The sequence below is a fragment of the Trematomus bernacchii genome, unplaced genomic scaffold, assembly GCF_902827165.1.
Source record: "Trematomus bernacchii unplaced genomic scaffold, fTreBer1.1, whole genome shotgun sequence".
Classification (NCBI taxonomy): Eukaryota; Metazoa; Chordata; class Actinopteri; order Perciformes; family Nototheniidae; genus Trematomus; species Trematomus bernacchii.
The window spans coordinates 5,622,998-5,686,048 of NW_022987567.1; the positions used below are offsets into that span (position 1 = coordinate 5,622,998).

The following is a 63,051-nucleotide window of genomic DNA, read 5'->3' on the forward strand; positions in this document are numbered from 1 at the left end:
GAGTTTTACTCGCTACAGGGTGTACTTTGAGGGTTTGACTCTGCACACCGTTTACATGCATAAAAACCTTCATAAGACACAAGGGGACGGGTAATAACCGGAAAAGCATGACATGGGCCCTTTAAATCAGAATTTATCAACATTTTTGCTATTTAAAACCATTTTATACACAGATACAATGATAATATAATTGCATATTGAAATATCCTTAGATAATGTTAGCTTACTCTGCTGCGTTTTCCCTTTACAAACTGCTCACATGATATCATTAAAGAACAGTTTAATATATTAGATTACATAAAAACTAGATCCTCTTCAGGTCAGTTTACAGGAGAGACTCTTACTTTGTGTCTGAGGGTCCAGGTTCATTACTGAAGGCTAAAGGCCAGTCTTTAGACCGGTCACTCTTCAGAGACCACATGGAGACCGTAGACCCTGCTCTCTGTCTGTGGAAACAACACATGTTTAAACATCATTAGTTTATTTAAAGAGCAGCTTTTGATCTATGACTGTTCACCTTATTAAAGATCTTTAGAGCTTTTGAGTCGTGATTGTGGGTTTCTGTTGTTCAAATTCATTTGAGTGTGAAACGTTTAACATATTTGTATTTTATTTGCTTAATTTAACACAAAGTCCAACATGTAGAGTGTGAGGATGATTTTACTAGTAGATCATTTACTATTGCTGATGATGACAAGAAGCAAGAGTTCAATTCAACTTTGTTAATGTTCTCTACTGGGTTTCATTAAACAGTTTAGATTATCAGATACCAACAAACAGAATGCTCTCAGTTTACAGTAGAAACTCTTACTTTGTGTCTGAGGGTCCAGGTTCATTACTGAAGTCTGGAGGAAGGAAACGCATAGACCGGTCACTCTTCAGAGACAGACCGCTGGAGACTGAAGATTTATCCTCTTCCTCATCTTTCAAATCACTCATCTTCTCCAGCCTGAGAGATAAACCAGTAACACACACACACACACACACACACACACACACACACACACACACACACACACACACACACACACACACACACACACACACACACACACACACACACACACACACACACACACACACACACACACACACACACACACACACACACACACACACACACACACACACACACACACACACACACACACACACACACACACACACACACACACACTTTAGACAGGCCGCTCTCCATTTTGACTGCGCTGGGCTGTCACATGTTATGTAACTCTGACGAATCAGAAAACAGGAAATAATAAAAGTTTACAACACTTGCAGAAGTCTCAATGGACTCTAGGACGCAGATTGTTAACCAATAAGTTATTTTCTGACATCCAGTAAAACAGAGTAAATAATGAATGTGTTAGAAAGCAGATCCTGGTGTTAACACTCACCCTGTTGTTCTCCTCCTGTCGAGCTGTAAAATGGCGTCTGGCAGTCTGACTTCATACTTGGACTTTAACACCTTGACCTGTCTGCAGCTCCTCCCTCTGATTCATAACCAGCCTTATCAGCAGAAGCAGTTCACACCCAGGGACTTTGTTCAGTGATATAAAGACATGCAGCTAAAAACAAGCTCAACAAAGTTATCAAAAGGACACAACATCCACACATCAGCGTCCATAGGATATAATTCAATCTGCTTTATATAACAAACAATGAACAGCGACTTAAATAAAAACACAAGGCTAAATGTAACTAATTTACAAGATGTGCCAAAATCAGGGTTGAAATAGAGATTTCTCCTCTAGCAAGTGTTTTAAATAGGAGGGAAAGTGTTTTAAATAGGGGCAGAGAAAAAGGAGAGAATCAGGCTGCAGCACCTCACTGAAAAGTGTTTTAAATAGGAGGAAAGTGTGCAGGAATGCTCAAATTCGTGTTCATGCAGCCCCTAAATAATGGTAATACTGATTAAAAATCATTTCTAGGGCAGAAAGTATTTTAAAAATTAGAAAAACTTTTTTAAATGGCTTAAAAAGCACCAAGTGATTTAAGCGCAGTTCCAAGATTCCCCACAGGAGAGCTCCAGGGAGCGCATCACCCAACATGAGCACAGTGCATTAACAGCAGAAAATACGATTAAAAAAAGGCAAATCAATCGTTTCTGCGGGGAAAAAAGTGCTAAAAGTCTGATAACAGTGTGGTAGACGTCTGATTGTTTCAGAGACCCATAGTAATGATACAATAAACCATTTACATCTAAAAGTATTGATTACAATTCATTTTTATGGGGAAAGTGCAGATGAGGTATTTTTGGTATTTTGGGCAAAACACTTCACCCAACCCTGTATATATATATATGCCATTAAAAACTGCAATATATACCTGGCTGCTAAATCCTCAGAACTGTTACAGGATGTGTATTTTGTAAATTGTATAGCTTTTTATTTTATTATATTTTTTTATCATATCACTTTTTTTTTACTTTAAATACTTTTGTTTGCATGTAACATATGTAACATTAAGCTGTCAGTGGCTCTTTTCTGCTGTAACAACGTACATGTCCCCTCTGTGGGACTAATAAAGGTTTTCTGATTCTGATCTGATTCTGAACGGAACTTTGACGCTGGTATCAGTTTGGTTTCCCACCAATCACGGGAGTAGTGTTGTGTATAGAAAGTGTTGAGTTATATTTCTCGCGCTACCTTACATCCATGAAGGCAACATGACAGAGGGAGGGCTGTCACTCAGGATGCCAAACTACTCTTTGGTAAGCCCCGCCCCCCCAAGCAACATCAGGGCCAAAAGTTTGAATGCGAAAAAAACGGTGAAACCTGAAAAAACAAGATTTGAAACGGAAAAAATAATTGTTTGGAATCTGAAAACGGAAAATCTGCAAATGAAAAAGAGAAGGATTCAAATATCACAATATGTATAAAAGGAGTGGAGCTGTCTTTTTATGAAAAGTAATTAAGCTTGCTCCGACTTCTTTCTCTTTTTTTTATCGAAAAAAGCTAACTATTCAGTCAGACAGCAATTTATTATAAAAGTAAAACAAGTGCAATTTCAAGCACTTTAACCAAAATTCAAGCACTTTAACCAAAATCCAAGCACTTTTCAAACCTTGAAAATACCACATGAAATTTCAAGCATTTTCAAGGATTTCCAGCACCCGTACGAACCCTGAAAATTACCTACCCCACCTTTAATCAAAATAACTTGACAGGTGTCAGTCTCCATAAAAGATGTTGGTGCAAAGTGTCCATGTCAATATGTGTCAGGGAATAAATAACTAATTGTCTTACCTTGATGAAGCTTCTGTGGCATGGCATCATAAGGCGCGTTCACACCAAGTACTTTTCCCACAGTAGTTCATGAGAACTTTAGTTCATGAGAGTTCTTTTAGTTCTGACGAACTAAAGCAGATCGCGTTCACACCAAAATGAGTTCCTGGGGGTGGATTAGGCAAATGAGCCGCTGACGTCACTTCTTCTTCTTCTGCTTTGGTTTTCCTGGCAGGCCGCAAACAACTTCACGGCGAGTACAGTAGGTGGCGGTATGCACCTTAAAGTTGCAATTCGCCAAAAAACCGAGAGAAGAAGAAAAAAAAATTCCGCTTCCGCTGTATGCTTCTGTTTACCTTCCGACCTCAGACACCGTAACGGAGTTATTTAAGCCAATAACTCAGCCACAAATACAAATAGACCATTCAAATGCAATAGACATGCTGAGTCGGAGGCGAAGGCGGTTAAGAAGCCTTAACAAAAGGATTAGACGACGAAATCACACGCGATGGACATGTTTCGCCGTTGTACAGCCGAGGATGATGGCCGTTATCACGCCCAAAGAACAGCAATGGTACGTTCATTAAATCACATTAATACTATCTAATGTAGGATTTATGGAGTTATGTAGGGCTAATTTGTGTCTTTGTATGTGTTCCAGATATGCGAATACTACGGAACTCTGGGTGAACAATAGAACGTCGGCCTGGTGGGAGGTGGTGCCAACATGTGCAGTGGATCGAAGATTTCCGAATGTCCAAGGGCTCTTTTCAACTCCTCTGTATTCGCCTGGAAGCAACGTTGTGGAGAGGCATCTGAACAGCATGGAAATTGTAAATTGACAATAAAGCTGATCTTTTGTACAGTGCATTTGGTTCTCTTATACAATTACAATAGTGCAGACACACCTTAGTGCAAAGATTAAATGTCAGTATCAAAACAGTACGCATACTGTATATTTGTATATTAATGAGTATATTATGTTAAATGTGTGTTAAAGACAATGGGATGAGGTTGAAAGCTCTTTCAAAACTTTTGTATACATACATGTTAACATACATGTTAAGCATGCACACCTGAAGAACTACGTTACACACACACAGGTTAGTCTGTGTACCGCTGCACTGCTGCTGGTTTAAACAAAGACAGTCATGATGCTAGTGCCGTGCATGTAGGTTCTCTTTTATTTATCAGCAGCAGATCAATAAGTGTCAGTAGTATCAAAACAATATAATAACAGTGGCAATATATATATATATATATATATATATATATATATATATATATAATAACAATAAGTAGGCTCAGCAGCAGACACACCTTAGTGCAAAGTGAAGTGTCAGTATTAATAACAGTGGCATATATATATAATCATAATAATACAAAATTAACTGTCACAGGTGTAGGCAATTTGGGGTGAAGTGTCTTGCCCAGGGACACAACGACATCCTGACTGCAGTGGGGTTTGAACCTGTGCTCCCCTGATCCGAACACCAACGCACCAGACCACTGCACCACACGCCTCCCAACAAGTCATTGTACAGTTTATCAACGACAAGTTTTTCTTAATTTTTGTATTGAAGGCCTGTTGGATTTAATCAGCTCGCTTAGCACTGCCAGAAGCCCAGCCTGAAAGGTATTTTGTTGCTCCACCTCGATTCCTGGGCCTTGTGTGAATGCAGCAGCCGTTCGTCGTGCATCTCCTTGGCACGTAGGTCCTCATTCTCCTTGCTGACCATGGCACAGCGGTCCATCGCCATGATGGTGTCAAGGAAGCTGTCATCGCGTGCCCACTTTCCTAAGGTGAAATATGCAAGATACAAGATCAGTTTAATCGCAACAACGAGACAACATTGTCCAAATCTGTGAAGGCACTAGCAATTGGGGGATGGAGGGCTCTCAGGACATGATAGGGAGGCGTGTTGCGCAGTGGATAAGTGCATTGGTGTTCGGATCAGGGGAGCACAGGTTCAAACCCCACTGCAGTCAGCATGTCGTTGTGTCCCTGAGACACTTCACCCCAAAGTGCTCCTGTGGGGATTGCCCACAGTATTGAGTATGTAAGCTTTGGATAAAAGCGTCTAACAAGTGACATGTAATGATTCAAAAAGCTTTTGAATATTGAATAACAAACCAATGTGGTTTACTTGTTATCCACAGTTTAGCTGCTAAATGTTTTTTAGCAATGCTTTTCTTTGTGCTCCACATATCTAAATGTATAAAGTGTGTTTTCACCTCCGTTCCCTCCTGTTTGCTGCAGTATGGCAGCAGCGGTCAGGATGGTAGTCCTGATGGTGTCCGCTGACCGGGCACAGGGTGTGGAGCTGCCTACTTTCAGCGGGGGGGAACTGAACGTGGAAACTGTGTTTCTCTGAGGGATCCTCCATGTAGTCTGAGAAGCCTTCTGAGGAAACAAGGTCAAACTATTTAGGATAATACAAGGAACAATGTTTAGGCAGTAAATAGAATTTCAATTACATTTCTACTTCAATGTGCAAAAATATTAGAACATCAGTCTTTGTGGCATGCAGGTAATCAACTGTTTAAGCTTTTACCATTAACATGTAGAATGAATGTTGCAAATTACTTGAAATTATAGCAACTACAATCTATTGTTTACCTCTATGCATTAGCCACAGAGGTAGCATTATGTCCAGCTAGCATGCTAATTGCTAACGTTATATTATCGTTTTATCCCGGAGGGGAAAACTAGTTTCTAATCCTGAGAGAAACACCTCGCCTGAAACACACGATTAGTGCCATGAGTTAGTGAAGCAAATTACAGAACATTGCACACTTATTCACAAGTCAATACGTGTTCATAGCGGGCACGGCTGAGAATAGCTAGCTAGCTAGATGTTGTTAGCCAGCTTGGACCTAACGTTAGCAAGTTCTAGCATGGCTAGCTCGATCTACTGAGCAAATAAAAGTACATCTAAGACCAGTATTGTGCAGATTAAAACAGTGCAGTGCATGTATTTTATTTTACCTTCGTAGTCGTCACGACATGACTTTGCCAGGTCTGCTAACTTTGCTGATCCACTGAAACTGCATGCAGTAGAAGCTTCTGAATGCCGCACTTCGCGTCCTCCGAGTAAATCGCCAGAAGCGCAGAGACATCCTCATCAATTCCACCGCTCCGATGATTTATTTAGTGTTGCTATAATAACTGCTTTCACAAAAGTAATCTCTTCGGGTAAACGAGCAAATACAATGGCCGCTTCCAAAAAAAAATTCTGAGTCAAACGGGCGTGGTTTGCATTCCGCACAGCCAATCAGACGTACGAACTATTTTCTCCCACAACAGACCCTGCTCTGTAGCAGGGACTGAAAAGCGGGTCGGATGAACTCATTTGAGCTACTTTAGTTCCTGGGGCTTTTTGGTGTGAACGCAAATATATCGTAGTTCTGATGAACTATTGTGGGAAAAGTACACCAAAGTACTCCGGTGTGAACGCACCTATAGGCATCAATAACTTCTTTGAGCATCGCTGTTTCGAGTCAAAACAGCTTCCATTTCTCCCATGTCAGTGGCAGTTGGACTGAAGAGGGTCGGATTCCCGGTGCTAGCAGCAAGCTAACTGGTGTCGGTACCGTCATGGTCGGCTCCCGGCTCTGAACTTCAAATGTAGGGTGAGTCGATGCTAGCAGAGGCACTAGCTGCTGCTTCGGTGTTACAGGAGCTGGTTTGCCTTTAGAAATATCCGTAGGCCTACATTCATTTTATACGATACCGTTTATTCCAGTTTACTAGCTACCTGCACATCCAACGGTCGCACTTGCCGTTTACTTGGCGGTTTGTTTACTGAGATAATGCTTTGCGCCCGGATCGGGATGTGATTGGCTACTGGAAATTAGACGGGTGTTGCACACGTTACCACCAGGGTATTGCACTGATTATCACAGAGACATCCGCAGTTATTTCTTAACCAATCGAGATACAGCTGTACCACTGGTGTACAGTAAGTAGGTAGATTTGCTCAAGTAAAGTACAATGTTGAGATACTTGTGCTTTACTTGAGTATTTTACATTTTTGCTACTTTGTATTTCTACAACAAACTAAAATTCGGATGTAAATATTGTACTTTTACTCCACGACATGTATTTAATACCTTTATACCCTGCAGTATACAAAGTCATTCAAACTAGCTGCACCTTTACCAGCTTTGAGAACACTTTAATGATCAATCATTATAAAACATATATATATTATTCTGAAATGGACCAATCTGCACAACTACTTTTACTTTTGCTACTTTAACTATATTTTGATGATAATACTTTTCTACTTTTACTTGAGTAACATTTTGAATGCAGGACTTTTACTGAAACAGAGTATTCCTACACTCTGGTATTTCTACTTGGATTTAAGTACAAGACTCGAGTACTTTCCCTACCTCTGCTTTTTACTATTTTAATTGTAATAGTATGCAGTGCATGGTGATCCAAAACATTTTTAGGAAAGGGTCAGCCTTCTATGGCCTACTGTTCTGCCCCTACTATAGAGCTACTATTCATTGTAAGTAATTTTGTATAGCTCACATTCATTTTGATATATCCAGTTTTTATTATTGTTTACGATTACTCATACATTTGTATTTGTATTATTCACAGGCATTTATGTACGTTTTGTTTATTCAAGCTTCATGTTTCAGCTTTTACTAGACTAGGAAAAACTATAGAAAATAAATGCACAAACTATTTCTTTCTACCTTTCTCTAGTGTTGATCGTTTTTTTTGTAGTAAAAAGTAACTCAGAAGGTAATTTAACTAAACTAGTAATAACTTTATTATAATAAAAATCTCTCCTTTGCACCAGTCTGTAAAGACGTTTGGTACTGCTGTTGAGTTTAGTACGTGGAATATGGAGATTGACTTTTATAAATCACCACATTGATACATAAAAGAGGCAACACAATAAAATAAACACAGATTAAGAAAGAACTCAGATTGTTAAATGTGCCCTTGGCTTTTATTTACAACCACATGATAAAATACCATCATATGAAAGACCAAACTGTTGCTGGTTCAGTCACCAGCCTCCATTCATTCAGAAATAAAAAGACCTCCTACATATTTCGGCACACAGTAACACTCGCATGAAGGGAAACGGTAACAGTCAGAGAAGGAATGTAGCAGTTTTGGCTTAGCACGGTTAAGCAAATATACTAAAATTGTTTATGGGACTGCAAAAAACTAAAATCTTCTTCGGGTTTGTTGTAAACAACCAGTGAGACACCGAAATCCTCATCTTTTGACCACCTTATAAATGTGTGACTTGAGTTCAACGTAGTAGAGAACAAATAAATGAACAAACTGAGACATGTTAAAAAGAAGATAGCTAAATCTTGAAGTTATTCTGCAAAGACTGCCGTTTAAAGGAAGACACGTTGCAGCCCCATGCAGTTTCCCTACAGAGCATGTTGAGGTAAAGTTGAGGTATAGAAAAAGATGAACAGGATTCCGGTCTGGAAGAGGCGTTTATACGGTTTTAAGACTGAAACAAAGTTGAATTTTCCTAAATTTAGTGACGAAAATATATGTATATAAGGGATATTTGATGCAGCAGGAGAACAGATCACTATTTACAATTTAGTTTTTTAAATTAAGACACACTTTATCACATCCAACCACCCTGCATAGTCTTTCACATTTATATCCCATCATTATTTATAATAAAACATTAAAAAACGGATACCTTGACATGTTTAGCTGTAGTCCTTTCTTTATGAAGGACAATCTTTGGATGTGCATCCCAACGGATGATAATAAAACCAAACTTATAGACGGTGTAATTTCATGAAGCTAACGGACAAATTGACTGGAACATACATTTCAAATTTGAATAAAACCCTTACATATCAAGTGCGCAGGGATCAGGCTAAAAATGTTAATATCAAAAAAGTATCATTAGATAAAGCTACGGCTCCACATCCAGTCAGAGTATTGGTGAGCAGACAAACTGACTAAAAATAAGGCTATTCATTTTAAAATCCTGAGTTAAACAACATTGTCAGTCACGCTAGATAAAGTTAAACGGCTGCAGTCTCTTTGGTGACCTTCATTTGTCTTTCAACAAAGAGAGTCTGTGCACAGGAAGAACGAGAGGCAGTGGAGTCACACACTGGAGCAAAGACACATTCAGTAAAGCTTCATTTAACTTGATTGAGGACTTTTCTTTTCTCCCTCTAAGAGACTTAAATAACCCAGAAGAAAGAAAATGGCCCTTTAAACTCCAACAGATTTCTGTGCAGAAGTTGACCATATCAGCAGCGACTCAACAGATAAAAACGGAAGACAAACCAAGCGATCCACTAACTTTCTTAAATATTTACAATCCACCTGGCTATAACTTTGACGTCTGTCGGCTCAGATGTTCTCCGCCTCTCTCTGAGGAACCTCCCTGATGCTCTCCTGGGGGTTGCGGCGGGTCGCAGGGCGTCGGATGCTCCGCCCGGACGAGATGAGGTCGGCGTAGCCCCGGGAGTGAGAGAAGGCGTAGGCCGAGCGGCGGGAACCGCGGCCACGCTGGAAGGCAGACGGCTTTTTCCTCTCATCCTGTTGGAGCTCCATCTCGTACTTCTTCCTGTTTCTCTGGATCTAAGGGGTGATGAGAAATAAGCAGTCAACATCGGAGAAACTACAAGATTACCTAATTTTACCTTGGTTGGTGATTGGCTAATGGTTACACAAGCCAAAAAATCGTTATGACATCATAAAGTGGCCAACATCTGATCAGCTCATTTTCAGACAGGTTTTTATTAGGGCTGTCAGTCGATTAAAATATTTAATCGCGATTAATCGCATGATTGTCCATAGTTAATCGCGATTAATCGCAAATTAATCGCACATTTTTTATCTGTTCTAAATGTACCTTAGAGGGATATCTTTCAAGTTTTTAATACTCTTATCAACATATGAGTGGACAAATATGCTTTATATGTTTGTTTATTATCATTTGAACAATGACAAATATTCTCATGAATATTAAACACAACAACAACCTCTGAACATTACAAATATTCGCCTCAATTCAACCTGGAACCTCTCTCATACAATAATACTGTGTGTGTGTGTGTGTGTGTGTGTGTGTGTGTGTGGACACTGATGGATCGTTGGAGCTATGTGCAGCTCAAGGCATATATGCTCGAATGGGAGCTGCCTGGACGCTGCAATCATGTTACGCGCACTATCCGTGCTGAGTGTGCTGACTTTTCGTACAATGTCCCACTGTCTGGCTACCTGCATAAAGTCAAGTGCTCGGCGCAGTTGTCGGCGAAATGTCATTGAAACAGCTCCTTATATCCGTTAGCGCAGCTAGCTAGCACCAGATGCTAACAACACGTAAGGTGTGCCTCGCTCGCGCGAGTCGCGCCACACATACACACTCCCTCCCGGTCCTCCCGGGCCTGCCAGTGAGCGTGGAAGTGTGGTCTGCCACAAGAGGGCAGCAGGAGCGGGGCTGTCAGCATCAGCTTGTCGATGGTATTTTACACTCGATGCGCTCTGAAACTACGGCGGCCGAGGACAAAAAATACACATGCGTTAATCGCGTTAAAATAATTAGTGGCGTTAATTTTTTTTTGCGTTAACGCGTTATTAACGCGTTAACTTGACAGCCCTAGTTTTTATATTAATGGATCAGGACAAAAAGTGAGAGAATCTTTTTTCCTGAAACTTTCAGAATCTCTTTTCACAGAGGGGGGACACATGGTTATGTATAAAAGACATGAACAAGTGGATTTTGCATAATAGGTGACCTTTAAGACAGGCCAAGCATCAGGGTGAGTCATGGAGGTCTCACCTTATCTCCTATCGAGGGCCAGATGGTTTTATGGAGGAACTGGATGCAGATCACAGGCAGCAGGCTGATGCCCACAGTCAGGATGATGGTTAACCACAGGTAGGGCTGCCGCAGAGCATTTGACGCCGCACCTACAAACACAAAATATACATATACACAGTTAGCTACTACTCTGCTAACATCCACTTCTTATACTTGCAGTTTCAGAGTGTTTTGGAGTAGAGACCATACTAAATGTGTCACAGTGGGTGGTTTTGTTTGTGACTGACCAGTGAAGGTGAACGGTGCGGGGAAGATGACGTGGATCCCAGCACTGTGGATGTCGAACATGATGCCAAAGTAAATAGCTATACTGCCCAAAACGGCAAAGCAGTTAACAAAGGTCCAATAGGAAGTCTCCAAGGAGATCTGACACATGAGAGGGGAAGCAGAGGACAAAGGTCATTCATTTTAAATACACTCATTACATGCACATCTGCTTCACATCATTTCTTCACAGAGTCATTAAGATAAGTTTGTGTTTAATACAAAGTCTTCCTAGTTTTTAACCGTCAACGCATAAAACTGAACACGACTAACCTGCAGGTTGACGACAAAAATGAGCGAGGAGGCGGTGACGACGGCGAAGGACTGGTAGTCGGAGGGGGCTTCTCCGTCCTGCCCCATGGTATGAAGGAAGGCTCCGTAGGGGATGAAGAAGATGATGAGCGAGACAAAGATACCGTGGAACAAGCTGATGAAGAAGTTCTTGTAGTTGAACAACGTCCCCAGCTGTCCGGGTAAATAGAGTTGTGGGAATTTCAGGCTAATTTTGTCGTTAACGTCCTGCAGCGAGAAGAGAAAGAAGCAGAGTTAGTTAGCAAAAAACAAACACGTCTACGTGCATTTCAGCGAGTATTACATCTTTAAAATCAGCTTGTATCAATTACTTTGAACAAAAACAGCTAAACCAATAATCTACCGGACAATATCCTCTTTCTGTACCATTGTTGTTCTCTACATCAAAGCCTGTTTACCTGGTCAAGAAGTCCAACTAGTAGAACAGGTAAGCTGCTGTAACAGAGATTGTAGAGAGTGATGAACCAGTCTTCATAAGTGACCTGCAGAAAGGGAAACAAGGATCAGAATAATGTTATTATGACAACCACTCCAGGTTACCATTAAATGTGCTGACCAAAGTTAATTAGAATTGTGTCAAAGTAAGTCCACTTATTCCCACCAGGATAAGTTTTCAAAATTAAAATATGCTATTAAATTGCGGCGTCAAATGCACTTGATAATGAAAATAACTTCGTGCTGCTGACCATTGCAGAGTATCCGTTGAAGAAGGAGTACCAGAAGTGAACCAGTGTGAAGGCGAAGTTCTTGAAGAAGAAGTAACGCAGGAACTTGCACATTCGGATGTAGGACCAGCGCCCGTGCACCAGCAGGAGGCGCTCCAGATAACGGAACTGAGCGAAGGCGTAGTCGCTGGACATGACGGCCTGCATCCCCTCCTGACCGCTGATACCCACACCGATGTCTGCAGCTGGAGGGACAGAGAAGGGGGGGGGGGTTAGGGGAGAGGCACTGGAGTTTGGGATAGTTTGGATGTTTAAAATGGGTTTGGTAAGGCAAGGCAAGTTTATTTATATAGCACCTTTCAGCACAAGGCAATTCAGAGTGCTTTAAAATGAAAGACATTAAGAAAATGGCATTTAAAAAGCAAAGATAATAAAATAAACATTAAAAGACAAAATACATGAATAAAAGTTACAGTGCAGTGTAAGATGTGAATAGTTCAATTAAAAGCAGCGGCAAAAAGAAAAGTCTTCAGCCTGGATTTAAAAGTAGTCAGAGTTGCAGCGGACCTGCAGGTTTCTGGGAGTTTGTTCCAGATATTTGGAGCAGAATAACTGAACTAATAACTGGTACCATAATCAGTGTTACCTACAGTCAGCCCTTTAATGAAAACCACTGAAGCAGCCATCTATACCCTCTTTAAAGCTATCACACTAGCAGGTCTACCATTGCCTCGATCAGTTAGTTTGTTTTGTGTTAGAGTCTTCCAGGAAGTTAGCAATCACAAGGGGGTGACAAAAGCCATGAGATTTTCCACTAGATTTCGGAATATTGCGGATATAAGATCTGTGGCAAACATGTTTATGATACTTACAGGTTTCGTTCGGCAGGATAAACACCAAAGATTAACACCACTTTATGTGTAAATGCAATCTCCAGGAGTAAAAAGCGCTATAAACAGACTACATCAAGGTTGCATGACTTCACGTCACCACCGCTAAGCTAAGGGCATATGGACAGTTGTGCAACTTCTGTTAGATTAAATAAGATTAAATAACGGCTTCAGTTCTCATTTGAAAAGGACAACAAGAGCAAGAACTAATTCTAAAAATAGCGTACACCTTACCTTTGATAAAGTGGTTGAAATATGTTATGCTATTGCTTGTCAACAGGGATACATTGCTTAGCTTCTAATCTGGCACTGCAGTACGGATCTCCAAATTGATGGCATGCAGGCAACATACAACCCAACTTCACACAATCCCTTTCTTAATAAACCTGAGCAGAGTTCATTCGTGCCCTTACTCTTGATCATGTTGACGTCGTTGGCTCCGTCTCCGATGGACAGCGTCACGGCTTTCTTGTACTTCTTCACCAAACTCACCACGTTACCCTTCTGCTTGGGAGTGACGCGGCAGCAGATGACCGCCTCGCACTCACAGGCCATGTCCACAAAGTCGATCTGCGGAGACACGCCACCATGTTCGTTATCATGTCAACCATCGATGGTGCGCTGGCCTATCTATACTATTTTATTTTTTGCATTTTAAGAAAATACATAACAATATAAACACATCTAGGTACATAGATTACCTACATAACAGATGACAAGTAGGAAAATAAATAATAAAATAATATTACAAATAAAAGAATGGATACACTGTTAATACTCAGGTAAATATTAATTATATTGTTCTATACTTGACCCATTTTTCCTCAAAGATATGCATTTGGTTTCTAATTCTCAGTCGTTTCCTCCATTACATTCATTTCGACTGATTTCCTTGCTTTTTCATTTAGTTTTTTCCCTATACGAGGCATAGGATATTATTTCAGCCTTTGCTCCTTCCCATAAAATGAGAGGATGTACGTCTCTTGTGTCATTATACTTAACATGTATCTATACTTTAATCCATTCATCTATTGAGTTATACTGTACCTGTCTCATTTCTTTTTCCAAGTCGTCCATTGGCTCTCCGTCAGTAGGGTTGGTGGGAGGCGGTTTCCTTCCCAGACGCCGCAGACGCAGGCGACGGCGTTTCTTCTTCTTTTCGTACAGAATTTCGTTCTGAGAAATAAAAACAGAATTTTTTTTTTTTTTTTGTTATTTATTATTCTACTCAATGTGAATGTTGTTGTATTCCTGTTCCCTGTGACTTTGTGATGCAAGTTATTTATTTTATTGTATTTATTATTTCATGTATTATTTTATTTTTTCTGTGACCATGACGTAATGGGGTAGGGAAATTGCCATGTCTGCAAAAAAAACAATAAAAAGATTTTGGAAAAAAACCAAAACTGAATCAAATCAGAACTGTCCATCATGTGGAGTGGTGGGATATTATGATGTCGGATAACATTTCACATATACACTTGTTACATTCTATTCAAATGAATAGCTTTTAAATGAGTGTTAACTTGATTTGAACTCACCAGCCATCCTCCGGTGATGACGAGAGCGTTTTTCCCCGGCTGGGTGAAGAACGGTTCGGCTGGTTTCTTTTTCCCTCGACGGGAAGTTGGAAGCTCGTTCCTCCTGTTGTCCTGACGGATACTCAGCTTCTCACTGCAGACACGGAAACAACAGACAAACTGTTACACAAGTCAACAAGGCAGACTGAGATCATACATTTTAAGCTGAGAAGCTTAAAGAATTCTTTTAAAATTATTTTAGACATCAAAAACAAATGACTTCTTCTGTTGTCTAACATAAACACTAGTTGACTATAAATTATATAATTTTTTGCAGCATTGACATTTCTACTCACTTGACGTCTTCTCCGTAGTGGATCTGCATGTTGTCTGTCAGAAGGGAACAAGAATATCCAATATTCTCTGCCGTTTCTATGGAGAAATATAAAACACATTACACTAAGAGGAGAACTCATGGCACTTCAGTTGTAGCTGATTCATCTGAAGGACGTTCTGATCTGCATTAGGAGAGTTTGACACCTCTCTGTAGAGCTGATGGTACCTTTCTTATCTCCAGTCAGGACCCAGATCTTGATGTCGGCTTTGGCCAGTTTGGCGATGGTCTCTGGGACTCCATCCTGCAGTTTGTCCTCGATAGCTGTCGCACCAATTAGCTTCACAGAGGAACAAACACGGCTGGTTAGATATGGCTGAGAATGTTTTTTTTAGTTTTACAGATTTTCTAAAAACAACACGAGACTTTCAGTAAAAAGAGGAACGCTTCAAGCTATCTTTCACTTGGATTTTTTCATTGTAGGCTTAATAAACAGTAGGTATATACAATAGATTTCTGTATGTCTTACAAATTAAAATAAAAAGATAATTGTTTGGGACAAATCCTGAAAAAAAAAGGTTAAATAAAAAAATATATTCTTCAATGATAATGAGAATTATGAAGATTTTTTTTTTACAATTTTCCAATTAGGTGAATCACATTGCAATACAAGTCAAAAATGATCGCAACTAGTTTTATTGTTGTTTTCCACTCACCATCAGGTTGCTCTCGATCTGCTCGTACACGATGTCCAGGGCGGCGTCTCTGTCCGACATGGAGACCTGCGCCTCTTTGTGTCTCCTGGACCAGGCTTCGTAATCTGCCGTGCTGATGTCTTTGTAAGACAAGCACAGCGTCCGCAGGGTGGCGTTGGCAAAGATCTGAAGCACAAACGACACAATCAGAAATCAGAAATCAGGGATTCTTCCACAGAAACAGCTGCACACATGCTTCATGGAGGAATGTAACCGTGCGAATGAGAAGAAAGCAAACTCACATCCAGATCAGACTGGGTCGTTTCTTTGTGTTTGGACTGAGGGGAAAGTCGCTCGTAGATTACGGTGTCAGCTCCTTTGCAGTAGAGGCGGATACGACCATCAGGAAACTTCACTGAGAGAGAGAGGAGACAGAGAGGCAGAGGATCAGAGGTGGACAGAGTCAATGTTTGAGTCTTTAGCTTTGGCTAGGAAGAGAGTGGTGCAGGAATTAGTCATAAAACTCGGAAATGTGTTATGACATTCATCTCCCTAACTTGTCGTACATATTACAATTTGGTCAAAATGGTACCCAGCAGGTTTTCAGCAGCTGGCATGTCACTACTTATACTCCACCGGATGTTATGTTTTTCAGTTTTTGGGAGTTATAGAAAAAAAGAAAACTGGCCCTAGTTTTTATGTAACTTGGTGGTAATGTTTAGCATCGGCCAAGATAGCACTTGGGTGAAAATAAAATGTTTATATGCTCAATGTTTACATTGGGAGATTTGGACTTTGGAGTGCACTTCTAGTTATGTCTGCTATAATAGCTACTGTACTGTAACATAACCTAGAATAACATGTGTTTGTTTGTGAGGTAGCATGTGTGTGTGCACTTACAGATGATAGACATGCGCTTGCGGTCGGAGTTGAAGTCGAGCAGCGCCAACATCTCGTAGGTGGTCTCCTGATCCATCTCCCTGATGGTGATGGTGTCCTGCGTACGGGACAGAAACACGAAGCCGAAGTTCCTGGCTGCCGTCACCAGGGCGCCCTCATCAGGAGACGCCGCCTGGTACACCAGTTCGCCTGAGAGAGACATATCAAGATTTATGATTTCAAAGGATTTATTGTCATGTACATTACATTACATTACATGTTACTTGTTAGACGCTTTTATCCAAAGCGACTTACATACTCAATACTGTGGACAATCCCCACAGGAGCAATTTGGGGTGAAGTGTCGGGGACACAACGATATGCTGACTGCAGTGGGGTTTGAACCTGTGACCCCCTGATCTGAACACCAACGCACAACCCACTGCACCACACGCCTCCCCGTGCACAATTTCTACAATTGTTGGTAGTGAATATCTGTTACTAGTGAGGCAAACAAATATAATGCTCATTTTCAGGTTTATAAATGAGAAACTCGCTCTGGAGGGAACTTTGGGATTAAAGCCTTTGCATCAGAATCAGAATACCTTTATCAGTCCCACAGAGGGGAAATTGACATTGTTACAGCAGAAAAGAACCAAAGACAGCTTAATGTTACCTAAGCGTGCATACAAAAAGTACTAAAGATTTTTTTTTTAAAGAAATTATAATAAAAAAGTTACACATTTTACAAAAATACACACCCTGTAACAGTTCTGAGCATTTAGCAGCTAGGTATATATTGCACAGTTTTTACATGCACTAAAAAACACACTATGTGTGATGCGCCGGTGAAGATGGCCGCATCGTCTTTGTGCTCCTCTCCAACTTTGCCCATTTTCGTATTTTGTACATATTTCTTTTACTTTTGCCGTTTTACTTTTAACATGGTTCGCAACATGCTAGCCGACCGCACCTACTCTGCCATACAATATAGCAGAGAGGAACTTTTCCAATTGCGAAACTTCGTGGACAATATTAACCCTCCGACAAACAATGGAGATTTGCCATGGCTACCTGTTGCTGTTCTACCTGAGAGACGCAAGAAGAAGACAAAGCGGGGATGCCGGGCCGGGTTGCTGGTCAGACTGAGAAAACGTGAGAATCGGCCACCTCTTCCGAGTATTCTTCTGGCTAATGTTCAATCCATTGAAAATAAGCTAGATGAACTCAGAAGCCGGATTGCTTTTCAACGGGACATTAAGAACTGTAACGTGTTAATTCTCACTGAGACTTGGCTCAACCCCGCTATCCCGGACTCCGCTATTGTCCCTGACGGATTCTCTATTTTTCGTCAGGACCGGACTGCTAACTCGGGGAAAAGTAAGGGAGGCGGTGTGTGTGTAATGACTAACAACAACTGGTGCTCAGATGTGAAGATTATTTCATCGGACTGTTCCGCACAGCTAGAGCACCTCATGATCTCATGTCGGGCCTTCCATCTGCCGAGGGAATTCACATCTGTTGTGATAACAGCAGTGTATATCCCGCCGCAGCCACTCGCCGACAACAACACGGCACTCGATCAGCTGTTTGGGTTTATTGATAAAACCGAGACTTCACGGCCAGATGCGGCGTTCGTTGTGGCCGGAGATTTCAACACCGCCAACATGAAGAAGGTTTTGCCAAAATATTACCAACACATCAACTTCCCGACGCGCGGGGGAAACATACTTGACCATGTTTATTCCCCTTTCCGGAATGGATATAAGGCTCTCCCTCGCCCTCCCTTCGGCAAATCAGACCATATCTCACTACTGTTGTTGCCTGCGTACAAGCAGAAACTTAAAAGGGACAGACCGATAACAAGGACAGTACAACGATGGAGCGAGGAGTCAGATTCAGCACTGCAGGATTGCTTTGCATCTACGGATTGGAGTGTGTTTGAGGACAATAACATCAACACACACACGGACACTGTCATCTGCTACATTGGGAAATGCATCGATGACGTGGTACCGAAGGTTTCTGTACGGACATTCCCAAATCAAAAGCCCTGGGTAAACGGTGAGGTGCGCGGCAAACTGAAAGCGCGCACTCTCGCGCACACAGCGGGAGATTTGGAGGAGTACAGGAAGTCTAGGTATGATCTCCGGAGAGCAATTCAAAATGCAAAGAGACAGTACAAAGACAAGGTGGAATCTGACTTCAAAGGCTGTAACACTAGGAATATGTGGGCGGGACTAAGGACAATGACTGACTACAAAGGAGCAGCGGGGGGTGCTGCGGGAGTGTCTGCGTGCGCATCTCTCCCAGATGAGCTAAACAGTTTTTTTGCACGCTTTGAGAGCAGCCAGGCTGTGGAGGTACAGAGGGACCAGGAGCTACACTGCCCTTTTGTTTTAAATAGGGCAGATGTGTGTAAATCCTTTAAAAGGGTTAACCCACACAAGGCTCCTGGACCTGATGGCATCCCTGGCCGTGTTCTCAGGGTGTGTGCAGTTCAGCTGGCAGAGGTGTTCACAGACATCTTCAACAGGTCCCTGCTGCAGTCTGTAGTCCCCACATGTCTTAGGCCCCGCTCACACGGGACCGTTTGCGTTTATGCACAGTATGCGTATTCAAAAAAGTCTTCCGTTCACATGCATTTGTTTCATTTAACGTGTCTGTTCAAACGAGGCCGCTGGAAACGCTGTAGTACATATGCCGGGACTGTAAGTGGCGCTGTAACTTCCGCCAAAATACACCAAAAGCAGCGAAGAAGAGCAGCCCCAGCAGCCCCCGCCGCAATGTTGCCATGGCTACCCTTCTGTTCATGCCCCGCCGTGTATTTAGCAACATGTAGTTCATGTAATTCTCCATGTCCACTTGTTGCTGATGGTTGTGGTAGAGGAGCTGTATATTTTTGCACTAATATCTGTAGCATGGTCAGTAGCAGTAGCAGTAGCACTAGCAGTAGCTAGTAGTGTGGTGATTGCTGGTATTCAGCGGGATATAGTCATTTCCTCAGCATATGGATAAATGCTACGGGGAAGTTAACTGAAAGAAACCGAATCTGTGGATATTGCATCGACCGACGTCTCCGTGGAGAGGACCCGCTCAGAAAAGAGAGATATTCTCTACAAACACCGGGTGAGACCCTCCTTTGTCAATATAATGGATCAATGCATGAAATCTGACTGTTTATTTTGTTTAAGGAGTATATTGGGCGTTAACTATTCTGGTTTGCCTTTTATAATATTATTTCATTCAAGAACCCCTTGTGCGTTTAATTAACACAGCTATTTTTGATAGTTGCTACAGCAATGAGCAGGAGCAGAGCGTTTCGTTTGCAAATCTATCCACCTTGGGACCCGTTATCGTTTGTGGGGTCAGTTTCTATCGGCCTCGTGTAAATAATAGGGCTATACGCACGCGAAACTATGCAGATACAAGCAGTTTTCTCCTCGTGTAAACGGCGCCTTAAACACTCCACCATCATTCCTGTCCCCAAAAAGACAATCATCACCTGCCTCAACGACTACCGCCCAGTAGCACTCACCTCCATCATAATGAAGTGCTTTGAGCGGTTAGTCAAATCATTCATCACCTCCTCCCTCCCTGAATCTCTGGACCCCCTGCAGTTTGCCTACAGAGCAAACAGGTCCACAGACGACGCCATAGCCCTCACCCTCCACACTGCCCTCTCACACCTGGACCCGAAGAACAGGAACACATATGTGAGAATGCTGTTCATTGACTACAGTTCAGCATTCAACACCATTGTGCCCTCCAAGCTGGCCATCAAGCTCAGAGACCTCAGGCTCAACAGCGCCCTTTGTGACTGGATCCTGAACTTCCTGACGGGCAGACCCCAGGCAGTGCGGGTGGGAAATATCACATCCTCCACCCTGATTCTCAACACCGGTGCCCCTCAAGGCTGCGTGCTCAGCCCTCTCCTCTACTCCCTGTTCACCCACGACTGCGTGGCCACACACAGCTCCAACACCATCGTGAAGTTTGCTGATGACACGACCGTCATCGGCCAGATCACAGACGATGACGAGACGGCGTACAGAGAGGAGGTCGAAAACCTGACATCTTGGTGCCAGGAGAACAACCTCCATCTCAACATCAGCAAAACAAAGGAGCTGATTGTGGATTACAGGAAGCAGCAGGGAGAGGGACACGCCCCCATCGCCATCAATGGGACTACGGTGGAGAGAGTCAAAAGCTTCAGGTTCCTTGGGGTCCACATCACTGAGGACCTGACATGGTCTCTTCACACCACCACCATCACCAAGAAAGCTCGACAGCGGCTCTTCTTCCTCCGCAGGTTGAGGAGGTTCAAAATGGATTCCAGGATACTCTGCAACTTCTACAGGTGCACGATAGAGAGTATCCTGACTGGCAGCTGCACCGACCTCGATCGTAAGGCTTTACAGAGGGTGGTGAAAACTGCACAGCACATCACCAGGACGGAGCTGCCATCCATGGAGGACCTTTACTCCCAGCGGCTCAGGAAGAAATCACTACGGATTATCAAAGACCCCCATCACCCCAGCCACAAACTGTTCTTTCTGTTGCCGTCTGGCAGACGTTACCGCAGCATCCTGGCAAGGACAAGAAGATTCGGAGACAGTTTCTTCCCGCGGGCAGTGAGACTGTTAAAAAATGGAACTGTTGAAACAACTTCAAACATTCATCTGCTACTCAGTAGTATGTATCTAATACCTAATATATATATATATCATTCCAATAACTTGTATATAGACTCATACTGCACTATTCCACATCATAACTTTATTTCATTTTTATAACTATTATTATTTTTGTATTGCTCATGCTCTTATTGTTATTATGTTATGTTATTATGTTGCATTGTTGGAGAAGCCTGTGACATAAGATTTTCAACTGCATAATTACTCTGTAGCTATGTCAGATTGACAATAAAGAACCTTGAACCCTTAAAACCTATAACACACTACAGTAAAGGGGAAAAGCCCAAAAAGCATCATAGGGCCTCTTTAAGACAAAATAGTACACAATGGTGCAAGTAGAGTTGCAGGAATAAGGACTAAGTAAAATATAATCAAATGAAATACTGTACAGTGGAATCAAATACTGCTTGTTGTAAAAATATATAAATATGTGGATTGTAACAGATAAATCTGCTATAAACAAATGGAGGTGAAGACACTTTTTAGAACTAAGGAATAAAACAGTGGGTTAACACTGTTCCTGGGTCTAGTGGTTTGTGATTGGAGTAAATATATAATATAATAATATAGAGGTAAAGACACAAACCCAGACATGAAGAGGGTGTCAGGTCAAATGCAATGCCTGCGCTTTACTTAGATTTTAATGGCACTATATGTTTTAACGGCACTATATGACTTCCTGTTAAGGGTGTGGTGTGGTTGATTGACAGGTGTTGCCGCCATCGTAGTTACAGACTAGGATTTTCGGCGTACCTTCTTTGTGCTCCACCATGACGGTGTGGCAAAGGGAGAGAAGTTTGAAGAACTCAGACGCATCTTTATCTTTCCCGGATCGGACACAGGCCACCAGGGAGTTATCCATGAACTCAAACTTTCTGTCCGCCTCCCGGTTCCAGCTCCAGTCCACCGGCTGGCGGGAAAACAGGAAGATGTTGGGAAAACTACAGCAGAAATACTCAGACATTGTTGTGGTGACGTGGGTAGTTAAACTGATCTGGAGATTCCATTTTGTTGTGAATAATAGCTTTAGTATAGCAGTTAAGTTGTTAAAATAGGTACTGTTGACATTGGTGTCATTCCTTTTAGTTTATATAATCCGTCTGTCTATTTTGTCCACAAAAGAAACACATACTGCATCTTAAAATAACATTTTGTCACATGAATGAGTTGTGTTTAACTGTAAACAACTGTTTTTGTATACTGTAAACGTAGGAGATCAGGGCCACAAAATGTCAGCTCTTTTAAGTCACTGACTTTATTGTGATTTTATTTGTCGTTTCATTTATTTTTAATCTATTTATTCTTGTTTTATTATTTTCCATCTAATGTAATCTGTGTTTTTATGTTTGCTGTTAATTGAACTTGCTTTCTTGTGTATCTTTACTTATGTTCTGTTTTATGTGAAAGCATGTTGTATCTTTTGAAAGGTGCTATATAAGTAAAGAATATTATTATTATAATATATTGTAAGCTTAATATCTTACTCTTCCACGGTCCAGCACCACTCCCTCAGCTGTGGTCGGGTCACCTGTAGAACAGAAAGCAAAACATATTAAATAAAACTGCAGATATGCAATGCAAAGAGCAGGAAATGATGACTGTAAAAAACGACTAAAGTACAGGATACAGCGTTTATGTTAATTTGTGGCCTCTGCAATAACCACTGCCTATAACTATAGACAGGGCTGCACATAACTCTGGGGGGAGAGAGAGAGAGGAAGAGAGAGAGAGGAGAGAGAGAGAGAGAGAGAGAGAGAGAGAGAGAGAGAGAGAGAGAGAGAGAGAGAGAGAGAGATAGAGAGAGAGAGAGAGGAGAGAGAGAGATAGAGAGATAGAGGAGAGATGAGTTAGATCTAGATCGAAGAGCTATGAGAGCGAGAGAGAAGATCTCTAGTCTCTTCCAGATCTAGCGCTCTCTCTCTCTAGAGAGAGCTCCTGCCTCTCTCTCTCTCTATCTAGATTTGCGAGTTGCATAAGAACTGGTAAGATAGCAGGGTTTCCCACACATAGACTTTACCTGGGCGGGCCGCGTGAAGGGTCTGCTTTATGCGCTCCGCACAGTAACCCTGCTGCGAGGCTCTGGCGAACAGTTCATGAGCGCACCCCCCCCCCCCCCCCGTTCATAAAGTCAAGTACCCCTCAAAAGGTCCGGTTTATTTCATTTTAAGGATGCGCACCAAGCAATAATATAATATGTCATTCTACTTATATTACCTGCCTTTTTATCTGCACTGTCCCCATGCTGTAACAAAGTAAATGTACCCACTATGGGCAGATAAAGGATTTCTGATTCAGAGAGCAGAAAGAGATTTGCATTAGCTGTTTCTCAACCTACTGTTTGCTCTGCTCTTATCTATATTCAACATCTTCTTGCAGCAGTTGCCTAAATCAATAAATGGAGGCTAATTATTTGTCTTCCTGATATCACAGTGTTGTTGAGAAGGAAATGCATGTATGTTATTTCAGTAATAAGGGGGTGTATTCCTTCAAGAAAGGCTGTAGTGAGAGTTTGAATACACAACCGGGTGACAAAATCACTAAAATGTGATCTTTATTGTTGTGTGTGTGAAATGAAGCAGGTCAGTACCGTAGCTGCGTCCGGCGATGGTGCACTTCTTGAACGCCATGATGTTCTGTGTGAGAGTTCCTGTTTTGTCGGAGAAGATGTAGCTGATCTGACCCAGCTGCTCGTTCAGGGTGGTGGTTCGAGCCTGCACACAGGAAACAAAAAAGTTAAGTTTGACCAAATAACTTCAAATCAAAGTCCTCTTACAAGCTTTACTGAACATTTCTACTACATCTCATGCTTTTTAGCAGCGAATGCAGTTCAGAATCTTGGATGTTACATCAATATTGAACGTGATGACAAGCACTTGTATATATTGTGCTTGAAACCGTTAATCTGTGACAAAAATCATGTTCCTCTGCCTTCCCCGAATGGCATCTGGAAGACTCCAGTGCACCCACATTGAGTTGAGGAGTCTTTTAGCAATATGTGTCAATCACTGTATACGTGTTGTATTTAAACTGCCAAAATGAACTCCTGCTAATCATCATTAAATTGGATTCTGATCATGTATTGCCTATTTTAGTTGTTGGTAACATAATGTATTTTTGTGTATTGATGAGCTGAACAATAACAAAGAGTTTGACCCGGACGCAGTCGTTCCAAAATCAAGTACCGCCCAAACCTTCTAATTTTACAGCCGTTTTGTTGTCAGTGTATAATAGTAATAATACAAATCAAAAATCTTGGGGATATGGTGCAATAGCCTTCGGGTGATCTGCAGCAAACAGAGAAGTTTAGAGCACGTCTCTACAGTAACACATAGCTATTAATAAAGATTGGGTACATTCAAAGTCAAGCCTTAAATATAAATCATTCGATAGCAGCAGATATGTACCTTAGCAGGCGTGTCTTTCTCCGCGTAGTACATCTGCAGGTCCCAGTTGATGAACTTACTCTGGCCGAGGCGAATCACCTCCACACTGAACACAAAACAGGAGAGGACAAGAGAGAACACTTAGAAGTTGGATTTTGACACAGTTGTTCTAACATCAGGTAGAGAGGAAGAAACTAATACCTCTCGGTTGCCAACTTATGAACTTGGTTAACAAGCTAGCTAGTGTGGCGACAGTTGCAGTTGGTGTACGTTTAAAGTCTACTGAATTGTGTCTTTTTTATTTCATTTGCTTTAGAAAATGATATACAAGTCAGCCTGGAGCCAGCATATGTAGCTTTGAAAGTTAAAGTGGTAGCAGATATTTTGAAATCCGAGACAAGAAATACACTTTCTAGAATGAGGTCATCTATTGGATGTAAGAAGTAAAACATTAAACCACATTTCTCAGAGAGTCGTGACAATGCCATTCCACCTACAGTAGATCTTATAGCAGTCAAATGATAAGTCTATAGAACTAGTGGTATATTCCCATTGAGTGTAGAGCGTTGACATTATCTATGCAAAAGCCGATTGTACCAAGACCGAAATGTATGTGTGTGTTTGAACTGACCTGACGTATAGTGAGATGGGCACCATGGTGTTGAGGACGATGATGTAGCCCCAGAAGCTGAGGAAGCCTCGGTGGTTGGCGTCCTGGTTTTTACCGTCGAACAGATACCAGGCCTTGGAGCCGATCTCAGCGTACCAGAAGGCGTGACCGATGGCCAGCCCCGCCGCCACCAGGATCAGCAGCGCGAAGATCTACAGGAGACAACAAGCCGTTACACACCGGGCGACTGATGAAAAAAAGTCATCATATTAATATAAATATGTCATTCTAAAATGAAACCCAATTTCCCCCGTGGATTAAGGGGCCCTATTTTGCTCATTTTCAGGTTTGTATTTTTTCCCTCTACTGAGACATGTTTCAGGCAGGGGGGAGTGTGTGGGAGAGAAACGCCCTCTGGAGGGATCTTTTGAATGTTTGCCTTTGCAGACCATTCACATGCATAAACCTATATAACAGTTCAGGACTGAACTGTTGAAACAACTTCAAAACATTCTTCTGCTACTCAGTAATATGTATCTAATATCTATCATTCCAATAACTTGTATATAGACTCGTACTGCACTATTCCACATCATCACTTTATTTTATAACTATTTTTCTTTTTGTATTGCTCTTGCTCTTATTATGTTATGTTGCATTGTTGGAGAAGCCTGTGACATAAGATTTTCAACTACATAATTACTCTGTAGCTATGTCAGATTGACAATAAAGAACCTTGAACCTTGAGGAAAGGGAAAACCCCCAAAAAGCAAAATAGAGTAATAAAGTATTTTGATTCTGTTTTTAAACTCACCGAGTAAACCATGTAGTTCATCAGCTCGTCAATCTTGGTCCTTTTGAATCTAGTCTTCCCGCTGTTCCTCATGATTTTGGTGTCGGCTCCTACAACGACAAGTACGGAAATGGTGAATACTAGCCATTGCTATTCGTCAGTTATCATTCAAAAATATGACAAAGCTGTGTAGTTATAAAACAAAAGGTGCCGTCAGCTCTGTCAGTAACAAAATTCTCTTTTCACATGTTTGGAGTCACACCTGCGAAGATGACGAGGCCGTGACACTCCTCTGTGTTTCGGATGGTGCAGCCTCGGAGCAGCATGTTGTCGAGGTCCAGAGGTAACCGCTCCCTCTCCCACGTCATCGTCCCGATGAACTTATCCAGGCGGTTGTTCGGTTCCTCGCACTCGATCAGAGCTGAAGGAGACACAAAAAGACACGAGAGGGTGGCTTTAATTCAACTCTAAACTATTCAAATCAGAAGACTTCATCTCCGGGCTGCATCAGTTTAGTAACTCAGATATTTACTCTGGATAAATGGCATCAGCGTTAACCATAAAGGATAGTTGGGATGTAAAGATGGGGTATGAGGATGTTCTACAGTAGATGGTGAAAAGCCACCAGACTCCACAGACAAAACCAGTTATTTTACCTGGGATTGCTGGACTACCACTGCCATGATTTGTCATTTATTTTTGCATTATTACAAGTTCTGTGAGGTACAATTACAATGATTGTCACCTTAACTTCCCTTCAGCGGCTGTGGCTTAATCCTATTTAATGTTTCTATTTGATGAATAACACAGTGGGGAAAAACAAATTGTGAAACAGTGTATATGTAAAAGTTAACAAAGAATGTATGGCAAACTACCTGTAAATATCATCTGTTATACCCTTATAACACATACTTGAAACGACATTTTTATTTTAAAAGAACCGAATATAACAAAACAAAATTCCTTAAGACATGCAACATTGTAGAAGTATAGTAGGTTACCAATTAATGATTTGTTTTTCAATCTTGCATCACATATACACATTGCATGAATAAAATTCTCATGATTATTACTTATTAATTGACACTTGATGGAAATTGGTGTGTTTCAAAAAGCTTTTCAATTACTATGATACTTACTCCTTTGAATAAACCAAGAATTTTGTTTTTCAAATATACATTTTACAATTATTTTGCATGCGACTCGTTGTTTTGAGTTATTAAACCGATTAAGCGTTATGCAAATAAACTGGGCTTGTAGTTATGAACTCACCATTGAAGTCGGCCAGCTGCCGCTCGCTCTGCAGCCGCTCGTCTGTCTCTCGACGTCCCAGCTTAAACTTCAGGTTGGTCTCTCTGCGGGGGGGGGGATATGAATTACACTCAACATTAAAGTTCATAAAACTTTAATTAGGATTCAAAGGTTTAAGTGAAATGTATCTGCAAGTTTCCTAAGGACAACTTTATCCATCTTCATAACAAAAGTTGATTAATAAAAATAATTAAAATTCATTCTGTAAAGCAGAAAGCACTACGTAAATCCTTAAGGATCCTCAGAAGAAATCAATGAATGTTGTTAGAGCCAGTATTTTTGATTTATAAGAAAGGCCACTTAATTGTGACGTCTGTAGTCAACGCACTATAAAAAAGGACTACAATTCCCACGGCGCCTGCGCTAAAGCCACAGTGATGGGCAACCTGTTTGAGAGACGCCGTCGAGGAACAGTTTTTAACCGTACTACACGTACAAATCGTACAAGTACCCTTTAAGTTATGAGGTTATATAAGCATTATTAAGAAAGAAAGAATACCTAAGTTGTTTATTATTTTATTTGAGTTTTGCTTATTTCTTTTGAATATTGTAAAGGCCTATTTTCTTTGTTGCAGGTGCAAAAGTTTGCTATTTTATTTTGAGCAAACGCATCGCAAAATCATCTAAACCACATGTGTCAAACTCAAGGCCCGGGGGCCAAATCAGGCCCTTGGTGGATTTAATTTCGGCCCGCAGGATAATTTCTAATTACTATTCTGGCCTGCCGGTATATTGCACGCACACCTTCACTCAATCCTGAGGATCTCCTCAGCTCAGAGCCTGACCCCAAACATTGATGAACTTGCACCCAAGATGAGATGCCAAGTATCTGGCTTGAACTAGCATCACAGAGCAGCACACTGAGTTTACATGGATGTTTCCTTCTGCACTTTCTTTCTTGAGACAACAGGGCATGTTTGGTTTGTTCTTTGAGGGAAATTGTTTTCTTGAAGCTGGTGTTGGCCTGTGGAAAAATGTACTCATAAGAAATGACTTTGGAAAAGCTGCAGATAGAGCCATAAGAAATGAATGCAACTCATTATTTAATGTTTAATGTTGTTTTTATAGGCAATCATTTAAGCTTTGTTAGTTCCAGTTTTAATATGTGCAATAAGTTCATTTCAATAAGTTTTGCAATAAACATTGAACCAGTCCGGCCCTCGACTAGTACCCATTTTTTAATTTTGGCCCACTGTGTATTTGAGTTTGAAACCCCTGATCTAAACCATCGGAGGCCAAGCAACTCTTCAAACTGTGAGTAATTTAAAGGAAAGAACACGAGTTAGAAATGTCTGTTTAAGGCGTCTAGTGGCTTGATGGAAAGACAAGGAAGGAAGCCATGACACAATTCTCTAACCTAAACTCCTATGTTTAGATTTATTTAATGTCTCTTTTATTTAGAATATACACCTTAATTTTTGCTCTGTCAATTTAAATTAATATATTATTTAAACATATATTTTTAACTAGTTGTCGTTACTGTGAAAATCTTAAAATACATTCCTAATAATCTGTTTTATATCTTTGAATGAACATAAATACAATTTTACAATCATTTCATATAAATGGAGTTATTATTAGTTATGCACCTAACCAAATAATAGTATTTATTTTTAGTTTAAATATTTCAAGACATTTTTCATTTAAAGGTAGGGTAGGTAAGAATGGAGAAAGTGCTCCAGCTCGAGTGCGCTAGAATTTGAAAGTACGCAGCCGACTTCCTTACAGAGCCCCTCCTCCAACACACACGAACGCGCACATGACCAATGAGGGCACGAGATAAGTTTGTGCACAGATGGAAGGCTGACAGGCAGGTAGGCCATCCAGTTATTTTAGCCGGGCCGGCTCAGATGATTGGTCGTGCTTTTTACAGCGCCACGGCTTCCACAGATGACATTTTTTTATGTATTTATTGTCAAAGCATTTAATTTATTCATTGCTATCGGGATGTTAAGAGCATTTCATGGAATATAACAAAAAGTGTATCTGAAGTGAATTACCTACCCCACCTTTAATGTTATGGTAAGTAGTCCTCTAAATATACCGTGTAATGTTAGTTTGCAGGCAAGTCCTTAAACTGAATGAGGTTTAATAAACCTTATTTATGAAAGTGATTAAAATCATAATTTATATGGTGATGTATCACTGTTCTGTTTGGCATGTAACGTACAAGTGTTAGTTTCAGGTAAGTAGACATTTACTTTAGCATGGTTCCATTGTGCGGGCCTGTGTTTGACTAAAAGGCGTTTCTTCTCACTTAATCGCAGGATATTGGCTGAGGTTGTTTAGCTCTTGGCAGAACCTTTTTACATATTTGCTTTTCTTTTATCCGAGTAATTTGTTGAATAAACCCTTGAGAAAACTTCAGGTCACGCAAACAGCGCTGCTCCAGAAGTCACAATGTACACAATATATGACTCCATTTGAATATGCAGTAGAAATAAATATCCTTATAACATTTAAATATCTAATGGGCAAAGTAGTAGTATAGGAAGATTGGTCTATTATAGAGTATTCTAATTTATTCATTTCATTATTTTTTATATAATGTGTATAATCTGTATTTTATTCCTTATGTAAAATACCTTTCCCAATTTGGGATGAAGAAAGTGTATCTAATCTAAAAACATGAATTATATTTGGTCAACTTAGTAGGCGGAGTCTTACCCGTCGAGCTCAGCAGTTTCTACATAGCACAGACTGTTTGGGTTGGAGCTGGATAACAGCAAGATGTCCGCCTGAAGAGACAAATAAACACGTTAAAAAAGGGAATTAATCAAGAATTGCGAACCCTGAAATCTGCCTCTTGTGTTGCTCTGCACTGCTTCAAGTCAAAATTCATATTCCACTGTGGCAACAACTTCATTCAAATGATCTTTCAGGCATTTTTTGAAGGCGTATTGTTTATGTTCTTATTGCCAAGTCACTCTCAAACGGTCCAGGTAAAAAGACTAAATCATCTTACCGGAATAAAGTCGTTCTTCTTCATGCGAACCACATCTCCAACCTGCATGTTACTCCACTTTACCTCTTGAAACCTGAAGCAGAAATAGATCTCAGTTTTTATATTCGTTGTAGTCCTTTTTTATGATATAAAAAAAGACAAGAGAGATGGGCAGCAACCACTAACAGAAACAAACCTCAGATACAAGACAAAATGTGCTTTGATATGCACCAGCTGTTAAAGTAGTTATATTTAAAGTAATGCTGTATATCGTTAGCCTCACGTCATTATTGCCTCAGTCATATTTTAAGGTTTTCAGAAAAAGAAAAAAAAAAAAAATTCTTCATCAAACACTTTTTATTTATACTGTAATAGTAAGCTATGACTTAGGCAATTATGCTATGAGGCTAGCGATATGATGCTAATAATATTTCTTGGTTTATTGTTGATTATTTAATTTTACTGTCAGTAAGGACTCAATGGAAATAAACTAGAATTTCTCAAAACATGTGTCAGTTTTTTAAAAGATGGTGGACATCTTGTTTTATGAATTAAGTCGAGTTAAATTAAAAGCTTTGTTCTGACCGGCCGTCCAGCAGGACTTCAGACTTCCTGTTGTTGATCTCCTTGTCCATCCTGTGGCGCGCCTGAGGGAATAAAAAATTAAGAGGTCAGGGCAAAGCAGATTTTAGAATATTCTTACAAACATATGATAATTTGTAATCCTCTTGGTTTGCAATAACCATTACAAAGAATATCTGTCTCAAAAGTTCTAGCATTGATTGGCTTCAAAAAGGATCATACTTGTGTACTACAGCTACATATCGAAACTGACTGCTATAAAATAAAAATGTTTTCAAGTTATTGACTGCAAACCAGTATTCTTTCAAAGTTATTTGACAGAAGAAGACATTTCTAATTGTCTATCTGTCTTTCCAAAGCAGAAGCCTCACCAGATCGTCCACCAGGTCTTTGATGGCGGTGATTGACAGCACCACCACCAGAGGAATCAGTGTGGTGTACCAGGGCAGAGTCGTGATATCTGGAATAATCTAAAGAGACAAACAAACATTTGTTGGTGTTTAATGTTCCTTGTTTTGTGTAACAACAGAAGACCAAGGTTTAATCTATTTTTTCCTTTTAGACATACCTGTAAGATGAGCAGCGCCAGGAAGTAGAGGTTGGCAACTCTCTTGAACTGCTCGTACAGGTTCAGAGGGAGGAAGGTGAGGACGTTGTATTTGTACGTCTTGATGGCATTTCCCTGCAGAGAAGAAAACAAAATAATAATGAGAGCAAAGTGGGATAGGGTTTCGTCATGCGCTGTTAAACTGCCAAAAGTGTTATCGATTGTACACACGAAGATAGGTTAAAAACAATGTCATAACAATGTATTGTCCCGTGTTCCTGGAGGTTTGATTTCACAGAATAAGCTCAACTGTAAGGTCTGAAGGTTAGTCGTTGATCCCAAAAGGAGTGCTCTGTATCAGACAGGTTCTTCCACATCAAAACTGTTTCATTAAGGACTAGGCATTGTCACGGGGGGATTAGCATGTTGGAAAAGGAAAGGGTCAAAGACAAAATGTGGCCATACAATTGCAAACACACTTTTGTCTTAAATATATACCTCTCAATGCTCACATCTCCCTTCCTTCTAACTAGGTGCCTTGCCTAAACAAGGACAAAACGGGCCCATTTGAAAGTATATCTAAAAGATCAATGACAAAGGGGGATTCCAAAACACAGCAGTCAGTGTCCTGGTTTGTTGGGATGTCAGTTATTAGATTTCATGAAACCTGACCAGTTACAGCCTGATTCTGCAGCAGGTCAAATATGCAGAGTCAAAAACACACATCTCTCTTGACCAGCTTTGTGTAAGATCAAGGACTCTTAGGTGTTGAGATGACTACTGTTGCAGTTGTTACAAATATGTTCTCGCTCTCGTCCACCTAGTTTTGCTGCGTCTGATGTATCTATAAGTGAGGTACAGGTCTGCTGAGCCGGACGATCGAGTATCAGCTTCGACAAAAGCCGACAACACAACACGTTTTTTGTTTTCACTGGCTGCTAAAAGAACAAGTCCCGGCAGCTGGTCTTGGCATTTGACCAAGCAGCGAGAGCAACATCACATTTATACTCGTTTTCTTCTATGTACAGTCGATTAACTGATCAAAATAGTTAAGTATTATTAAAGCCATGTCAATTGTGGATATGAAAGCCCTGGCTCTCATAGATAAAAGCACATCGCCCGGCTGTCTTTCAATCACATGCTTCACTTCATCTTACCCTTCATCTACATCAAGTACCATACAGAATAATAGAACTGCCCAAGCATGTTAAGCTCTTGACATATTTCAAGCATGACCTTTCAACAGCTTAGGGAACTCTGTTTCTGCTGAGTCATTCCTGACTTCATCAGACACATGACATGAGGAGGAAGCATAGTCGGTAAAACTATCAAATCAACACAGCAGGCTTCCTTGTTCAAACATTAACCTGGGACAAATGTTGTACAGTCATTGTCTTCAGGAATTATACTAAATATTGCACTAAACCTGGCTCAAATCCCTCGTGTACAAAGTTGGGTCAGTTAACACATCCTGATGTCCATCTAGAGTTTGTTTGTTCACTTCTTCCTAAAAACATGCAAACACAAACTGGCCCTGCTCTTTGTCGAGGGTGTGGCAGCCATTGTTGACTCCATACACTCAGCATTAGTTTCCAGCAGGACCAACAGGGAGAGGATAAATGGGTATGTGGTATGTAAACTGACGGCACTTACAGAGTATCTGCTCTTCTTGATACACAAGAAGACTTTTTTCTCAAACTCCGGCAAGTGGTGATAAGGTCGGTCGTTGGCTTTCACCTTCCATCCCATCTCTGGAAAATAACACAAATCAAAAAAGTTAGTTGCAAAGGTTGATTTTAGGGAATGTACCTTCAAGGGGAATTGGAAAATATGTATATGCTTAGAACTCTGGTATTAATAGCCCATACAATTATCACTATAAACCTGGCTTAAACCTCACCCCCCTACTTTGGACCAATAGACACAAAGACTTAAGGTTGCAAATTGTATGGAAAATGTAACAGCGAAACTACAACTCAAAATGGAAGTGTATTTAGAGAAATGGTCACCTGTTGTAAGGTATTTGGCAAAGTGAATATATTGTAAACCTCTAATTGGACTCTATATTTTTTATATTTCTTGTGCTTTGTTGATAATTACTATTATATATTGTACTTTTTGATTACATTTTTTGGTTGTATATAACAGTATGATATTGTATATGTACCATGTTGTGTGAGACTCACTGTCAAGGAACTTGTTCTAATACATGTTCAAAATAAAGTTAGTTGCCAAGTTTGAAATGAGAGTGACAGCTATGCACCTGCCTCCAACTTGTATGCTAAGCTAGGCTAAAGCAATCTGGATCCACTAAAAATAATTACTGATATGAATCATATTATAGGTCTCTAAAAAAAGATGGCTGACAAAATTGATTTCCCCAAACAAATGTAATTCATAATGTCATCCTAAGTCTGCCTTTAGTGACTCACCGCTAGGTTTAGCTTCCACTTGGGGTGGAGGGACTCCTGGAGGAGCATCTTCCGGTTCCTCTTCGGAGCTGACTTCCAACTCGTCATCCGTCTCATCGTCACTGTACGGCATGACCTCATCGTCAGGTGGGACCTGGGACTCTGGCCACCGCCGACTCATCTTTGCACCTCAGATGTCTCTGAGAAAGAAAAAAAAGTGTCAGTTGATTAATAATGACAGGCTTCATTAAAAGTTCTAAAGCATTCCCGTGACAAACGAGAGAAAGAAAGGATTGCATCACAACACGTTTTTCAACTTTTCAAAATTAACGATCACACCCACTTCGGCTATCTTAGCATTTTGGCTCAGGTTGGTTATGTTGTTCTGTTGGTTGGCCCAGACTGAAATATCTCATTGGATCAAAGGGCACAACATCTGATGCAGACATTTATGACCAGCAGAGGACGCATCCAAATGACTCTGGACATCTCTCAACTGTCCCTCAAGAGTAAAATTGCCTTGCTATAAAATTTGGTAAAGACAATCAAAACCCACCCAGGATTTTGATTGTCTTTTGATTGACTGAAGAGGGACAGCCTCAACAATATAGTGCAAATCAGCATGAGGTTAAAATCCGGATACACTCGACTAAGTTGGTGACCATGGGGCAAACCATGAGCTTCTTAGCTGATGTAGATAGCTGATCAGTCATTTACCCACATTGTGCCTGAGGTTACAACTACAGAGAAACACCGGCATGGTAGAAGACTCCTATTCTTGTTCAATTGTTAAACTTGTCAAGTCCACAAAGACAACATTTTCTTGGGATGACAATCAGGGAGAAATTTGGTTGCGATCACGAGTGATTCTAGGACAGCTGGCTTTTTTTGGCCCTGCCGATTTAACCTTTAAAAACACGTCATACAATCTAGTTCATCTGAAAAATAAATACTGAGGTCATCAGGAGTTTGTGGTTTCATTTAGATGGTGTTGAGCATTCAGTAAAGCCTGTATTCCCTACTAATGCTGCTTTGTCAACAAGTCAGTGTATCAACGTGCTTTATCTGTTCACTAACAAAGCGTATTGAGGCGGGAAAAAACAAACATTTGATCCGTTAAACATTCAAACAAAAAACTCTTTTTCAAACGTAACAAAAGAAAGGAATGTTAAAGTTCACAGGATGTATTGTTATGTTTTACTGTGGTATAAAATTAGTATTGACATTAGCTTAATTTTACCGGGAATTGTAATTGAATACTATATTTCTGGTATTGTGACAGCTCTACTCTCCATCCTGACACCACCCTAACAAAACCGCTCTGCATTGGAAAACCCTGCATCCGCCTTAAAGCTCCTGGTTAGCAGGTGCCAAGTCTGGGTTGCTGTTTGCCCTCGGCTTAATGTTTAATGATGCGGAGGAGTCCATTAGCACAGCTGATTAGGTGCATTTAGTTTTTGGTAATAGGACTTAAGAACCTTAACAGTGAACAAACAAAGGCAATGGCAGGACTCTGACTACTAATCGTTTAGAGGGGGTATATTATAGTCCAGAGAAAATATGTTTACCCCTCCTGATCTGTCCATTTTCTTTTTCATTAATGCACATTTTTTTGCTTCTTTGGCATAGAATATATATTTTATAATGAAAGATTTTCAGATTATTGGTTTAGTATTTAGATACAGGAGCATGAGAAGCACACGAGTGAAGGAAGCCAATTGAGCATATTGTTAGACCTTTTCTATAATCTATTTCATGATATAGGTTTGATTGTTTGGCAGTGTGTTGTGCTCCTATTTCTGCAGTTATCCTTGTTTTAATGCAACAACACATTTGTTTGACCGAACAGAAATGTGGGCAAACTCACCAAGTAGTATGTGGAACTCACAATTAGTGCCAGCTACTGAGCAAAGCCAAACATGTTTTTCCAGGAACTCTGAAACAGGTGAAAAGTAAATAAAGCACAAGACAGCTTCTATCTACATATTACATGGTTTGGTTGTTCCTGGTGAGGTAGAGATGTCAGTATGATGGTAACCCAAATATCAGTTTCAATTGTGTCTTCACACAAAGCAGCTGTAGAAAGAATGAGTATCTAAAGACAAGACACCCAATCTGACCAAGCATGTGATGCCAAATTTCGAAACTAGACCATTTCACAATAGATAAAACTCAATTAGGTCAGTTCTCATAAGACGCTGTCAATGGGCAATAACCCCAAGATTCAGACATTTGATGGGTAGCCAAGATTAAACACACCATTTCACTACAGAATCAGCCAACTCTGCTCTAACCAAGCACTGTATTCTTCATAGAATTTCATATCAACTGTGAGCAGGACAAATACTGTCAGCCCCGTGGATACACACTGAAACAGTACCTTAACCTTATTTAACGAAACTGTGTTTATACTGAAAGAGCTTGGGTTGATCACACAAGTCTGCACATGAATACTGGCTGAAGACGGGGGGGGGGGGGAACAAAGAATTTATCAGAAACTACAAGAAGGAGGAGGGAAAGTAAATAAGATCAGAGTCCAACTTTCAACATGTCATTTATACAACTTTAGTTTTTAGTCTTGACAGTAGTTGAGACATTGAAAGTGCACAATTGTCCAACTTCAAGAGAACCACTAGTTGTCTTGACACGAGTCTAAAATCAGTTTGAATCAAGATGCGTTAAGAACCCATAAGAAGTTTCCATCTGTAGATAGATGTCTTTTTACCCCTTTAAGATCCAGTCAAGCAACGTGCCACACCAAAGGAATACACAACCTTAAATACAGCCCTGCGTCACGGCTGCATTCATCAACAACACACGCTTTCAGACGCACGTCATTACGGATGGCACTCATGCTACTCTAAATAAAGCGCTCCATGATGAGGGAATAACCAGTCTTATATAATTGCACTGCCCCTGGCTTAAAGGGTAAAAATGTTGTCTCGAGGAATGCTTTAAATAGGGCACTGTGTCATGTCTATAAATGACGCGTTCAATCTAAACTAAAAATCATTGAGGTTTTATAACACAGATTGGTAAGATTCTATAGATCTCATTTAGGTATCGGTTGGTGTGGCATCTCTGAAATAGCAAAGGGACATTAGGACTGACCAGTATGACCAGGGGGGGGGAATCATGTGAAATCTGATCTATGTGTGGGAACAACAAACAAAGACATGCTGAAAGGCTATCAGCCAGGTTTCCCAGTTATTCGTTTCTATGGGAAGTGTATTAATGGAGTGAAAGTCAAATATATTGAATGCGTCATATCCAAAACAAGTTTATTGTATTAAACGTAGTCATGGTTAGTTGTGCGTTTTCCCCTCTGTGTATTCAAACTTTTATTAAAAAAAGACATCTTACATAGAAACACAGCACTTTCCCAAATGGTGCTGCTTTCATATAGCTTTGATGTCATGGCGACCAGTTTGAAATCATTGAATGTAAAATGTGTTTTGTTGTTTCCACCATAGGCGGATTTTGCGGGGGCTGAAATATGTTACAGCAATTACTACGTTGAAAACTGTTCAAATACAAATATTTCGTATATCAATATTTTAATAAGGTAGGACACTGGTTAATAATATTGTAGCGTGTTCAAGTAACCAAGGGATATAGTAGTTATCAAGTAAGTATAAGATGTGCACAGTTATGATAAGTTGTACAGTTATGTAATGCACTGTTGTTGGGGGGGAGAGACCGCCCCTTCCATACGAGTGTGTGTGTGTACGGCGGGCATGAGGCGTGCATGACGGGACGAGTTGTGTTCGTATGTGGAAAAGTCATACTCAGTGCTGTGAGCGCTGGCTTTATTGCTACTGTATCCGTAGCACCCCACGCAATAGTTGGGACTGCATACTGACGTCAGTAAAAAAGATTTGCCCCCCCCCCCCCCCAAGCGCAAATGTCAAACTCCGCCTAAGGTTTCCACCCCAAGGTTTCTATGTAGAGCCACTGCTATGGACAAACATTGAGAAGGCACCAAATGAAACTGAGTAGAAGGATATCTCAGGAGACTTAGAAACAGTCTCAATGAAATAAAATTAAAAATCATCTGTTCTGCTCAACTCAAAAACAAACAATCAGAGGTTCAGAAGCAGCCGGTTTGGGAGGATCGCCGTCTCGGAAAACAGGTTTTGGTGTCTTGGTTTTGTGCCAGGGCATCGCTAAGAGGGGGGGGGGGGGGGGGGGGGATTAAACAGCGTGCAACAAAGGAAAGCATACCTGAGAGACGACAGTGAAACCTGAGAGGAGGGAGGTGGAGGGACTCTCGATCTGACCGCAGAGGTGAGGAGGAAGCGTAAAATAACACAACAAAGTGTAAGGAGAGACTTTGCTTTTGTGCTCGTGATCAAAGAGCTGAAACGCAGCGTGGATCAGGGGATCATTCTCTGAACCCTTCAAATATTATTACATTTCTGTTCACAAATTGAACTTCATCTTTTCCTATGAAGGCAGAATGTAGTATGAGAATCAAATATACTCGTTTGTTGTTTTTATTTAAAGGGGATCAGTGGTACAATGACTCATTAAATGCATCGTGTCTGTGTGCTATAGATACCTGTATGTGCCATCACATTTAACAGGATAGTTTTGCCTCTTTCAATGTTACTACTAAAAGCTAAGTAGTAAATGTGCGCATCATATATAATAATAGATAAAACTGTTCTCTCCAAATATTCCCTGTACCAAATTTGGTAAAGATTAGATTAAACGTTACAAAAAAAGGGATGGGAAAATGACAAACAATAAGAGCATAGCATATAAACAGCTAAATGCTACATCCACCATAAACTTATCACTTGATTTTTGACTTCATTAAAATGTTATTGAAGCTGCGAGAGACTTTTAAGTATCTCCTAAAAAACATGAATGAATGTGAATTGATCGAGTATGCTAGCCAGAGCTGGTAAGTTAAGGAAAAGGTATTTTGCGTATCAGGATGAGTTACTGATGGCAAGGAGGTCTGGGAATGTTGAGTAATTTTGTGTGTGTGTGTGTGTGTGTGTGTGTGTGTGTGTGTGTGTGTGTGTGTGTGTGTGTGTGTGTCTGAGCGCTCATGCTATCAGCTTAATTAATGCGGAGTCGGGTTTCTGCAGCACCTGGGGGGAATCCTTTGGAGCTGTAACGTGTGGGAAACAAAAAGGAGTTCTCGGCTGCCCCTTAATACGGTGACTCTGCACATACAGCAGGAAAATATAAACATCCTTCTTGGTCTCTCTGAGAAGTTCACTTTATGGATAGTCCTTGAACATTGCAACTGCAAACAAGTGTAAAAGCACCAGTGTGAGGCTGTGCTCGATCTCATTGCACCTCTGTGTTTGCAGAGCGGCGGTCCATGTGCGTAGGTAAAAAGTAAAAAACTGTCTCATAATATTAAACTCACACATTGGCCAAGTTAATGTTGCTTTGAATTTAGGCAGAATACCTAAAACTGCAATAGATTATAGGTTGTATTACACATTATAAAATGATTAAACTGTCTTCTAAGCAAATCCTTAGACTCATTCGCACTGGAGTTGCATCATTAAAAAGTATATTAATGACCTAGCAGAGAACATCTAAGGCAGGGGTTTCAAACTCAAATACACAGTGGGCCAAAAATTAAAAAATGGGTACTAGTGGAGGGCCGGACTGGTTCAATGTTTATTGCAAAACTTATTGAAATGAACTTATTGCACATATTAAACCTGGAACTAACAAAGCTTAAATGATTGAGTATAAAAACAACATTAAACATTAAATAATCAGTTGCATTCATTTCTTATGGCTCTATCTGCAGCTTTTCCAGAGTCATTTCTTATGATTACATTTTTCCACAGGCCAACAACAGCTTCAACAAAACTATTTCCCTCAAAGAACAAACCAAACATGCCCTGTTGTCACAAGAAAGAAAGTGCAGAAGGAAACATCCATGTAAACTCAGTGTGCTGCTCTGTGATGCTAGTTCAAGCCAGATACTTGGCATCTCATCTTGGGTGCAAGTTCATCAATGTTTGGGGTCAGGCTCTGAGCTGAGGAGATCCTCAGGATTGAGTGAAGGTGTGCGTGCAATATACCGGCGGGCCAGATCTAATAGTAATTAGAAATTATCCTGCGGGCCGAAATTAAATCTACCACGGGTCGGATTTGGCCCCCGGGCCTTGAGTTTGACACATGTGATCTAAGGGATGTAACTGGCATGCATTTTCAAGTCATTTTTGTTGTAATCACTTTGAATTGCCTTGTGTTGAAAGGTGCTATATAAATAAACTTGCCTTGCCTAGCCTAATCAATTAATCTCTTAGAAATGACCTTTAAAGTAATTGAGAACCTTGCTTGACTAATTTTTTTATCCACAATGACTATTGAGTCTTCAAGTCAAAGCATCTTCACAATGTGTGTATGTGTGTGTGTGTGTGTGTGTGTGTGTGTGTGTGTGTGTGTGTGTGTGTGTGTATGCTTGTGTTGGCTGTAAGTGGAGCTTAATGCAGGTATATATGCAGAGTATAATTGAGTCTTCAGTAGTTTACTCACAGCTGGAGTCCAGACAATGAATCCTTGAACAGACAGGCAGTCCCTGAACAAGGAACTAACTACCCAAGTTACAGGGTCTTCTCCTCTCTGAATGATGACGATGTTTTTCCAGATTAACAACTTTTTAGTGTCAGTATAAAGCCAGCAGAGATCGTGAGAATGTAGAAAGTGAATTCATGCCGTGCTCCTCAAACGACTAAAAGGCACACCGACGTCATGCCCTTCGTCGCCAAATGGCATTTGACTCCCGTTTTACATACAGTGTTCTGTACTTACAGTACAAACGAGGGATGACAAATCTCTGCAGAGCCTCAGGCGACAAACGTTTCTGACAGAAGTAGTTGTATTAAAGTGCCTGCGGGCCTTTTTGTTGCTGTTTTATTACACCTAGTGGCGCTTTGGATCGATGTTTCGAGAACCAGATATCATGCTCTACTCACAAATAAATATCTCTAAAATAGCATAGTAAAACCTCATTTCTAATGGGACCATACAAAAGCCCATAATCTAGCCAGAGATTCAATAGTTTGCCGATTAATTTAAACAAACCTCCTAAATCCAGCATTCCCTGGAGTGAAACCAATTAGCATAGCATGTAGCTGCGTGACAGCTGGACCTTTGCATGTTATCCTACTCTGAAACTGAGACACTTAATGACTAAATATAATAGAAAGAACACCAGTTTTTACCAACCCAATTAGGACAACAAATAAGCATGTGTCACATTAAAAACTGAAGACCCAAACAGATCAGGTACTTGATCTTTGTGTATGTAAGACAAGGGGAAGAAGTAAGACGCCTTTACCTCAGATCAACCATCAATCCATTTGCCTCTCAAGTCACAATTCAAATGTTTCTTATTTCAGTCCCAGGTTTCAAGGTTGACCATTTGCATAAGGAGTCAAACATTTCCATAATCAAAGGACTTGCTGTGGCTGCAGAAGGAGCGCTTTCTTTCTTGTTTATGGAAAAACTATTTGGGCCAGGTGGAGACATCAGCCCAGCAGCGGCCACTGTGTTCAGACACAACACCTTCTCCAACTAACACTACAAGGGTGTGTTTCACCACCTGCACCTTGAAGTCTTATTGCCTTCAGTTGATGATATGATAAAGTAATGTACCGGCTGCTCCTAAAATATCTCTTTTTAATATGTATCTTTCTCAAATCAAGTTGTTAATGTACAAAGTGTGTTGTTTAACAGAAAACAGCTGCTGTCGTTAATGTTGAATCATGTCTAAAACAAACTCTAACATTAGCATTACTACATCGATACTAATGGAGTGACGCAGGAATGAATGCTAAAATTAGTTGTTTACGCTTTAAGGGTTCCCTCGCCTCGAAGTCAATGGTTTGAGATCTTATTAGAGGCCTGAAATAAGGTTATGTGGTTATTACAAGCTTATGAGATCTTCACAAGTTGTTTTAAGACACAAAATATGTCAGTAAATACCATGATTGTCTTTTAACGTATTAAAAAAAAGAGCGGTTGCTAACAAGTGACTGAATGAGACTTTTAAAGTGATCATGCCGAAACTTAGCCGCACTTAGCTTAGCGGTGTTGATGCGCAGCCATGCGACCGTGATGTAGTTTGTTCTTAGTCTAACATTACATTTTTACTCCTGGCAATCGCTATAAAAGTAGTGTTGTTATGTGATGATTATCCTGCTTAATGAAACATGGAAGTAACATAAACATGCGTTTGCCACAGATCTAATTATTTACAGAAATATTCAGGCCTTTTATTATCAACGGAGATTTTGAAAAAATGCTTATAGATGTGTACGAAGATCTTGATATTATTCATAAGACCAATGATATGTGGGAATATGCCAACCTTTTGTTAGATAATGCATCAAAAGTGTTGTTTTTCTTCCCATCTAGAAGAAACAATGTTTTCCTCCCTCTCAAAACCATGGGAGGCTTAAGGTAAAAGCGTCTAACAAGTATCATGTGATGTAATGTAAAGTAAATGCAAATAGGCAAAACACAGATTCATAAAAGAATATATTTTCTTAGTCAAACAAATGAGCCAGGAGCAGGAACCATGGAACGGTGGGGCTGGATAGTAGGCCTAAAAAAGTGACACATTTTCAATAGTAGTGCCAACAATTTAATAGGTTTTCATACTTTTTCAATAAGGTGTCTTTCCATTTAAAAAAAGCTGTCACATGTGTAATGTTGTTAAGCAGGCATAGGACTAAAATAACTAAGTAAAATGTGTCCATATCGGCACATAAAAAAAAAAAATGTAATCAGGAAGTAACTGGTCAAAGTCAAGAAGCTGAACCGAAATACAATGACATTTTACTTGCATCAGGTCACACATTTTTTAAATGAGGGATTGAACAAATTCCCACGATGCATGTAGCCTATACTTTGTTAGGAATGTAAGGTAGGTAGACTTACAGGCTACAAGAATAAAAACTAATGCTATCGGGTACAACTAGGGCTGCTCAATTAATCGTATTTTAATCGCAATTACGATTTTGGCTTGCAACGATTTTGAAAACATAATCGAAATAAAACGATTATTTTTATTTAATTTCTTTATTTATTATTATTATTTTATTTATTTTGTATTGGTTTTTCAGTTTAATTATACTTAAAGTTCAGGGTAATCAACTGTTAAAAACATACTGTTCAATGTTTTCAAAGTAAATGGATAATCGTTTTTAATAATCGTGATATCAATTATTGACCCAAATAATCGAGATTATGATTTTTGCCCTAATCGAGCAGCCCTACGTACAATAATGGTACGATGTAAAGGCTATCAATTAAAGGCTGCTGAATGAACTGTAGGTCATGACGTAGGTTGTAATGGAGGAGATGTGTTTCGAATACTTTGTCTCAATGATCTATGGAATTTTTTTAAACATATGTTCAAGGCAAGAAGGAGACTGAAATTAGCATTTAGCCAGAGGTAGAATAAGTATTTCGATCTTGTAGTTCAAAATAGAACGAAACAGTAGGAATACTCGGTTACAAGCAATTCAAAATCTTACTTACGTTAAAGTACAAAAGTATTGGGATCAAAATATACTTCTGAATAATATATAATATATGTTTTGATGATAATTGATAGTGTTGATTATATTTCGAAATCATTAATCCTAATCTGTAAAGTAACTAAAAGGTACTAAATAAATGGAGTTGAGTAAAAGTACACTATTTACCTGTAGTGGGGTTAAAGACGCACAAAGTAGCCTAGCACAAAATGGAAATACTCAGTAAGTAAAGTACAAGTACCTCAATTAGTAATGGTAAAACGTAAACGCTATAAAGCTCGGTTTTATTCAACTAGGCCATGAAGTAGGTTGATAGGCTGTTTGATTGTAATGAAGGAGATGTGTCACTACAGAGACTGAAATTAGCATTAAGCCCTCAACAGTAGCTATAAAGTGAACATTATTATAGGAACAAAATTAGTTCAGATAAGAAAGGGGGGTTGAGCCGCCCAGGTGAAACACGCATCCTCCCTCGGTGTTTTTTTACACCATTAAACCCAAAACTTCAAAGCAAAATACAAGCTTTTACATTAATATGTTTAACTGTAACTTACCCCGTGTCCCTGGCAGTATATGAAGTTGTATCCTGTTCTCAGTCGGTATCCGAGGCGTTTTGTCACCGCACCATTTTTCCCTCTCCTTCCTGCTTGTAGAGAGCTCCAGCGGCTGCTCCCCGCCCTTCTTTCCCGGGTGCCTCACCTGCTCTGCCCCACACAAAACCTGCCGGACCGGTCCGACAAGCCGAGTGTAAAGAACAATAAATATCGGGTTAAAAAACAAGCGCGTGGCATTCAGGGAGGCTGCAGCTGCGGAAGTGGGCGCGCGGACTCGGAGGTGTTCTTGTCACGTGATGCGCAGGTAAAGGCGTGTAATTGAACCCTTAATTTAACCAGGTGGTCACTTAACTTGCTGGTTGGGCGAGAAGGTGCCAACATGCCACCTGTAGGACAAAGAGTAAGTTTGTGTGGGACAATGTGGGACATTTTGCTGCGAGATAGTTTAGATTTTAATTACATGATGTATTTACATGTATGATATGTAATGTAAAGCGACTTGAGCACTTGTAAAAGCGCTAAAATAAATGCAATGAATTATAATTATGCACCAATATCCCAATGCAAATTCATGTTTGTGAAAATCTTCAAGAATACAGGAGGAGGTTTCTAAATCTGGAACCTGTCCTGATGTTCGAAGAGCTGATGTAGAATTGATCAAGTTATCAAGAGAACTCCGGAGGATTTGAGAAATATTGTGACACCTGCATCACTGAGGGTAAATAATCTCACAGAAAACAGAATCGAGGTACATGGAGCCCACTTTATTAAAGCCCCAAAAGGATAGGCAAATGGACTTCATCTTCAAGTCAAGGTAAGACCGCAATTCTATTGAAAATGGGATCTTACTAAGAGAGAACAATTCAATATTTAAATGATAAAATTACATTTTTTGGGTATCCTTTTGTTGAACTGTCTGTTTAAAATTAATCGAAGCATCAGACAAAAAAAGCTTTTTAAAATAATATTATATTTTGATTTAGGTCAAAATATTATATTTGTAAACCTGAAGAGTCAGTGCCAGTGCCTCGCCAGCCATGAACCTCACTGCACGTCACTGCAGAAGCTTATATATAGACATCTAAGTTTTTTGTGCCCCACCACTTTTGTACATATAAAAACGCCACTGTATATATATATATATATATATATATATATATATATATATATATATATATATATATATATATATCATACAGGGGAGTATTAGATTACATAATCAGAATAAAAAAGTGTGGTATCTGTATTCCCTTATTAGTTACATAAAAAAGACGTACCAGATTACTTGTTTTTTTTAACCAGGTAGGATTGCAATTCATTTAAAAATGGAAATCCATATGTTAAGATCCACATGGGAACACACACTGAGAATAGGAATAACTTTTAAACAAAATATATTGGTTTCTTCTTTTCTAGGGTCACATTGTTCTGTAAAACTTAAGTGAAAAACATCTTATTGATATATCTTTGTATTGAATCTTTAATAATTGATATTGAGGTAATCAGGTTCATTTAATGATTTAATACTAAGATAAGGTTACTGATTACATTTTAACAGGTACATATTGTTATAAAACACATTTTTAAAGTAACCCTCCCAACCCTGGGTGCATAGATAAACAGAGTAAGAGAAAACAATTGGAAAAATATGAGCAAATATTTTGAAACGGTTGTAAAAACGTTTATGAAATAAAAAGTCAACAAATACACATATAATACAAAACTACAAAAACAAAAATACAACATTTGACAAATTACAGAATTAAAGAGTTTTGCGGTTTCGGAAGATGAAGCGGAAATGTAAAATAATGATACAGGATTTCACAGTATGGGGTTTGAGGAAGGTCACAAAAAGTGTGTTTATGTAATGCAGAAGTTCACATATCAGGGAAAGGAGAATCCTATTGTGACAACCATGGGAGTCACTTTGTTAGAACAAGTGGTGGGGACAATTTTCCAGATGTAACATCAGCATAGCAGAAGACAACAGATGTCCCTCCCCTGGGTGTTGAACCTCGAGCACCTGCATGAAAAACCAATTCAAAGACCTCTGGACCACCAATGTGTTTTTAAGACGATAAACACCCAACTATAGGTCTTGCTGTGATGTGATTTGGAGTGAATTTGTACCTTTATACACAACGAGCACGCATGTATGGAGGACAGAACATGCCATGAGTAAAATAGGGTTAGGGTTTAAAATACAGGAATAGAAAAATACAAGAATAAATAAATGTGGACATAAATACAGGAATAAAAACACAAGAAAAAATAAATAAATGAATGTATGAATACAAAAAATAAAGTTGAGAATGAAACCGAACACACATTATATATCTGTAATGTATTTGTACATTATTTATTCATTTCTGTGTCTGTGCGTGTTTCACACAATGTTGTTTTGCTCGGTATCCTTGTATTCTGTGGATACATGATGAACAAATGTTCTTTCAATTGCTCTGAAAGTTTCAACAAGTGCACGTGTCTTTAACAATATATTTGAGTTGCTATAATATTTCATTTCACTTCCTCTGACCAGTCCCCCTTTTACTTGGAAGCTTTTTGTCCAGTTGTACACAGTGCGAGGAGAAACACAGTGACTCTTCTCTGTCAATACATATTTAAAAAGCTTACATCACCGGGAATTTCCTGCGTATTCATGTTCTGTATAAACTATAAAGCCCCGTAAAACAAAAGTACAATTTGTGATATTGGGCTAAATTTAAAAAAGGACAGGAATATGGATTTAGGGTTATACCGTGCTGATCCACAATCCATTCCAGCAGGTGGCGGTAAATACACCTAAAAGCTGTTTTCCAACCGCCATTAAAATAATAGAAGAAGAAGAAGAAGAACCCCACCTTTCCGGTGGCGTATTGGCCAATCAGGAGTCCACATCCTGAAACAGCTCACTGTCGTGTGGCTCCGAAAACAGCTAGCTAGCTAATTTACTGACAGAAAGCTAAAAACAAAACACTTTTTATTAATAACCAAGTTTTCTGCTTTGAACATCACCCGCACCCACTAACAACACAGCTGCAAACTCTACAATGGTGGGTGTCAAAGTGATCGGTAGCGACCCTGACTTCCAGCCGGAGCTAGCGGCCGCCGGCTCCAGGCTCGCCGTGGTGAAGTTCACAATGGCTGGGTAAGCTAAACACACCAGACCGAGGCCCAGCGGCTAGCTAGGCTTAGCATATAGTCTCTCCTTTCAACTTAAGACTGGAAAACATTCATAGCTTCGTCGTTTAAGTGTTTTATGGAGCTGACACTCCCTGGATAGCTACGTTATCTGATAGGTGGAAGTTGGTTTCATTACAAGAAAAGCAAGGTTAGCATGCTATTGTTAGCATGCTAACTAGCTCTATTGCTTACAATGACATAGCAGTATTACAGTAACTTGGATGGTGAAGGGTTGAGCAATGTTTACAGTTTTTTAATTCATTAATTGACCATCTCATTTTCATGTAGTTTGTTGTCTAATTTGCTCTTTTTACTGCACATATAGTGTACAGTTTTATTATTAATTGGTACTTCTATTATTGTGCTGCTGTGTGTATTGTAACTTTGTAACTCAGGCATAAACATTTCCTTTGGGATAAATAAAGTCTTATCTTGATGTTAAGAAAAAACTGTGACATTACGTCTAATTTAAAAGTTAATAGAAACTGTAAACAGATAAGTTCAAATTTCTCTGTTTACATATTAGAAATTGTGAAGTTGGTTCTGTGTATACTGTAAATACCGTGTGGAATATTTGAGAACAACAGAGCAATCGCAAGATGTATTTCTAAGCTCTGAAACAAAAGGGGATGGATGCTTATCAAAATAGTTTCTGTAGGTATAATCAAGTGTCAGTAGCAAAACCTTATGGGTCTTCAGCTGCTGTATGTATGAATATGTAGGTCCTGTTTTCATTTACTATGAATGAAAATGTAACATTGAAATGCCACCGAACAACACACTTTCTTGGGAACTTTTAAAAACAAAACATGAAACACCTATGCTATTTGCAGATGTATATTGTGTTGGTCAGCTGATAAGGTCATTGCTTTTTTGTTTATGTTCTGTTGTGATGTATAAAGTTTCCATCAGACAACATATTATAGTCCCATGCCTTCAAAATCCAGAATTAGTCAGGTTATAACCAGTTCTTTTTATTGTAATCACTCAATTCTGTGTGTACCTAAGTATCTTAGACTGTACCTAAATAAAGGTCTAATTTGTTATTCAATTCTTATGTGTGTGACTTAATAACCAGTGAATCAACCCAACAACGCAGAGACCTTTATAATTCATTAATTATAATGTATAACTTGAGAGAAAAAGCTCGAAGCAGCGAACTTTTTTTTTTCACAGCTTTATTGATTGTTGATTAACTGACTCGTCGCTTTAGCAAATCTTTCTCGATCAAATCACTGACTCTGTCCTCTGCCTCCTCAGGTGTCGGCCCTGTGTCAGAATAGCTCCAGCTTTCAACATGTTGAGTAACAAGCATCCACACGTCGTCTTCCTCGAAGTAGATGTTCATGTCTGTCAGGTAAGTCTGATCTGTGCATCCCCCACATGGTTTTCATCCAACAGGGTCCCGTCAGCACTTGAGAAATGATTCAAGATGAACAACCCTTTGCAGTAACTCTTTACAATCGTACTCGGCTTTAGCCCTCCCTATTCTTAGATAAAATAAAACCGAATAAGATCAAACAAAGCAAAATGCATGTCTGGCGTTTAACATTTTATTGGAGCTAGATGCTGCCTACTTCAAATCCAACGCTGTTTTGATTGTATTCTACAGAGAGAATCTGGGGATCACGTAGGATACTTTGGCCGGTTTGGCCCACCCGGGATCGATGTTGCTGAAATCCCTTATTAGGACTTAGGAGGCTGTAAAAAAAATGTCAAGCCTCAATATAACCACACAGTGCTGACTCGCCTATTCAGGCTATATTCAAGACACTTCACATTGTGCTTAGTGGGAATTATTTTTGCTGCACATTATGACCGAAGAGATTTCAACTTCTTGGACTTTTTTCTGGTCAAAGTTTTGGTAAATGCTGACAAATGGAATCGCTGTTACTGAACGAACATCAACATGTTATTATACGGGAAAGCTGTCTTTGAAAGATGTTTTTATTTACCCATCAGGGACATATATATCATGCTGGTACTTATTTAATCGTTTATTTAGCAGGGACAATGCACATTAATGAACACTTAAAACAATAAAATGTGTCAAGCGGAACAGTGCCAGATTTAGCTTTGAGCTCATTTCCACCCGCAGTCCCTCACATAAAACATTTAAGAAAATGACATTTTACAAACATAGCAAAAACAAATACATGATGTGCAAAAAGTGCAAAAGAGCAAGAGTAACACACACAAGTATTTATGACATGGTGATACAATATAGCAGCAACGACATATAAATTGCAAGAGGAGATACAAGAGATACCTAAAGTGCAAGAGGAGATACCCCTGTGTTAAAGTGCATTTAGCGGTGATTGCACGTCTGTTTGTTTCTCATCCATTCTTTGAGTTGACCTTTGAAACTATTGAGAGTGGGACAATCCCGTATCTCAGTTGGGAGGCTGTTCCACAACGAGCTGCCTTTAACGGAGAGGACATTTTGTCGTCCAAAAGTGGTCCGTCTGCGGTGGACTTCACAGTCTCCTCTGGTTTCTGACCTAGTGCAGCGTCCAGTGTGTTTTTTGTGGATGAATTCCCCTAAGGGAGGGGGGGGGGGCAGTCCATGTAAACATTTAGTACCTATCATGTGGCAACAGTTAGGCTCACTAGTGCACCACACTCCCCTGAACAGTTAGTGTAGTCTGAACATAGAAGAGTTTCTAAAGCTAACTGGTGTTCAGTATTTGATCTTATTAGGTCATGTGGGATTCAGTCATATAGACTACAGTGTGCAGTTCAGGATAATAAAATAACATATCACCCAGTGTCAAAGCAACAGGAAGTGATGTTCATGCTCAGCAGCAACCTAAAATGGACACTAGTCACCAATGGGATGCCGGTGAACCATGGGGGGAAAAAGCTGCACGCCAGGAGATCCAGCACACTGTTACATGATTATAGATGTGAGGCACATTTTATAAAACCTTTTTTCTTTCTCTCAGGCAACAGCGGCAGCGAACAACATCTCAGCCACGCCGACATTCTTGTTCTTCAGGAACCGGGTCCGGGTGGATCAGTACCAGGGGGCAGACTCCGCGGGTCTGGAGGAGAAGATCAAACAGCACACAGAGAACGACCCCGGAAACAGCGAGGACTCCGACATTCCAAAGGGATACGTAAGTCTTGACGATTTCTCCTGAAGGCTTTTGGTTGTATATGTGCAGGAATCAATATGACCATTCATAAGAAGCCAATCAACATTTCCTAAACCCCCCACTCTTTAAAAAAAAAGAAAAGGCATTATTTTGTAGCAATCCAGGTATGAACTGCTTCAGCCCAGAGTCAGAAATGAGAGACAAAACAAGTCAACACACAATATGTTTAAAATTGGAAACAGTAGAAGGCACTAAGTATGTGCAGTATTTGTGTGAACTGGATTTATTTTGAATCAGTCGGTTGCACTGAAATAACTAAATATCAAATATCACGTTTGAATAAAGGCAGATAGACCCAGAGTCACATCTTCCCTTAAATTCTGAGTCAGAAATCCTTTATCCGTCCCAAAATCAGGGAAATGTACATCGTAACAGCAAAGAGGATAGTTCAAATAAAAGGCAAATAAAATAAGTAGACCATCATGTTCTAAAAACAAGCACACGTTAACAAAATGGAAATCAAATAAGGTCATATCAAAGTAAGTAGCAGCATTATAAAAGTGAATGAAATTGTGAAAGTATATATAATAATATATCTAAAAGCACTTTGAATTGCCTTGTGTTGAAAGGTGCTATATAAATAAACGTGCCTTACCTCGCCTTATTACCATATTAACGTCCTTAAACAAACCATTGATTTACCCGGAGCAATATATTATCTGTGACTACTATTTTCTTGGTGCTGTTGTGTCTCGCCCGAAAAACAGCACTATGAGCATCAACTCCAAAATAAGACTATTATTCATGCATAAATGAAACAATGTATAGTAACTTACGAGTTATCTGTTAGGCCTAGTCAAATGTAAACTATAATTAATTAACAACAATGTTTCAACAGATTTTCCCGGTTAAGAAAATAACCGTAAACCCAGAGCCAGAAATGTATTCAGTCCTTTCTTCTTTGTTTCATCAGATGGACCTCATGCCTTTTGTCAACAAAACGGGCTGCGAGTGCCTCAACGAGAGCGACGACTGTGGCTTCGATAACTGCTTAATCAAAGACTCCTCCTACATGGAGTCTGACTGTGATGAACAGGTACGAGCTTCACACTTTCAGAAGGCTTTAAAAAAGATTCTCCATCCTTCAAAATCCATGGTAACCCCCACGTCTGGTCAATTGAGTTTCATGGTATTTTGTCTTATATGTATTTTTGGTCCTTTCTTCTTGCCTAGTTGCTGATAACTATCGCCTTCAACCAGCCTGTGAAGCTCTTCTCTATGAAGCTAGTCTCCTCAGACTTTGGTGAGTTTTTTATTCACGACTTCCACTTGTATTCTTAAACTCTATTCATTTTCATCTGGGGATATTGCAATTTAAAAAAAATTGAGTTCCCTGCTAACTTACATCCTCTCCTTCCTCCCTTTCTGTCCCTCCTTCCACCTTTTCCTCTCACTCCCTCCGCCCTTCAGCCCAAGCCCCTAAGGTGGTGAAGGTGTTCATTAACCTCCCTCGGTCGATGAGTTTTGACGACGCCGAGCGGAGTGAAGCCACTCAGGCTCTGGAGCTGTCGGAGGAAGACTACAAAGAGGACGGTTTGATTCCTCTGCGCTACGTCAAGTTTCAGAACGTACAGAGTGTGACGGTAAGGACGGGAGCATTACCAACATTACTGAAAAATGTCCGTGTTTAATAATAATAATGCATTGGCTGGACTGGTAGCCGACGCCACTCGTGTCCCACCAGTATATCGTGTCCTCATGACAGCTGCTGCCCTGTAACTGTCACAGAAACAGGGCTGCAAATGAATGCTTATTTTAGCTTTAACCATAAGAGTTAATGCTATTTGCAAAATGTAATGCTACTTTAAAGGCAAGGACTAACTTAGATATTTAACTATGAAAGATAATTTTTTGTATCTTATTCTGATAATATGAGTAGCAGAGTTGCGTTGTTTACACTCGTTCAAAAAATATAAGAGAGGACTTAACTTTGGTCCCATGGCAGTAGCACGTGGCTTGATAATGTAATTTCCTCCGTGTCATGTGACTTACAGTTTTTACTTCCTCTGCCAAGCTTAATGGGTTTCAGTAAGGGTTGTGCACATGTTGTGGGACCAGTGTACAAAAGTAAGTGGTGGGGCACGAACAACTTAGATGTGTATATATAAGCTTCTGGTGCTTTTTTAAACACGTAAACAAATAGCTGTAGGCTATCCATGGTTCCGATAGAGGGGGCAGATCTGCTCGATCCAGCAGAGCAATAGCCTATAGGCAAAACACAGAAGATCAACAAAAGATATGACATAAAATGAACTTACCAAAACTGAAGTAGATGGTCAACTTCATTCATTTTCTTTCCGCTTTACTGATTTGAATCGCTATACGCTGCTCTCTCTCGTCTCCTCTTCACAAACACTCTTCGCGGCACACGTACTTACAGCCAATCAGCTCTCTGAATTATGAGATGATGTTTGGTGGGGTTGCCAGCACTTTGCCCCACTGGTGATTATTTTTTTGTCGCACACATTAAATAGAAAAAGACTGAGCATGCGCAGTGTAGTTTTTACAGCAACCATTCACTTTGACTGAGGTAATGGTTTTTGGAGCCAAGGCAGAACGTATAAAAGTTAGCGCTGAGCTTCAGTCTGCAATGTTCAAAACAACAGATAAAGCCAGAAATCTAGGTGTAGTCATGGACTCTGACCTGAGTTTCAACAGTCACATTAAAACAGTTACTAAATCAGCCTACTATCACCTAAAGAACATATCTAGGATTAAAAGACTAATGTCACAGCAGGATTTGGAAAAACTTGTCCATGCTTTTATCTTCAGTAGACTGGACTACTGTAATGGTGCCTTTACAGGTCTCACTCAAAAATCTATTAGAAAGCTTCAGCTAATTCAGAACGCCGCTGCTCGAGTCCTCACTGACACTAAGAAAGTGGATCACATCACTCCTGTTCTGAAGTCCTTACACTGGCTTCCTGTGTGTCAAAGAATAGATTTCAAAATATTGTTGCTGGTTTATAAAGCTTTGAATGGTTTAGGCCCAAAATACATGTCTGACCTACTGCTAAATTATGAACCATCCAGAACCCTCAGGTCTTCAGGGACTGGTCAGCTTTCTGTCCCCAGAGTCAGAACTAAACATGGAGAAGCAGCGTTCAGTTATGATGCTCCAAATATCTGGAACAAACTCCCAGAAACCTGCAGGTCCGCTGCAACTCTTACTACTTTTAAATCCAGGCTGAAGACTTTTCTTTTTGCCGCTGCTTTTATTTGAACTATTCACATCTTAAACTGCACTGTAACTTTTATCCATGTATTTTTTCTTTTAATGTTTATTTTATTATCTTTTATTTTTAATGACTGATTTTAAATGCCATTTTCTTAATGTCTTCCATTTTTGTAAAGCACTTTGAATGGCCTTGTGTTGAAAGGTGCTATATAAATAAACTTGCCTTGCCTTGACAGCAGAGAGAGGGGCATGATCCACGTCGCTCAATAGGCACACTGTGGACTCTAATTGGAAGAACGCAGACTAAAACAGCAATCTACAGACGAATCAGATGACTAAACATGATCTTAAAATATATTTTAACATATATTCTTTTGCATATTTTTGGAATTATTATTTGCATTACTTTCTGCTGACACTAGGTGGGGCTGTGCCTCACCGACACAGTCACCACTGTGTGGGACACACCTTCAGTGTAAGATAACTGTTACATTTATGATATAAGAAATTGCTTTGACCATTACTACAGACTTATATCAACAACTTAATAGCAAAAAAAGCACGCACACCAAGTGCATGTTTGAGCATTTTGGGCATGGATGATTGGAAGTTTAATAGGTGGGACAGAAATGCCCTCCAGTTTTGGAATGACCCATATACATGATTTTAATGAGTAAGTGCTTGCTAACACAATGATAGTAAATGGGTCATAATTCATAGTATGGTGAATAATGGAAAAAATGTCACATGTATGCCTGGCGTTCTAGACACAACTTCAACGCTAGTGCTTCTGCAACACATTTCTGTTCTCCCCATGAAATGTTGTTGCTCTGTCTTGAGGCTGGGAGCTAGTGCCGCTTCAATTGAGAGACAAAAAACGGGTTCGCAACCTGGAACCACTCCAGAAGTAAAGGGTGGGTTTACTGATGGTGTTTGTCTTTTTTTCCCCCCATTATCAGATGTTCGTCAAATCAAACCAAGGAGACGAGGAGACGACAAAAATCAACTATCTGACCTTCATTGGCACTCCAGTACAGGCCACCAACATGAGCGATTTTAAGAGGGTACGTGCCCATCAACCATAACTACCTTTGTTTTTGTTCAGGTGTGTTTGAGTGCGTTGTAATCGCTGACTATCATTTTATTTTGTTCCGTTTCTAACTAGGTTGTGGGAAAGAAAGGAGAGAGTCACTGAGCAGATGAAATAAGGGGAGGAAGAGGAGAAGAGGAAGAGGAGGCTGCAGATACATCCAAGGACTTTCACTCTGCCAAAGTTGACACACACACACACACACACACACAGCATCCAGCTCACCTCCTCAAGCTCTGATATAAATTCTCCGTATGTGGAGACTGGTTCTATAAATGATTTGTATTGTAATTCTGATGAAAGTCACTGTAAATAAAACACAATCCTTTTTCAAAGGCATGTGCGTTGTGTCTGATTTCTGTCAGGGGGTAAAGCTAGTATTGTCAGACAGACGGTAGCATGTTGTGTAAAATAATGTATAGAATAGTACTATTAACAGATTGGTGAATGAATTTTTCCATAAACCAGGAAATGAGTTAGCGTTGTGCCACTTCCTGTTCCCTTGTCTTGAAGTAAAACGTGTTTTTGTTTAGAAGACTGAAATAAGGTCTGGGGTAACACGAGCTCTAAAGATTTTCACGAGTCAGTAAATATCTCACTGGCTAATGTCCGAGCTTCTATTTGTCATAAAAACAGCGGCTGCTAACTTGTGACTAAATGATACTACTAAACACAGGGTTGCCAACTTTGGGTACCTGGCTGGAGTGAGATTTTGATATCATGGGTTTAATTCGGTTTAATTACACATATGCGCATGAAATGACTGCTATCGTGTCAGCAGCGAGACCTTAGCATATATATAGGATATATATACAATATATACAAATACACAATAATGGACACAGATTATAAAGGGCACACAGTTTCATTCACTAATGAAAGTCAAACATGTTTGTTTCCACTGTTTTATTGTGTGCCTGTCGCGATAAGCAATTAATTGACTTATCGTATGATAAATAAAAATGAACTCGATAACTTTTCTGACCTCGATAAATTGCCATTTACATGAGGATGTGACTAGCAGTTTGAAAGGATGTACTTTAATTATTATTATATATTATCATTATGTCAGTGGTCTAAAATGGTCATATGATACAACGGTGCCGACAATATTATCGTTTATCGCAATAATTTCCGGGAAAATGTATCCACAAAATTAATTATCGTGAGAGGCCTATACATGAAACACACACACACAAACAAATCTACAGACTTACTCCAAACTGCCAAATATATTAATTAACACACTCTCACTCTCATATACTCTTTGACTCTATTTTGGCCTAGTAGAACAATAAGCAGCAGACTTTTACTTTTTTATCATTTCTACTGGATCTTAGATCTGCGCATGCGCAATACGGGTCGGCAGTTGCGGCTCCAGAGTATTTTTGTTGGGTAATCTATGGTAGGGCTAACCCATACAGTGGTGGGGCTCAAGTCAGTATTTGCAATGTAATTACATACACGCTCCCCCCGACAGTGAAATGCCACGCGTGAGGTTTAGATTATTTCCCTGTCTCAATCCAAATTGAACTGTATGAAATAAAAAGGCACATTTGTCTTGTAGTAAATAAAAAGGGCGACCTGGAGCCAATCCTGCAATTTCCCCACAAGTGAAAGAGTTGACATGCTGAAAATCCAACCCCTGCAGGGGGGTCTGGGGGGATTCTCCCCCAGGAGATTTTTTTAAATACTAACATCAAATACACATTCTGGTACTCTCTTGAGAAGAAAAATAAATAAATCTATTACCACACGACATATTTAAAAAAATGAATGCCATTTTAGTTTTTTGTTACTTTGTTCTGAAAGCTGAACCTGCTGCTCCTCACAGAGAGAAGAGGGACGAGGCTGTGTGAATTACTTTACATTGTGGATAAGGGTGGATAGCCCCCATTGTTCTGTGTGTCAAAATGAAAGACAGCCCACACACCTATCAATCATCAAACCGTGGGGTCTTATTTCATTACGTGTTGATTTCTATCAACACGTAATGTTGTATCGATGTATAGAGATGTCCTACCGCAAAAGTATTCTCCGTCGGGACTTCCTGCAACAACACCACGCCGTTATCGTGATTCTGATTGTCCAGAAGACATTATCAAAGATGTTCTATTGAGAAGACGATCACTACGTGACAAAAGTTTTGAAAACCGTTTCTAGTCTTCGGTATTCTTGTTTTTGGCGTGAGAATAGTTTGGGCAGCGTGAGAGCGTGAGGTTGAGAGTGAAAGCGTGTGTCACACGCCAGATGCGTGAGAGTTGGCAACCCTGCTAAACATCATCTCGCCAAACATTAGCCGCTTTTAGCTTAGCGGTTGTGATGCGCAGTGTTAGGAAAATATCACTCGACAACAGGTTGAGAATCAATAATCAGGTACTAATTTATTCTTGCAAGAAGGAGCAGAGTTAAGTCACATACAAAGGATATGGTTTAACTCACACACATGGGGTATGTTGCTCAACATCAGGCTTATATTATCAGGGTTGCCAACTCTCACGCATCTGGCGTGTGACACACGCTTTCACTCTCAATTTCACGCTGCCCAAACTATTCTCTTTCCAAAAACAAGATGAACCGGCGATCGTTTTTGGTTGGTTATTTACAATGTTGAGTTGACAGCTGCTCAAGCTGTCGATCCGCTCCCTCCCCGCCCCCACCACTCTTAACAACGTTAACAGACAGCAGAGCAGTGGGAGCCGGTTGGTCAATCCCCGACCCGTATTGCGCATGCGCAGATCTAAGATCCAGTAGAAATTATAAAAAAATCAAAGTCTGCTGCTTATTGTTCTACTAGGCCAAAATAGAGTCAAAGAGTATATGAGAGTGAGAGTACGTTAATTAATATATTTGGCAGTTTGGAGTAAGTCTGTAGATTTGTGTGTGTGTGTGTGTTTCATGTATAGGCCTCACACGATAATTTATTTGGTTGGACACATTTTCCCGGAAATTATTGCGATAAACGATAATATTGTCGGCCCCGTTGTATGACCATTTTAGACCACTGACATAATGATAATATAAAATAATAATTCAAGTACATCCTTTCAAACTGCTAGTCACATCCTCATGTAAATGGCAATTTATCGAGTTCATTTTTATTTATCGTACGATAAGTCATTTAATTGTTTATCGCGACAGGCCTATGCACACAATAAAACAGTGGAAACATGTGTTTGACTTTCATTAGTGAATGAAACTTTGTGCCCTTTATAGTCTGTGTCCAATATTGTGTATTTGTATATATTGTATATATATCCTATATATATGCTAAGGTCCCGCTACTGACACGATAGCAGTCATTTAGTGCGCATATGTGTAATTAAACCCAGGATATCAAAATCTCACTCCAGCCAGGTACCCAAAGTTGGCAACCCTGCTTATATAGTCCAAAATACAGGAGATAACAACAAAGTCGTAAATCGAGGTGGCGCTAATATCAGCTGCAGGTGTCGGAAAAGCATCGGGTCATCTGTGACGTCTTCTGGACTTCCTTCACGCCTCATAGAAATTAGATATGTAGGAGACAACAAGTATGTGTCTGTCTCCTCATAAAGATCAACAACCTGAAATGCCCTGCCTCCTCCTATCATAAAGAGGCAGCGGCTAGGTCGTACACAGTTCAGAATCACACATGATATCAGTGCATTAAAACAAACCCAGAGAGGAGACAACAGTATTTTCTCCAACATATCCCTCCTGTTTATACTTCGTATAACATAGAATTTGGAAAATACAAATGATTATAAAGATTAAAAATTCATATACAAAAGTACCCAAACGGCTGAGGTAGGTAGATTGTATAGGCAGATGTTTTAATGTAATCTGAATGGATGCCATGGCCTAATTCTTTCTCTTTGATACATCGTCAGTTTCTATCACTCAGACCCGTTACTGTTTCCCTGCTAACGTCCACTCTTTAAATTCTAATGGGTTCTGTTGGTTTCTTCACTGGTTTGAGACAAGCGCCCTTATTGGAATCACGTCCCTTTGTAGCCAGACTTCACCACAGTAGAGGCGAGTTTCTGTCTTTAGGTTTAAACAGCTTCACAGTCAGGTGTATCCAGGATGGTCTCTCCGCCACTCTAACTGCAGTCGGTGTAGACAGGAGTGCTTGGTAGGGACCCTCCCACTTGGCCGAGTGCCAGGTCTTCCTCTTTATCGCTCTGGTGAACACCCACTCTCCTGGGTGCACTGTCTGTGTGGAGTCAGGTACTTCCCGTGCAGAGGGGACAAGAACATTTGTGATCTCTTTTCTTCTCAACATTTTTGCCATATATTCTGCTGTGTTTTCACTCATACTTTCGTCCTCTCTTACAAATGGTTTTAACTCAGGCAGATAATATGGTCTTCCATATAACATTTCAAAAGGTGACAGCCCTCTAGCACTGGGTAGGATGTGCATGCTTAGCATCACTGGTGCTAAGCATCTCATCCATGTTTTCCCTGTCTCGGCCATCAACTTCTTTAGTTTAGCTTTTACTGTACCATTATTTCTTTCTATCAACCCTGCTGACTGTGGATGATAAGAACGATGTCGTTTTAACTGTATTCCAAATACGGCTGTCAAATCCTGAATTACTTTATTTACAAAGTGTGTGCCATTATCGCTATAGATCTTTTCTGGAATTCCAAAACGTGGGATTATGTGATTTGTCAGTGCTTTAGCAACTGTCAATGCATCTGGATTTCTAGTTGGAAAACTTCAATCCAGTACATGTCATTGATGTCAATGATTGTTAGACAATATTTCATTCCCTCACATTTATTTAGTTCAATGAAGTCCATGCAAATGTGCTGAAACGGATACTGGGGCTCAGGTATTTTACCTCTCTTTGGTCTAAACTGTCCCTGAGGGTTATACTGTGCACACACAAACATGCTGAACATTTTTTTTTAGTAGTTTGTAAAGCCACAGACTGTGAATATCTTTTGTATGATGTATTATGTCCACCATTCCCACTGTTGAGCCGTGGTACAACCCATGGCTCAATATAGCTGCATATCGAAATAAGCTTTTTGGTAATACAAATTTGCCTTCTGTACTTTCCCACAACCCCTCCTTATTCTGTGTACACAATTTCTTCTTCCAGTATATCTTCTCTTTTTCAGGTGCATTCGCTTGCATGTCTTTTAGTATGTCATGATCAATGTGTTGCATATTCTCAGATATATATTGGTCACTGTCTTTGCGCTGCTTTCTTAGCCTCTTCATCTGCCTTTCGGTTCCCTGTGGAAATTGGGTCCGTCCCTGTAGTGTGTGCTGCACACTTAGAGACCGCCACTCTCTTCGGGAGTTGTACTGCATCCGAAAGTGATAGGATCAAATATTTATGTGTAATAGGTTTGTTCGTGGATGTTACCATACCTCTATTTTTCCATTGTTGTGCAAACACATGTATACATGAATACGCATAGTTGCTGTCTGTATACATTTCCTAGTTTGCATGCTTCTGTTAGTGCGATTAGTTCTGCTGCCTGTGCTGATAAGTGAGACGGCAATGATGCGCCCTTGAGTAGTTTCGTCTGCGTCATTACAGCATAAATTCCGTCAAGATTAATCTTGCATGAACCGTCAACATACATTGTTATGTCTGCATCAGGGAAGGGAATGTCAGTCAGGTCTGTCCTTGGTAACACTCTGTTCTCAGTTTCTGCGACACAGTCATGTGGTTCCCCATCTATCTCTACTGGCAGTAGTGTAGCTGGATTTAAAGTAGTACATCTCTCGATAGTAAGATTTGGTTGTGATAGCAACGTAGCCATGCATGCTAAATGTCTAGCTGGTGACATATAGGTTTGTTTATTTTGTAACAATAGTACAGACACTGCGTGAGTTACTTTTTAGAGTTAATGATCTAAAGAGCACTATTGTTGCAGATGCCTGTACCGCCATGGAGGCTGCTATTACTGCTTGTAAACAAATGGGCATTGCTCGAGCTATGGTGTCCAACTGTGAGGAGTAAAATGCCACTGGTCTATTTTCCCCCCATACAGTTGAGTGAGTACTGATGTCATGAATCCATTTTTACAATCTGCTGTTTGAACAAATGGTTTTGCATAATCTGGTTACATCTATTCCCATTACTTTTAAGGTAACAAATGGTTTCTCTACGTGAGCCAGCATTAATTCTACTGTACCTAATTCTAAAATCTCCACTTCCTCATCGGATGAGCTGATAGACACGTTATCTGAACTTGCTTCTGTGTCACTGTCAAGGTCTGAGTCATTTTGTCTTAGGTCATCTTGATTTGGGTTATCTTGTTTTGTAGTTGTTTCTGTTGTTTGACTTTCTACGTTAACCTTTTTCATCTGTTCAGGGTCTATGTTTGTGTGTGATAATACATGACCTGATTTTGCAGATGCACTTGGCTCTAGTCATGCCTGCTCCACCCAGTCCTCCGTTCCTTCCTGTGGCCTCTTTGCTCTGCAGTCGTTTTTCCAATGTCCAAATTTGCCACACAAAAAGCAACTTCCCTCCGGGAATTTTCCTCCCCCCCGTCCTCCACCTCGTGCCCCACCTCGCCCTCCACCCCGTCCGCGCCCTCTTTGATCACCTCGGAAAAGCAATTCAACAGAACATACATCAGAAGTGTAATCATCAGATTCCTCCTGTGTTAAAAACACGGCAGTTTGCTTTTGTTTCTTATTTTCTTCTTGTTTGCCAATTTCACCCCATTCAGTTTAAATGTCCCCCTTAGAAAATCAGTCACATTCCCTGATATATTCATAACTGGCATAACGGGCATTCTGAATGTCTTACCTGACCGTGTGTTGCTGGGTTCCTCCCTCATGCCGGCTGTTCTCTGCGCGGGAGCATGAGGGTCGGTGTGTGGAGGTGGTTGGTAGGGCGGAGCGGGTGGCCAAGGCAGCGGAGTCGGTGGGGGAGCAGTGGGGTGAGACGAGCAGGAGGCCATGGGTCCGAGGAGATCCCCGGGGTGTTGAACTGGTGCATGGTTTTCATCTATCCATTGCTCCTGCATCACAGCAGGTCCCACAGGAGGGAGATACGGAGGAGTGGGTTGGCGGCGTCTGCATACCACTTGATCGTCAAGTTTCTCCTGGAGAGGCAGCTGCAAGGTCGTACACAGTTCAGAATCACACATGATATCAGTGCATTAAAACAAACCCAAAGAGGAGACAACAGTATTTTCTCCAACACGCAGCCATGGGGATATTAAGAGTGTTGAATCAATTTGTCCTAAAACCTGAAAATTGCAGTTTACCACTTCCTGTTCCCTCGTTGAAGTCAATGACTTAAGAAAATGTGTCGTGGTTGGATGCCTGAAATAAGATCTGGGCTCCGCTTCATATACTTTCAAAAGTCAAAGTATGTTTTGTTTTAGGCGGAGCCCAGTTCATTCCTATGAAAGTTGATCAGTTGGGCATGAAGCCAATATGGCCTGACTCCAAGAACATAATTACCTCGATCTTCCCTGGGTTTCGGTCCCAAAGACGTTACGTAACTGACAAAGAGGTTGAAACATCATGGTATGGCCACTTGGAAGATTTGCCTCAATGTAAGCACACTTCCTGGAGGCTTGCTCGAAAGTCAAGCCATTTCGGCCCCATGTGCCACTGAGCAACTTCAATCAACATGGTTTCCAGTTCTCTAACAGAGATCTATGGAAAGATGTTGTGGTACATTTGTGGTTTCAAAATCACCCAACTTTAATCCAGGGAGATCTGTACATGTCAAGTGTGAAACGTTAAATGATTTGTCACTTAACTTCAGTACCTAATAGCGGTGTAACGGTATCCGTATTCGTCCCGTACCGTCACGGTTCGGCACATGCAGTCACACGACGAATACGCCCTTTTTTTACGAGTGGGAAAAAAGTCTGTCATTCAGGGCAGTATCCATTACACTTTATATTATCCAGGGGGCGGTATTGTGCCTAAAAGCTGTTTGCCAGCCGCCCTTAAACAACAAATGAAGAAGAAGAAGAAAACACAACAAAATTAACAAAATACAAGAAGAAGAAAAGTTAGTATGGCGAGTTCAGATAACACACAGGAGAACCCACCTGCTTCTTTTAAATCAGCTGTGTGGGAAGATTTTGGGTTCCCTGTGGACTACAACAACAATGGAGTGCGAGTGGTGGATCGGACGAGGACGGTGTGTCGGCGCTGTTCGACAGCGGAGCGGTATGCTAACGGTAACACACGCCAAACACACTCTTGGAAGTAATGTGTCATTTTTTTAACACACTGCTGTGTCGAAGGCAATTCAACACATTCAGTGTCATTTCTGAACCATTTTCCACACACATGTGTAAAATAAAAATGCATATAGTGCACTGGTGATAATTTTTTTGCCGCACACATTGAATAGAAAAAGACTCTGAGCATGCGCAGAGTAGTTTTTACATAAAATACATACATAAATATACCTCTTTTTGGCTGCTCCAAGACCCTCAAAGGACGGACTAAGGACCTCCAGCATGTC

General features: G+C 40.3%; 3 protein-coding genes across 3 annotated transcripts in view; 1 reads left to right on the forward strand and 2 right to left on the reverse strand.

Annotated features, from left to right (window-relative positions):
• Nucleotides 1-939, reverse strand: part of LOC117478767 (protein NLRC3-like) — a gene marked incomplete at its 3' end in the record, with an annotated part of 8,244 nt that extends 7,305 nt beyond the window's left edge. Inside the window, exons 1-2 of the mRNA XM_034125670.1 lie at nt 812-939; nt 345-446 (exon numbers count right to left, since the gene is read on the reverse strand). Coding sequence (XP_033981561.1) covers nt 345-446; nt 812-939 — 230 coding nt within the window. The remainder of the gene's footprint in view (nt 1-344; nt 447-811) is intronic.
• Nucleotides 940-8,173: 7,234 nt separating this feature from the next.
• Nucleotides 8,174-44,210, reverse strand: atp8b1 (ATPase phospholipid transporting 8B1). Its single transcript, XM_034125771.1, has 30 exons — nt 43,993-44,210; nt 33,933-34,111; nt 33,154-33,251; nt 31,522-31,635; nt 31,325-31,423; nt 30,957-31,018; nt 30,393-30,465; nt 30,095-30,165; nt 27,389-27,471; nt 26,379-26,537; nt 26,138-26,226; nt 25,345-25,535; nt 24,735-24,819; nt 23,918-24,041; nt 22,815-22,858; nt 22,084-22,240; nt 16,655-16,843; nt 16,057-16,169; nt 15,776-15,940; nt 15,288-15,399; nt 15,082-15,157; nt 14,747-14,879; nt 14,253-14,381; nt 13,619-13,775; nt 12,337-12,560; nt 12,049-12,132; nt 11,612-11,857; nt 11,302-11,440; nt 11,033-11,163; nt 8,174-9,828 (listed from the first exon to the last, which is right to left on the reverse strand). The coding sequence occupies exons 2-30, from the start codon at nt 34,090-34,092 to the stop codon at nt 9,598-9,600; spliced, it is 3,738 nt and encodes a 1,245-aa protein (XP_033981662.1). The 5' UTR covers nt 34,093-34,111; nt 43,993-44,210; the 3' UTR covers nt 8,174-9,597.
• Nucleotides 44,211-46,858: 2,648 nt separating this feature from the next.
• On the forward strand, nt 46,859-54,940 carry txnl1 (thioredoxin-like 1). Its single transcript, XM_034125772.1, has 8 exons — nt 46,859-47,140; nt 48,436-48,532; nt 50,121-50,294; nt 51,247-51,369; nt 51,507-51,576; nt 51,744-51,916; nt 54,471-54,575; nt 54,677-54,940. The coding sequence occupies exons 1-8, from the start codon at nt 47,043-47,045 to the stop codon at nt 54,704-54,706; spliced, it is 870 nt and encodes a 289-aa protein (XP_033981663.1). The 5' UTR covers nt 46,859-47,042; the 3' UTR covers nt 54,707-54,940.
• The last annotated feature ends 8,111 nt before the right edge of the window (nt 54,941-63,051 follow it).

What these genes read in the sequence shown, in the direction of transcription:
- atp8b1 (XM_034125771.1), bottom strand. Translation starts at nt 34,092, where the DNA reads ATGAGTCGGCGGTGGCCAGAGTCCCAGGTCCCACCTGACGATGAGGTC. An exon ending in AGAAAGACACGCCTGCTAAG is followed by an intron (nt 24,042 to 24,734) that starts GTACATATCTGC and finishes TCCTGTGTGCAG; the next exon opens with GCTCGAACCACCACCCTGAA. An exon ending in TCATCACCGGAGGATGGCTG is followed by an intron (nt 14,382 to 14,746) that starts GTGAGTTCAAAT and finishes TTTATTTCTCAG; the next exon opens with AACGAAATTCTGTACGAAAA.
- txnl1 (XM_034125772.1), top strand. Translation starts at nt 47,043, where the DNA reads ATGGTGGGTGTCAAAGTGATCGGTAGCGACCCTGACTTCCAGCCGGAG. An exon ending in CCGACATTCCAAAGGGATAC is followed by an intron (nt 50,295 to 51,246) that starts GTAAGTCTTGAC and finishes TTGTTTCATCAG; the next exon opens with ATGGACCTCATGCCTTTTGT. An exon ending in GCTAGTCTCCTCAGACTTTG is followed by an intron (nt 51,577 to 51,743) that starts GTGAGTTTTTTA and finishes TCCGCCCTTCAG; the next exon opens with CCCAAGCCCCTAAGGTGGTG.